At 37.9% G+C, this 60,948-nt stretch overlaps 1 long non-coding RNA gene across 1 annotated transcript; it reads right to left on the reverse strand.

The window, feature by feature from the left end:
- Positions 1-30,525: 30,525 nt before the first annotated feature.
- LOC122039809 lies at positions 30,526-40,430 on the reverse strand. The gene is made up of 6 exons (XR_006128388.1): positions 40,166-40,430; positions 31,523-31,611; positions 31,374-31,428; positions 31,186-31,238; positions 31,043-31,094; positions 30,526-30,956 (listed from the first exon to the last, which is right to left on the reverse strand). It is a non-coding gene; the product is annotated as an uncharacterized LOC122039809 (long non-coding RNA).
- Positions 40,431-60,948: the final 20,518 nt, after the last annotated feature.

Below are 60,948 nucleotides of genomic sequence, written 5' to 3' on the forward strand. Positions count from 1 at the left end.
AGGCTAAGGAGAAGACTAAGAAGGTTGGCCCCATGATACGGACGGAAAAGGAACATATTGTGTGCTTCTTATGCAATTAAAATGGACATTAGCAAAGTCAATATCCAAAGGGGAAGAATCCGACCAAAGTCAAAGGAGGAAGCTCAAGTCAAGGGGGAGCTTCTAAGGGGAAACCCAATGTATCATTTATTGAACCAATTCCTTTTGATAGATCGAATGGGTGCGATAGAGGGGAGGTGAATATCGCACCTTTTTAAAACTTATCTTTTTCTTTGAAAGCAGAGTCGTGCACAATGGAAAGTAAAAAAGAAAGACAAGCTTGTTTACTTCGTTCGGAGTCTAAGTCGACTCCTACTCGAAGACCCGCAATCCTTGATCACACCGATGGGCAATCCATTATAACCTTTCTTTCCGAAATCCTCGGAAAGAAGTAGAACGTACAAAATGAGCAAGATAGTAACAACCTACTATCTTGCTTAAGTTAATTACAATGCAAGCTAATAAAATATACCGACAAGTAATGGAGTTGAAGCTTTAGTCGGCACTATCGGACGGAGTGACTTGCAGAGATGATGAAGACTTGTAGCACGAGCAAGTTGTAGAAGAGAACTTTAGTCAATCAGAAAGTATTCATCAAGCCTCAAACCTCGAGCCTCTTTTATAGGTGTAATGGACATTTGGTCGATCGATCCTTCTGTTCGGTCGACCGAACCAGTTCCCTTCCTTCCTAGCTGGAGTCTGACGCTGGCTTGATCTCTGGCATTAATTGCTCATTAAGGGTTCGGTCGACCGATCCCATTTTTCGGTCGACCGAATAGGCTCCTTCCCTGTTCGTCGAGATTTGCCGAGATTCGCATTTACTGTGCATTAATGTTGATTGGCTCGGTCGACCGATCCAAGGGTTCGGTCGACCGATCAGCTCTATTTCCTTTTGCTTCTGATCATGTAACGCTCGAAAATTCTCAAAACTATATTAGAAATATTCTATAATTATTCTGGAATTTTTAGATATTTTTCTGAAATTTTTAGAATAGCAGAAGTAGCAAAAATAAATAGAAAACGAAAACGGCCTAAGCGGGGATTGAACCCGAGACCTATGGTTTAGGGATAATGCTAGTAATCAGTTGAACCCAGCAGGGTCGTACTGAAAGGAAAGGGAGGCAATTAAATTTATATTAGATTTGGGTGGAAATTACCACTTAATATAAATAGGAAATAATTAAGTGAAGGGTTATCTTGGATCGTGATTTTCCTCTCCTCAAACCCTCACCGCCGACTTCCCTTCTCCTCCCCTTCTCTCGGCGCCAACTCTAGGGCTCCCTCCCTAGGGCCCCAAGGTCATCTTCCGGTGACAACTCCGGCACGAGGACGCTCTCCTTCGCGAAGGGAACGCTTAAACGCGAGAAGATCGTCGAGAAGTCGTCTCCATCGGAATTCTAGCGAATAGAATTGTAAGGAAATTAGCGTACGAGGTAAGAAACCCCTCACCTGCAGTATAAGTAGCTCCGTTTGGGTTTTCTACGCATTAGTTAGCTATACGCAGATTTTTATCGACGCTTAGCGTGAAATTGATCCTCCTCGCAGGTTTAGGGATTTAGTGAGCACTTCTAGATGGGTCGGACACGTAATCCCTCTTCAGTGGGGGTTTCTAGATGTTGTCGGGTGCCTAGAAGTGGTCTCCCTAATAGAGAGGAGAGTTGGGGCACACTAAGTGTTCGATAAAATAGCTAGTTAAGTAAAAATGCAAATTAGGCATTTTAACAGCTCAGTTGAATGCATTAGAAGCATCTAAATCAGTAAATCAGTTTATTCTAGCTTATATGGGACTACGGTCCAATGGTGGGCTCCCACAGTCGCCTCTGGGTTCAGACAACCTAGCTCTAGGTTCAGATAACCTAGAAACAACAATTTGGAATAGTTTAGCTATATTCAGTATTTTACTTTTTAGTTGGCACTGTACCGGATTAGATATCCATTGGGTTGGACTCCCACAGTCGTCCCTAGGTTCAGATAACCTAGTAAACCCTACTAAATTTGGGACTTGCAAACCCGGGTTTAGTTAGGAATGCGCGCACAGTAAGTACAGTTGCCGGGCCCAACAGCACATGATTATTATTTTGATCTACTATGCTATTAGTTTTCAAAACTCATAAAATCAGTTATGTTAGTTGAGTTTGATTTCAGCTTCAGGTTAGCTTCAGTTAGCTTAGTTCTCTATTATTGTTCTATGTGATTAGCTTGCTATGCCATGTTTCAGCTTACATGTTCAGTTATTTCAGTTTATGCTTGCAACCATAGTATGTCATGCCAGTACATGTTTTCAAATAGCATTCTTTAAAAGCATGTTTGCATCGTTGCATGTTTTAGTGAGGTAGTTGGTTTCTTACTAAGCTTTAAGCTTACAGATTCTACTTTCCTTATACTGTAGATAAAGGTAAAGGGAAAATGGACTAGCAGAAGAAGCTGGAGTTCAATGCAAAGATGGTGTGTGTGGCAGGAACTGGAATAAAAGATTCTCAGGGTTTTAGCAAGCTTAAATAGTTGAATTCTTAGTATTTCTTCTTTCATGCATTTTTTTTAGACCTTAGAATGTTTAAACCATGGGAGATTTATTTAGTTTGTTAGTAATTATGTTAGAATGTTGGTTAATAGTTACTAGAATATATTCCAATTGATTTTAGAATTGTTGTGTGAGGTTTTGGCACGCCAGAGTGCTGAAATCAGAGTTTCAGGGTGAGATCAGAACCTAGACCGGTCTGCAGACCGATCAGAATTTCGGTTGTGCCACTGGATCGGTCAGCTGACCGATCCAGTCGCGAATAGAGAGTTGGCATCCGTTGTGGATCGGTCAGCCGACCGACCCATGCGCGAACAGAGAGCACCGAAGCTCACTGATCGGTCAGCCGACCGATCAGTAAGCCACTGGATCGGTCTACCGACCGATCAGTGTGCTCCTGGATCGGTCGGTAGACCGATCCAGCCGCGTACAGAAGCAGGATAGCTTGTGGATCGATCAGTCGACCGATCCAGAGCCTTCTTCCATGCCAATATCAAGCTGGATCGATCACGGGATCGATCCGACAGTCCAATCGATTCATGGATCGACTGAAATGCCTGATTACAGCTAGCAGGACATCCGGGAGGCATAGATTATCTTCCCTAGCATGTGTACAACTCCTAAGTGCACCTAGAATATTAAGTTCAGATTTTACAGTAATCAGTTTAGTAAAATTTTAATCAATCCAGATTTTCTGCAATAGTAATTTAGCACAGCATTACGTAACGATCGGCCTCGCAGCCTAGTCAGTAGGAGGCGGGTCGTTACAGAGTGGTATCAGAGCAGTGTTCCATACTTCCTACACACACATCAGCATTGAACCTCCAGCTTCCAAGTAAGAATACCTCTGCTTTATTTATGTTTCTTGCTTTCTTGTTATAGCTCATGTTTATAAATAATTGATGCATGTTAGTATGTGATAGTATATAACATGATAGCAATAGTTATACAATTATAATTGTATTAGTTATGCATGTCCTGCCCTCCATGTCTTTAGAAATGGCACGAGGACGCCCAGCTAGAAGGACACCAGCCACTGAGCCCCTGATGCCTCATTCGGGCCTCCGGAAACTACAGACTAGTGGCTCGATTCGGGTTCAAAGCAACAGAAATAGCCACCTTAAAGGCTAGTCGGCAGAACACTCCCACTGTCACCCCGGAGCCTAACTTGCGACACCGGTGGTCTTAGAGGTTCCACCGGTCCAGCCTACAGCACCAGAAGCCTCCGATCCAGTGGCGGAGAGTCAAGCGAGAGAATTTCTCAGGCAGTGAACCATGGGATGCTCGGGCATGGTTCAAAACACTGGAAAGTACGATGGAGCCACGAACATGAGAAGGTGAAGTGCGCCTCCTTCTATGACCGGAGATGCACGCATGTGGTGGGAGAGAATCGAGCGAAGCACGATGACATGGGCTGACTTCGAGATAGAATTCTTTGAGGAATTCTTTCACATGCGGGTCACGAACCGCCACTACGACGAGTTCACAGAGTTTCGTCAGGGTAACCTATCAGTTGAGGAAGCCGTGAAGAAATTCAACAGGTTGGCTCGTCTATGCCCAGAATTAGTCAGCACAGAAAGGGAACGAATCCGGTTGATGCTCAGGATGCTGAGGCCGGAAATAGCGATGAATGTGGCTGGTGGCGTTCATAGGCCACAAACCACAGAAGAATTAGTGAGCAGTGCTCTAATCACTAAGCATTACCAGAATAGCATCAAGCAGCAAAAGCAAGTCCTCTCAGAAGCTAAAAGTCAAGGAGGCTCAGGCACTCAGAAACAGCAGGGCCACATCTCCCATGGCTTTAACTGGAAAGGGAACTCCAGCAACAAGCGCAAACCAGGGAGTTACCCAAAAGGAGGATCAGCCATCAAGCAGCCCAGTTATCCAAAGTGTGCTACTTGTGGGAAATTCCATCCTGGAGTTTGTCGTAAGGGCACACGAGGATGCTTTGAATGTGGACAGGAAGGGCATATGGCCAAGCAGTGTCCAAACAAGATCAGTCTTCCTCAGCCACAGCCGATTCAGTACGGAGGCCAGCCAGCTCAGTTACATCAGATGCAGGCCGCTTTAGATGGTCCACACATCAGCCAGGGAAGATTAGAAGCCCCTCCAGCTATGACCAATGCGAGGATCTACTCACTCACTAGAGAGGACGTAGAAAATGCCTCGACAGTTGTTACAGGTCAGATTAATATTTTCCAGCAAATAGCAACTGTCTTATTCGATACTGGGGCAACTCATTCATATATATCCAGGGCATTTGCCGAGAGGTTAGCAACACCTCCAGAGGTACTCAGTAGTCAGTTTCTGACGACACTGCCTTCAGGAGAAATTATGGCATCCACGCACTGGCTCAGAGCAGTGCCAGTCATTATAGCAGACAGAGAACTCTTCTGTGATCTGATCGTGCTAAATATGACTGACTACGATGTCATTTTTGGAATGGACTTCTTGATCAGATACGGTGCTTCCATCGAGTGCCGTAAACAGAGAGTCGTATTCCAACCCGAAGCAGAAGCACAGTTCGAATTTGTCGGAGAACCTAGGAGAAAGGCCAAGAAGTTTCTCTCAGCTATGAAGGCACAGAGGTTGATGGATTCAGGATGTACGGGGTTCTTAGCACATGTAGTCAGTACCAGTTAGGACAAGGACCAACAGCTAGCAGAGGTCCGAGTCGTATGTGACTACCCAGCAGAGTTAGCACCAGACAGGGAGATCGAATTTGAGATAGAGCTCATTCCCGGTACAAATCCTATCTCCAAAGCACCTTACCACATGGCTCCAGCAGAACTGAAGGAACTTCATGAGCAATTGCAGGAGCTGCTTGACAAAGGCTTCATACACCCTAGTCACTCACCATGGGGAGCACCTGTATTGTTCGTGAAGAAGAAAGACAGGAGCATGCGCCTGTGTATAGACTACCGAGCACTGAACCAAGTCACAATCAAGAACAGGTATCCTCTTCCCAGAATAGATGACCTGTTTGATCAGCTAAAGGGAGCAGCAGTGTTCTCTAAAATAGACCTCAGATCAGGTTATCATCAGGTGAAGGTTAAAGAAGGGGACATACCCAAGACAGCATTCAGGACTAGATACGGACATTATGAGTTCGTAGTCATGCCCTTTGGCGTGACAAATGCTCCAGCTACCTTCATGGACCTCATGAACAGGGTATTCAGAGATTACCTAGATAAATTTGTTATTGTATTCATCGATGACATTCTTATCTACTCAGGAACTCAGGAAGAACACGTAGAGCACCTGAAAATAGTACTACAGACCCTTCAGCAGAACCAGTTGTACGCCAAGTTCACAAAATGTGAATTTTGGTTAGATCAGGTGTCCTTCCTGGGTCACATCATCTCAAAGGATGGTATCATGGTAGACCCCAGTAAGATAGAAGCTGTGAGCAACTGGAAAAGACCCAAGAACGCCAGTGAGATTAGAAGCTTTCTGGGATTAGCAGGTTACTACAGGAAATTCGTAGAGGACTTCTCCAGGATAGCCTCCCCACTGACAGCTCTTACCAGAAAGAACAGAAAACTTCAGTGGACAGAGGACTGTGAGAATAGTTTCAGCGAACTGAAAAGGAGATTGACCAGTGCACCTATTCTGACTTTACCAGAGAACGCAGATAGCTTTGACATATATAGTGATGCCTCGAAGTTGGGACTAGGAGTAGTGCTGATGCAAGATGGCAAGGTGATTGCCTATGCCTCCAGACAACTTAAGGATTATGAGAAGAACTATCCTACTCATGACCTTGAGCTTGCAGCAGTGGTGTTCGCTCTCAAGATTTGGAGACATTACTTGTATGGAGCTCAGTGTAGAGTGTATACAGATCATCAGAGTCTGAAGTACTTCTTCACTCAGAAGGATCTGAATATGCGCCAGCGCAGATGGCTAGAGCTGGTCAAAGACTACGACATAGACATCCTCTACCACCCAGGAAAAGCAAATAGGGTAGCAGATGTACTTAGCAGGAAGTCCAGTGCTACCTTATTATCTCTAGCAGCCATGTCACCGCCCCTACAGAAGGAGATCTCAGATTTCGGTCTCGAGCTCATAGTCGGACAGCTCTCTACTATGACATTAGAGTCTACCTTGCTCGGTGACATCCAGACAGCTCAGGAGCAGGATCCTGAAATTCAGAGGATCAAGCAAGGCTTAGCAGAATCAGAAGGTGGAGAGTTCAGAATATCAGATAGCGGGGTGTTGTATTTTGGTGACAGGCTATGTGTTCCAGATCAGGAGGAACTCAAAAAGAAGGTTTTAGATGAGGCTCACAAGACTCCCTATGCGATGCATCCTGGCTCCACCAAAATGTACCAGGACTTGAAGAAACATTTTTGGTGGCCTAGGATGAAGAGATACGTCGCTCGATATGTCAGCACCTGCCTAACCTGTCAGAGGGTTAAGGCAGAACATCAGAGACCAGGGGGAGTTTTGCAGCCCATACAGATACCAGAATGGAAGTGGGAAGACATTCCTATGGATTTTATAGTGGGATTACCCAGAACCACGAATGGTTTTGATACCATCTGGGTAATAGTCGACAGATTGACTAAATCAGCCCACTTCTTAGCTATTAGGATATCCTACTCCATGGAACAGCTAGCTCAGTTGTATCTCAAGGAGATCGTTAGATTACATGGAGTCCCACGAACCATTATTTCAGACAGAGACAGCAGATTCACATCACACTTCTGGGAGTGTGTACAGTCAGCTTTGGGCACGAAGTTGAAGTTTAGCACAGCCTTCCATCCTCAGACAGATGGACAGACGGAGTGGATAAATCAGGTACTCGAAGATATGCTCAGAGCATGTGCCCTAGATTTCAAGGGAAGTTGGTGCAAATATCTGAGTTTAGCAGAATTTACATACAACAACAGCTATCAGGCCACTATCGGCATGGCACCTTACGAGGCTCTCTATGGGCGGAGGTGTAGATCTCCAATCTGCTGGTATGAGAGTGGTGAACAGAAAGAATTAGAACTTCAGACAGATCTAGTGGCAGATACCACAGCAGCTATACAGCAGATCCGCCAGAGGATAGAGACAGCTCAGAGCCGCCAGAAGAGCTATGCTGACACACGGCGCAGACCTTTAGAGTTTTCAGTTGGGGATTCAGTGTTCCTCAGAGTAGCTCCCATGAAGAGAGTAATGTGTTTCGGGAAGAAGGGCAAGCTAAGTCCCAGATATGTGGGACCATACCTTATTAGCAGAAGAATGGGCAAGGTAGCGTATGAGCTAGAGCTACCCCAGGAAATGTCAGCTGTCCACAATGTATTTCATGTCTCTATGCTGAAGAAGCATACCCCAGATGCCACCTAGTTGAGTCGGTACAGATCCGCGAAGACCTCAGCTATGACAGTCGGCCTATTCAGATAATAGACTGAGCAGTTAAGAAATTGCGGAACAAGGAAGTACCATTAGTCAAAGTCATTTGGCACAGTCACACAGTAGAAGAGGCAACATGGGAGACGGAAGCCAGCATGAGACAGAAGTACCCAGAATTATTCTAAGTTTGAGGACGAACTTTATATAAGGTATGGGGGATTGTAATGCCCAAAAATTCTCAAAACTATATTAGAAATATTCTATAATTATTCTGAAATTTTTAGATATTTTTCCGGAATTTTTAGAGTAGCAGAAGTAGCAAAAATAAATAGAAAACGAAAACGACCTAAGCGGGGATTGAACCCGAGACCTATGGTTTAGGGATAATGCTAGTAACCAGTTGAACCCAGCAGGGCCGTGCTGAAAGGAAAAGGAGGCAATTAAATTTATATTAGATTTGGGTGGAAATTACCACTTAATATAAATAGGAAATAATTAAGTGAAGGGTTATCTTGGATCGTGATTTTCCTCTCCTCAAACCCTCACCGCCGACTTCCCTTCTCCTCTCCTTCTCTTGGCGCCAACCCTAGGGCTCCCTCCCTAGGTCCCCAAGGTCATCTTCCGGTGACAACTCCGGCACGAGGACGCTCTCCTTCGCGAAGGGAACGCTTAGACGCGAGAAGATCGTCGAGAAGTCGTCTCCACCGGAATTCTAGCGAATAGAATTGTAAGGAAATTAGCGTACGAGGTAAGAAACCCCTCACCTGCAGTATAAGTAGCTCCGTTTGGGTTTTCTACGCATTAGTTAGCTATACGCAGATTTTTATCGACGCTTAGCGTGAAATTGATCCTCCTCGCAGGTTTAGGGATTTAGTGAGCACTTCTAGATGGGTCGGACACGTAATCCCTCTTCAGTGGGGGTTTCTAGACGTTGTCGGGTGCCTAGAAGTGGTCTTCCTAATAGAGAGGAGAGTTGGGGCACACTAAGTGTTCGATAAAATAGCTAGTTAAGTAAAAATGCAAATTAGGCATTTTAACAGCTCAGTTGAATGCATTAGAAGCATCTAAATCAGTAAATCAGTTTATTCTAGCTTATATGGGACTACGGTCCAATGGGTGGGCTCCCACAGTCGCCTCTGGGTTCAGACAACCTAGCTCTAGGTCCAGATAACCTAGAAACAGTAATTTAGAATAGTTTAGCTATATTCAGTATTTTACTTTTCAGTTGGCACTGTACCGGATTAGATATCCATTGGGTTGGACTCCCACAGTCGTCCCTAGGTTCAGATAACCTAGTAAACCCTACTAAATTCGGGACTTGCAAACCCGGGTTTAGTTAGGGATGCGCGCACAGTAAGTACAGTTGTCGGGCCCAACAGCATATGATTATTATTTTGATCTACTATGCTATTATTTTTCAAAACTCATAAAATCAGTTATGTTAGTTGAGTTTGATTTCAGCTTCAGGTTAGCTTCAGTTATCTTAGTTCTCTATTATTGTTCTATGTGATTAGCTTGCTATGCCATGTTTCAACTTACATGTTCAGTTATTTCAGTTTATGCTTGCAACCATAGTTTGCCATGCCAGTACATGTTTTCAAATAGCATTCTTTAAAAGCATGTTTGCATCGTTGCATGTTTTAGTGAGGTAGTTGGTTTCTTACTAAGCTTTAAGCTTACAGATTCTACTTTCCTTATACTGCAGATAAAGGTAAAGGGAAAATGGACTAGCAGAGGAAGCTGGAGTTCAATGCAAAGATGGTGTGTGTGGCAGGAACTGGAATAAAAGATTCTCAAGGTTTTAGCAAGCTTAAATAGTTGAATTCTTAGTATTTCTTCTTTCATGCATTTTTTTTAGACCTTAGAATGTTGAAACCATGGGAGATTTATTTAGTTTGTTAGTAATTATGTTAGAATGCTGGTTAATAGTTACTAGAATATATTCCAATTGATTTTAGAATTGTTGTGTGAGGTTTTGGCACGCGAGTGTCGAAATCGAGTTTCGAGGTGAGATCGAACCCACGGTCGTAGACCGATCGAGTTTGGTTGTTACCGGATCGGCCACGGTGACCGATCCAATCACGAACAGAGAGTTGGCATCCGTTGTGGATCGGTCGACCGACCCATGCGACCAGAGACCGATCAGATCAATCGACCGAGCCACCGATCAATCTCCGATCGGTCTACCGACCGATCGGTGTGCTCCTGGATCGGTCGGTGACCACATCCAGAAGCGAGATAGCTTGTGGATCGGTCGGCCGACCGATCGAGCCTCTCCTGGTGGTATCAAGCTGGATCGATCACGGGATCGATCCGACAGTCCAATCGATTCATGGATCGACTGAAATGCCTGATTACAGCTAGCAGGACATCCGGGAGGCATAGAGTATCTTCCCTAGCATGTGTACAACTCCTAGGTGCACCTAGAATATTAAGTTCAGATTTTACAGTAATCAGTTTAGTAAAATTTTAATCAATCCAGATTTTTCGCAATAGTAATTTAGCACAGCATTACGTAACGATCGGCCTCGCAGCCTAGTCAGTAGGAGGCGGGTCGTTGCAGATCGATGCTGATGAGCTGGCCTGTGCTGAATCAACTTGGTTCGGTTGACCGATCCCTACGTTCAGTCGACCGATCCGGCCGAACCTGCAACATAGAATTAAACAAAGTATCCCTGCAACATAAAGGTTAGCACAGTAATATATATAATGCATGAGTAATATTAGACAGTAAAACTATCTTGATCTCAACTTGGAAACCTTCCCGGTTTCTTCAGTTGGATCAGTGACCTTAGGTTATTCCTTTCAGGAACCCGACCTCACTATCGCTCTTCCAGTTGTTTACCTCAACTTACCTGCCAAACATGGTCCTCCAGACATGTTTGGACTTTGCCTGCTTAGTGTATGATCACCTGATCCACTAAGACTTTTCCTACAATACAATATTAGCCAACAACAATAATAGTAATATAGAATATAATGATAAACCTAAACCTAGATTTATTGAGATCCGCTGGTCCAGTCGACCGCCATCCGATCAACCTTGCTTGGAGTTCACTCCTCCAAGACTTCCCGTTACCTAAGGTTACACCCCCTAGGGTTTTCTCAACCTGGCTTCACTCACCAGCACTCAGTATTTGGCTACCCAAGGATCAGGTCCTCCAAACCTATCCACCTGGCTTCCACGATATACCGAGATTTCCTTTGCCTCAGTATTCGGCTACCCAGGGGTCAAGTCCTCCAGACCTATCCACCTGGCTTCCACGATATACCGAGATTTCCCTTGCCTAGCCTACAACTAGGACTTTCCAAGACTCAGTTGACTTCTCACCCTTGCCTAGCCATGACTAGGACTTCTCATGATCAAGCTCCATTAAAGATACTTAAACATATTTGTCGAACATTAAAAACTTGGAGGTCGATTGCACCAACAATCTCCCCCTTTTTGATGTTTGACAAATATATTTAAGTTAGGTCTATTCATGAGATTTAGTTTTCTAACTTAAACCCTTCTTCTCCCCCTTTGTCATACAACAAAAAGAATCCTTCATAAATTGCTTTCTATGGTATCCCTAAGTTTTACACCAACAATGATGTAAAACCTGAAACATTCTCAAGATATTCCCTAAGGTATTCCCTCACTCTTTTGAAAGATAAGATGTAATTGGGTTTTTAAATTCAACATGCATCAAGAATATTTTGAAAAATATTGATTCTTAGTGTCAAAAATTCTTTTGAAAAAGTTTTCGATAAGATAAGATATTTCAAGGCTAACTTTAAAACATTTTCAAGGATTTTACTAAGATGTTCCAAGGCTTAAAATATTTTTTGCAAAACCAAGATATGAATGTATTCAAAACATATTTATCAAGGAATAAAAATGTCATAACAATAATTTTCAAAAAGATTTGCAAAGAGTTTTTCAAAGTATGAAACATAAAGTTTTTAAAGGAATTTTCAAAGTATTTTTTAAACTATGATTTTCCAAAAAGTATGAGTTTGAAAAATATGATTTTGAAAAGATAATGCTTGAAAAAAATAATTTTGTAAAAGTAATTTTCAAAAAATATTTGATTAAGAGATTTTAAGATAATTTTCATAAAGATTTGTAAAGAAGTTTTATCAAGCATTTTTCAAAGAGTGTTTTAAAATATTTTTCAAAATGTGTTTTCAAAAGTAAAATTTTGAATGATCCATGAAAAAATATTTAAAAAAAATATGTCCTTCAGTAAACTCGCTCCCCCTTAACCAGACACTCTTTTTAGATATCCTTGTTACCCACAAGGAAGATATTCCTAGATGTGTCTAAGGGTCATGGTTGACTTAAAGATCTAAAAACTTAGGTGGTGAATTATTGTAACACCCCACCCTCCTCACTACTGGACTGTGAGGGTGGAGCGCTACTGGACTACTAACTTTACTTAACTATCCTTGTTCACATGTTGATAGAAATTCCTAAAACTCTCGGAGAACTCAAAACATACAATTAACTAGCAGCGGAAGACTAAATGACTCATCTAATACATTCTTAATAAATGACAATCTTAATAAATTCTTATGCTAGGTCCCAAGGTTTCTATAGTCCAGGCATCACACATTCATCCGCACCTCCTTGTCGCCTTCTTTTGCTATAACTTTCCCTTTCCTTTATCTGCAGTAAGAGGAAAATGCATCTATAAGCAAAATTGATTAGTAAGCGCAATCTAACTCACAAAACTCAAATATGCATGTGAATATACTGAAATCTAAAAGCTGAATACTCAAAAGGAAAACTACTCATGCTCATCTACAAGAAAAAAAGAAACATATTGAAATGCTAAACGTGTAAAACAAATCTATACAATCATGCTAGCATAATCTTGCTGAATTTTAAACACTTTCTGAATCTTATTTCACTTATTTAAAACTTATACTTTAATACTTCAAAATAATAATCAACTTCTCTTGGGCCCAGGCGTAGTACCATCTTATGCACGTTCCGTAATAGGTTGGGGTAGCGAGCCACCAATCCTAAAAGAGCAGACCTCGGTCTACCAGGGCCAAGACCTCGGAATTGGACACCTGGATTTTTTTAACGACAACCTCGGAAGTCGGGTACTAGCCTCTTCAAAGTAAAATATCTTAATTACTTCTTCTTTAAATGTCTCGACATTTTAATAAGCACCTTATGTGCCAAAATCCCTAAAGTCTTGACTTTGGGATCTACTTAAGGCCCTGGCCTTTTTCTTTCTTTTCTTTATCTTTCTTATACTTGTTAATACCTCTAATAAAAGAATGCTTCTTTAAAAACTAAAATGTTTAAACAAATTCTAACTTTGAAATGCATAAACAAAAATCTGCATACTATGCTAATCAAAATTCTGCATACTATACTAATCAAGATTCTGCATTCTATGCTACACTATTTCTGCATACTATGTAAACATAAATTTTGCACTATAATACTTAACCAAACTGCACTATAATCTTTTTTTTTTAAACTGCACTATAAGTTCAATCAAAAATCTGCACTACAAGTTCCACCAAAAATCTGCGCTATAAATTCCATCAAAAATCTGCACTACAAGTTCCACCAAAAATCTGCACTATAAACTTAATTAAAAATCTGCACTATAAGCTTAATTAAAATCTGCACTATAAGCTTAATTAAAATCTGCACTATAGGCTTAATTAAAATCAGCACTATAAGCTTAAATAAAAATCTGCACTATAAGTTTAATTAAAATCTGCACTATAGGCTTAATTAAAATCTGCACTATAAGCTTAATTAAAATCTGCTCTATAAGCTTAATTAAAATCTACACTATAAGATTACATAAAAATCTGCATAAGAGCTTAATTAAAATATGCACTATAAGCTTAATTAAAATCTGCTCTATAAGCTTAATTAAAATCTGCACTATAAGATTACATAAAAATCTGCATAAGAGCTTAATTAAAATATGCACTATAAGCTTAATTAAAATCTTCACTATAAGCTTAAGTAAAAATCTGCACCTATAAACTTAATTAAAATCTGCACTATAGGCTTAATTAAAATCTGCACCTATAAGCTTAATTAAAATCTGCACTATAAGCTTAATTAAAATCTGCACCTATAAGTTTAATTAAAATCTGCACTATAAGTTTAATTAAAATCTGCACTATATGCTTAATTAAAATCTACACTATAAGCTTACATAAAAATCTGCACTATAAGCTTAATTAAAATCTGCACTATAGGCTTAATTAAAATCTGCACTATAAGCTTTATTAAAATCTGCTCTATAAGCTTAATTAAAATCTGCACTATAAGCTTACATAAAAATCTGCATATGAGCTTAATTAAAATCTGCACTATAAGCTTAATTAAAATCTTCACTATAAGCTTAAGTAAAAATCTGCACCTATAAACTTAATTAAAATCTGCACTATAAGCACTCCTCATGCTTCGAATTCAAGAAGAACAAAGGTCTGAAACTACTCCTACTGCAGGTGAGAAGCACTTACCTTGCTTCTTGGACTCACAACCGAACAAAAAGGGCTTCTAGGACCTTGGCCGGCCGTCAGAGATGATGCCCTAACTCCCTTTCATTTTCTGCCCGAGCTCCGCCATCGTACGAAGAAGAGAAGGAGAGAATGGTTTAAGTCACGGGAAAACAGAGCATCAACTTATCCCTTTTTATAACTTAATATTTCCGTTAACTTCTTAAATAAATTCGCTATCTTTTCTAAACAGACAAATCCAACATCAACTTATCCCTTTTATAATATTCTGTTAACTATCTTAAATAAATTCGCTACCTTTTCTAAACAGACAAATCCAAGATCAACTTATCCCTTTTATAATCCAATATTCTGTTAACTATCTTAAATAAATTCGCTGCCTTTTCTAAATTGAAAAATCCGTTTGCACACCTGGTCAGCTGGGTTTTGACCGAGTCAAAGGTCGTGGGTTCAATTCTCGGCTTGGACATTTTTTGTCGAAACTTCCTTCGTTTAGTAAAAATATCAAACGACCTCCAAAAATTACATAAAAATACTCTAAAAATTTCTAAAAATCCCTAGAATATTTATATAGCATTTTAAAATATTTTTAAATTACTTTTAGGACTCTAATTGAGGAAATTTGGGGTGTTATAATTCTCCCTACCTTATAAAAAGTTCATCCTCGAACTTAGAATAATTCTGGATATCTCTGTCTCATACTTCCTCACGCTCCTAAGTAATTTCCTCGTGCTTCTGGTTCTAAATGAATTTTACTAATGGTACTCTTTGTTCCTTAGTCTCTTAACTTCTCGAACCCCTATTATTCATATCGCATCGTACCCATTAGGGGTCCTTGGAAGGCTTGATATCTTCTCTATCCTTTCTAAACATACTTATGTATATGAATATAAGAGAGACAAAACTTCTATCTTACTAAAGCGCATTTAAGCAATTACTCCATACTGCAAATAATAAAGAAAGCATAAAAGGAAAACTTAAATACTTTCTTACTTGAAGACGGCAAGGTTGGTGCTGATGTGTGATGCTGGAGAATAGGAACTGCTCTGATACCAACTTGTAACACCCCACCCTCCTCACTACTGGACTGTGAGGGTGGAGCGCTACTGGAGTTCTAAAAGTTCTTAAAAATATTTAGAAATGCTATAGAAAAATTCTAGAGATTTTTAGAAATTTTTAGAGTATTTTTATGCAAATTTTGGAGGTCGTTTGGTATTTTTACTAAATGAAAGAAGTTTTGACAAAAAAATGTCCAAGCCGAGATTTGAACCAGCGACCTTTGACTCGGTCAAAACCATCCTAACCAACTGTGCTGGAGATCATTGCTATTGTATTTGGAAGTGAAATATATTTAAGCTATAGTTAGAACGTTTAAAATAAATTGGAATAAAAAGTGTGCGGTGGAGGAATCGAAGCCTAAACCTTTGATTCGGTTAAAAGCCGGTTAACCAACTGGGCTAGCAATTATTAATTAATTAAGTAAAGGAAGAATTTTATTTAAGTAATAGAAGTTAATAGCAAGAAATAATAGGAAGAAAATAGATTGCAACCGGGATTCGAACCAATGCGCCGGGCCTTAAGCAGAACGCAACCCACCAACAGACCAGTCGAACTTTTCTTAACTAAATCTATATTGAAATATATTTAAGTGGTACTAGTTAACAGAAATATGAGAGTATTAAAAGGAGAACTTAGGTTTTAGCCGAAACCAAATTTCTCCTCCTCCCTCACGCGCGCGACGGTGATCGGCGGAACCACAGAAAAGCTAGGGCTTTGTTCTCCGGCGCCGGCGAAGGCCTTTTTCCGGCCGGTCCTTACAGATTCGATGTTCCCTAGTCGAAGAGAGCTCGTGGGCACGAGGAAGGGTTGAAATCTCGAGGTTTGAAGCTTCACCCGAACCCTAGACCTCCTTCCTCCTCTCGGTTATAAGTCCAAGCAAACAAGGGGTAAGTTGCTACTCACCTGCAGTAGGATAGTTCCGGATTCGTATTCCTTCTTGTTTCTGAATTTTCTGTGAAGATTGGAAATTCATGTTTGCTGCCGTGAATTCTTCCTTTCGGTTTCGTGTTTGATTAGGGGTTTAAGAAGAGTTCAAGGAAATTCTTTCTGCTTGAATTTCTGCCGCAGCATGTTTTTCCCTAAGGTTTTTCTGTTGCCTTATGAAGGGTTCGGTTATGAACATGTTTACATGGAACTTTAATCTCAGCAGGTTATAGTTTTGTTGTGCTAAGAATTGGAGATGAAATAAGCCTTATAGGGGTAAGATTCCAGCAGGTTTCAATTATGTTGTTGAGTTTAGCATAAGATAGGCAGCAATGGTTTTCTTTTCTTATGCGTGCTTGCTGCCGTAGATTTTAAAAGAGAACATGAATTCAAATTGGTTTTGTTTTAAGTGTTGGCTTTAGATGTTGATTATTTCCTTTTTGGACAGATAGCAAGTTACTGTTTTGTTTTGAGATGCACTGGATTTGAACAAGTTCTATATAGGTTTGGAATTAGTTGTTAGAGATAAGAGTAGTTTCAAGATTTTACCCTTTTCATTACATTACTGCTGAAACATGCTTGAGGATTCTATTGCTCTATATAAGTATGAGATTTCAGTTTCAGATTTAGTTTCTTATGCTTCCTTAATTAGTTAGAACAACCCATTCCTCTTGTGCTACATGATGAACAAGAACAGCCTATTAATCCTATACTAGCTTCAGAGCTTGCTTTGCAGATTTTTGATTTATTCTAGTATGTTGTTTAGACCTTCCTATTTGTTGTTAGTTAAGCATGTGTAGTTTTCTTTACTACTAGATGTACATGAGCAGTTTCTTTAGTTTTCATTTGTTATTGATTATAGCAAGAGCAGTATTGATTTAATTCCTAGTTTTGTTTGCTATGTGTTGAGCATGATCAGTTTCCTTTGCCACGAGATATGCATGGGTATACTTTCTAGTTTTCATTTGCTATTAGATTAACCTGAGCAGTTATATATATGTTGTTTATTTCAGGATTTCAGAATTGTTTTCCTTTGTATTAAACCTGTTGTAGCATGTTTGAAGAAGTTAGATATGCTTTCTTTTGATTTGTCTCTGATATAGCATGCTTATAGAAGTCAGATTTTCTTTCCTTTGATTTAATCCTGTTGTAGCATGCTTATATTCTTTTAAGAGTTTAAGAAAAATATAAGAAAGATAAAGAAAAGAAAGAAAAAGGCCAAGGCCTTAAGTAGATCCCAAAGTCAAGACTTTAGGGATTTTGGCACACAAGGTGCTAAAGAAAATGTCGAGGCATTATATAGAAGTATTAAAAGATAACAAGTATTTTACTTTTATCAGTGGCACTGTACTAGACTCTCTGTCCTTGGGCTGGGCTCCCATAGTCGTCCCTAGATTTAAATAACCTAGTAGTAACGGCTCGGCCGACGGTCGACGGCCGACGGTCGACGGTCGACGACCATAGGGTCGCCAAATGGGCCGCCAAATGGGTCGCCGAATGGGTCGGGTCGTTACAAAAGTAAAAGCACAGTTGTCGGGCCCAAGAGAAGTTGATTATTATTTTGAAGTATTATAAGTATAAGTTTTGAACAAGTAAAGCAAGTTTTACATAAGTATAAAGTATTTAAAGAATAAGTCTTTAAACAAGTGAAATAAGATTCAGAAGGTGTTTAGAATTCAGTAAGCTTAGTTCTTTATGCAAGCATGATAGTATAGACTTGCCTTACATGTTTAGCCTTTCAGTATGTTTCTTTACTAATAGAAGAGCATGAGTTAGTTTACTGTTCTTTGCTATTTATGAGCATGATTAGCTATACATGTTTAGTATTTCAGTTAGTATGATCCCTTTGCTATGTATGAGCATGAGTAGCTTTACATGTTAGCATTCAGTTTTAGCATGTTTTTATTTATATACATGCATATCGAGATTTTGTGAGTTAAATAGCGCTTACTAAGCAAATTTTGCTTATAGACTACACTTCCTCTTACTGCAGATACAGGAAAGGAAAAGATATAGAAAGGAAGGCGACAAGGAGGTGTTCGAAGGATGTGTGATGCCAGGACTATGGAAGCCTTGGGACTAGGAAAGAAGTTTTAGTTTAGTTTTTATTGTCTTTTGCTATGTTAGGAGTATTTGAGATAGTATCTGTTATTTTGCCATGATTAGGACGTAGTAGAAGAATTGTAATCTTGTGTGATGATTTCTTGTGTTGTTTTCTTTATTTTGGATTTATTATACTGCGTTGTTGATTGATATGTGTTCCAGCCGCTTGTGGCTGAGTATATATTGCATGTATTGTTGAATAAGGTCACCGGAACAGGGGAGACTCTGCCGAAATTTTTCGGTAGGGTTTCCATGTGATTTTTAATCATACCGGTTAAGTAGAGTTAGTAGTTAAGTAACGGTCATCCTTAGAGAGTAGTAGTAGTAAGAAGGGTGGTCGTTACATAACACCCCACCCTCCTCACTACTGGACTGTGAGGGTGGAGCGCTACTGGACTACTAACTTTACTTAACTATCCTTGTTCACATGATGATAGAAATTCCTAAAACTCTCGGAGAACTCAAAACATACAATTAACTAGCAGTGGAAGACTAAATGACTCATCTAATACATTCTTAATAAATGACAATCTTAATAAATTCTTATGCTAGGTCCCAAGGCTTCTATAGTCCAGGCATAACACATCCATCCACACATCCTTGTCGCCTTCCTTTGCTATAACTTTTCCTTTCCTTTATCTGCAGTAAGAGGAAAATGCATCTATAAGCAAAATTGCTTAGTAAGCGCTATCTAACTCACAAAACTCGAATATGCATGTGAATATACTGAAATCTAAAAGCTGAATGCTCAAAAGGAAAACTACTCATGCTCATCTACAAACAAAAAAAAACATACTGAAATACTAAACGTGTAAAACAAATCTATTCAATCATGCTAGCATAATCTTGCTGAATTTTAAACACTTTCTGAATCTTATTTCACTTGTTTAAAACTTATACTTTAATACTTCAAAATAATAATCAACTTCTCTTGGGCCCAGGCGTAGTACCATCTTATGCGCGTTCCCTAATAAGTTGGGGTAGCGAGCCACCAATCCTAAAAGAGCAGACCTCGGTCTACCAGGACCAAGACCTCGGAATTGGACACCTGAATTTGTTTAACGACAACCTCGGAAGTCGGGTACTAGCCTCTTCAAAGTAAAATATCTTAATTACTTCTTCTTTAAATGTCTCGACATTTTAATAAGCACCTTATGTGCCAAAATCCCTAAAGTCTTGACTTTGGGATCTACTTAAGGCCTTGGTCTTTTTCTTTCTTTTCTTTATCTTTCTTATACTTGTTAATACCTCTAATAAAATAATGCTTCTTTAAAAACTGAAATGTTTAAACAAATTCTAACTTTGAAATGCATAAACAAAAATCTGCATACTATGCTAATCAAAATTCTGCATACTATACTAATCAAGATTCTGCATTCTATGCTACACTATTTCTGCATACTATGTAAACATAAATTTTGCACTATAATACTTAACCAAACTGCACTATAATCTTTTTTTTTAAACTGCACTATAAGTTCCATCAAAAATCTGCACTACAAGTTCCACCAAAAATCTGCGCTATAAATTCCACCAAAAATCTGCACTACAAGTTCCACCAAAAATCTGCACTATAAACTTAATTAAAAATCTGCACTATAAGCTTAATTAAATTCTGCACTATAAGCTTAATTAAAATCTGCACTATAGGCTTAATTAAAATATGCACTATAGGCTTAAATAAAAATCTGCACTATAAGCTTAATTAAAATCTGCACTATATGCTTAATTAAAATATGCACTATAAGATTAATTAAAATCTGCTCTATAAGCTTAATTAAAATCTGCACTATAAGCTTACATAAAAATCTGCATATGAGCTTAATTAAAATCTGCACTATAAGCTTAATTAAAATCTTCACTATAAGCTTAATTAAAATCTGCACCTATAAGCTTAATTAAAATCTGCACTATAAGCTTAATTAAAATCTGCACTATAAGCTTAATTAAAATCTGTACTATAAGCTTACATAAAAATCTGCACTATAAGCTTAATTAAAATCTGCACTATAGGCTTAATTAAAATCTGCACTATAAGCTTAATTAAAATCTGCTCTATAAGCTTAATTAAAATCTGCACTATAAGCTTACATAAAAATCTGCATATGAGCTTAATTAAAATATGCACTATAAGCTTAATTAAAATCTTCACTATAAGCTTAAGTCAAATCTGCACCTATAAACTTAATTAAAATCTTCACTATAAGCACTCCTCATGCTTCGAATTCAAGAAGAACAAAGGTCCGAAACTACTCCTACTGCAGGTGAGAAGAACTTACTTGCTTCTTGGACTCACAACCGAACAAAAAGGGCTTCTAAGACCTTGGCCGGCCGTCAGAGATGATGCCCTAACTCCCTTTCGTTTTCTGCCCGAGCTCTGCCATCGTACGCAGAAGAGAAGGAGAGAATGGTTTAAGTCACGGGAAAACAGAGCATCAACTTATCCCTTTTTATAACTTAATATTTTCATTAACTTCTTAAATAAATTCACTATCTTTTCTAAACAGACAAATCCAACATCAACTTATCCCTTTTATAATATTCTGTTAACTATCTTAAATAAATTTGCTACCTTTTCTAAACAGACAAATCCAAGATCAACTTATCCCTTTTATAATCCAATATTCTGTTAACTATCTTAAATAAATTTTCTACTTTTTCTAAATAGAAAAATTCGTTTGCACACCTGGTCAGCTGGGTTTTGACCGAGTCAAAGGTCATGGGTTCAATTCTTGACTTGGACATTTTTTGTCGAAACTTCCTTCGTTTAGTAAAAATACCAAACGACCTCCAAAAATTACATAAAAATACTCTAAAAATTTTTAAAAATCCCTAGAATATTTCTATAGTATTTTTAAATATCTTTAAATTACTTTTAGGACTCTAATTGAGGAAATTTGGGACGTTACAATTACAATAATTTATATATATAATACACCCAATCAATCATCAATCAAAATTTGAAAATATTTCTTAAGAAAATAGATATATAAGCTTTCAAGACATGTTTTAAAAATATTTTAAATTTTAATTTTCTTAGCATCTCACCCATTCTAAATTTTCAAGTATGGTAATCTTATAATTGTATGAGATGACTTTATTGATTGTGAATTTCATTATAATTAAGTTAAAATTGAGTTTTAGTAGAACTTTAATTATGTTAAATTAAAGAATTATTATGATTAATTAATGGTAACATTATTTGAATTTATAAATTATTGTTTAGTTTAGGAATTTTAAAGTTATTTGTTAAGGATAATTAGCTAATTAAGGATTAATTAAGTTGATTAGGTTAAGAATTGTTTTTAGTAGTTATGGTTATAGGTTGATGGTTAGATTAATGTTTGATTTAAACTTAATTTAAAGGTTAGTTTCAATTGAGTTTAATTTAGTATGATTATGTACTTTTAATTAAAATTTTGATTTATAATTGTTAGATTAATTATTGCTTATTTCAATTAAGTTTGATTATAAGTTTCATAATTAATAGTTATGGATTAATTGATTATGAATTATTATTAATTTAATTAGTTTCTTAGGAATTAATTAGGTAAAGATTTTAGACTTAGTATTTTTTATTTTGTTTAAGTTTAAAGTACTTTATTTGTTGATTAAAGTTAAAATTTCAAGTTGAAATTCATTAATAATTAATTAAGTGTTAAATTGTAAAGTTAATGATTAATTAAGCTAAAGTCATTAAAGATTAATTATGTCCTTAAGGTAAATTAGTTATTGATTAGGGTTAATCAATTAATAATTAATTTAGTTTTATTTTAAAGTTGTTTTATTTTGCTTTTTAAAGTACACTTAATTTAAGTTTAAGTTTAGTTTAAATTAAATTTATTTTATTTTAGTTTTATTAATTTAATTTGAGTTTTAATGAAGTTTGAATTAAATTTTGATTAATTTAAAGTTGTAATTAATTTTAGATTTTAAGTTATGTTTTTACATTTTATTTTACATTTAAATTAAATTTATAATTAGGTTTAATTGAATTAAAGTTTTTTTTAATTATTTTAATTAAATTTTTAGTTAAATTTGAAAAAGATTATTAAACTCATGTTAGATTCAAACTTAGCTTTGGATTAAACAAGCAGACTTCTTAAGGATAAGTTTTCAGTTCAGTGGCGATGCGTATGGCCTTCTTGTGTATCAACGGTGGACCACTTGCTGAAGACTTTCCAAACTGTTTCCACTCAAAAAACTTAATACTAAATTTTGGTCTAACTATCCCATGTTTGACCGGGGTAGTTTCGGTCAGATCCACTAAGTCTAGCGCACCAGGTAGAATACACAAGATTCAGCCTAGACATGCCTTCGACAAGGTTTCCTTGACGTACTATCATCCCAATCCATTCCGATACTATGTTGTAGGGTTTGGTAAACCTTTTTTAACTAGCCGTTCTAAACTAACAACATAAAGAAAAGATGCATGACATGGTATATATCATATAAGTATGCATGATCATGGCAAGTCAAACAATTCAAACAAGTCATATTATTATTATTATTATTATTATTACTTTGTTATTATTATTAATATTGATTAGTTTCATAATTAAAGGGTATATGATTATAATTAGTTTTGTGAAAATTTTGTTTTAGATTTGGTTTTGATTTATAACTTAAATCTAGATTTTGTGAGTTAATAAAATTATTAATAATGTTTTCTAATTTATCAATTTTATTTTTTAAAACATTATTTAGTTTTTCTAGTTTTCTAAAATTCGATTTTGTATTTAATTTATGGTTTAGTTTCTTATTTTTAGTTGAATTTTGCTTATTGTTAATTAATTTTAGATAATTATTATTTTGATTTAAATTCAAATTATCTTGAACAAATAAATTTTGATTAACTAGATTTGGGCCTTGATTAAGGTCTAGGTTGATTTGATCAATTTTAGTTTTATTTGAATTAATTAAGTTTTTTTTAATTATATTATTTTTGTTAAGTAATGTTAATGTAGGATTTTCATACATTTTCAATTTCATAGTACAATTCAAACAAGAAGGATCTAAAGCGTACAATTTTTCATGTAACATAAATTGTTTTACCTTAATTGCTCCCCCTAGATCTTTGGATCTTGTTTCTGGGCATTGAGATTTGTAGTATCCCATCTTTTTGCACTTGAAACATTCGATGTGGTCTTTCGTTTTCCAGACTTTAGCCATTGGTTCCTCCTTTGCCTCCAGTTGTGCAGATTGATTCATCGGGCATTTACTTTTATAGTGTCCTTTTTCATTGCACTTAAAACATATTATATGAACCTTAAATTTAGAATTGACAATTTTACCTTCTGAATCCTCATTAGGATTCTCCCCCTTGACCATTGCCATTTCGGATTCAGGCTCGAGAATTTGGTCGGACTTAGGTTCGAGTTTGGACATATGTTCTGACTCAAGTTCGAATCCATCAGCCTCTTCCTCAACCACTAGTGCGATGAAGTTGATTTGGTCTTGTTCTTCTAGATCTAGCTCTGAGGATAGCTCTCCGGATTTAGACTCGGATTCGAACTCACTTTCACCTTGATCTTCTAGCCTCGACAGAGTCTCATGAATCTCGATCAATTTGGTCCACATCTCAAATGCGTTCTTGTAATCTTCTAATTGACACAAAAATTTATTAGGCAAAATACTAATTAAAATGTCTATTACCTTTGTGTTTGCTTCTGATTTTTTAGAAGGTTGTCTCAGTGCGATCCAGTTGTCGAAATTGTTGCTTCCAACAAAGCATTCCATCATTTGCCTCTAGGAATTGAAGTAGACTTGATCGTACGGTGGAGGGTCGTAGATACTTCGCCCTTCTTGATATGACATCGACATTCTTACAATCAAAGAATTAAAAGAAAAATATTTCCAAGACTTTCATCTTGGGATTAGTAGTGCGGGAAAAAAGTGAATGAAAGAAAATTCAAAAAATAAATAAATGAAAAAAAAAAAGTTTTAAAAGTGCTTTGAAAAATGGTTAAGTAATTTCAGAGCTAACGAGGCTCTGATACCAATTGATAGATCGAATGGGTGTGATAGAGGGAGGGGTGAATATCGCACCTTTTTAAAACTTATCTTTTCATTTAAAAGCAGAGTCGTGCACAATGGAAAATAAAAAGAAAGACAAGCTTGTTTACTTCGTTCAGAGTCTAAGTTGACTCCTACTCGAAGACCCACAATCCTTCATCACACCGATGGACAATCCACTATAACCCTTCTTTTCGAAATCGTCGGAAAGAAGCAAAACGTACAAAATGAGCAAGATAGTAACAACCTACTATCTTTCTTAAGTTAATTACAATGCAAGCTAATAAAATATACCGACAAGTAATGGAGTTGAAGCTTTGGTCGGCACTATCGGGCGGAGTGACTTACAGAGCTGATGAAGACTTGTAGCACGAGCAGGTTGCAGAAGAGAACTTTAGTCGATCAGAAAGTATTCATCAAGCCTCAAACCTCGAGCCTCTTTTATAGGTGTAATGGACATTCGGTCGGTCGATCAATCCTTCTGTTCGGTCGACCAAACCAGCTTCCTTCCTTTCTGGCTGGAGTCTGACGCTGGCTTGATCTCTGGCATTAATTGCTCATTAAGGGTTTGGTCGACCGATCCCATTTTTTGGTCGACCGAATAGGCTCCTTCCCTGTTCGTCGAGATTTGCTGAGATTCACATTTACTGTGCATTAATGTTGATTGGTTCGATCGACCGATCCAAGGGTTAGGTCGACCGATCCAAGGGTTCAGTCGACCGATCAGCTCTATTTCCTTTTGCTTCTGATCTGTGCTGATGAGCTGGCCTATGCTGAGCCAACTTGGTTCGGTCAACTGATCCCTACGTTCGATCGACCGATCCGGTCGAACCTACAACACAGAATTAAATAAAGTTTCCCTGCAACACAAAGGTTAGCACAGTAATATATATAATGCATGAGTAATATTAGACAGTAAAACTGTCTTGATCTCAACTTAGAAACCTTCCCGATTTCTTCAGTTGGATCAGCGACCTTAGGTTGTTCCTTTCAGGAACCCGACCTCACTGTCGCTCCTCCAGTTGTCTACCTCAACTTACCTGCCAAACATGGTCCTCCAGACATGTTTGGACTTTGCCTACTCAATGTCTGATTGCCTGATCCACTAAGACTTTTCCTACAATACTATATTAGCCAACAGTAATAATAGTAATAAGAATATAATGGTAAATCTAAACCTAGATTTACCGAGATCCGCTGGTCCGGTCGACCGTGCACGATCGACCAGAAACCAATCGATCAACCTTGCTTGGAGTTCACTCCTCCAAGACTTCCCGTTACCTAAGGTTACCACCCCCTAGAGTTTTCTCAACCTGGCTTCACTCACCAGTACTCAGTATTTGGCTACCCAGGGATCAAGTCCTCCAAACCTATCCACCTGGCTTCCATGATATACCAAGATTTCCCTTGCCTCAGTATTCGGCTACCCAGGGGTCAGGTCCTCCAGACCTATCTACCTGGCTTCTACGATATACCGAGATTTCCCTTGCCTAGCCTACAACTAGGACTTTCCAAGACTCAGTTGACTTCTCACCCTTGCCTAGCCATGACTAGGACTTCCCATGATCAAGCTCCATTAAATATACTTAAACATATTTGTCGAACATTAAAACCTTGGAGATCGATTGCACCAACACCTTTGACCCATGATAAAAATAGGCTAGATCTAGTTTATATCATTTTAATACTATTTATCATAAAAATAGAAAGTATGATAGGGTTAAAGAAAAATATATAACATATCATGCTAAAACTACCACATCTAAGTCTAAGAGGCTAGGTGATAACTTAAGCAATAACTCTGAGGATTTTAGATACATGCCTAAGAAAATAACTCAAGGTGTTAATGAAATATCAAATTTGAGAACATAAGGAGTGAAAATCAAGTCTTGAGGTTAAGACTTGAAAAATTAGAGAGGACCCTAGAAATTTGACAATTAGTGTCAAAGGGTCAAAGAAGTCAAACCTAGGTCAAAATAGGTAGGAACCATCCAATGGTAGGAGAGGTTTGGTTTACAAACATAAAGCCAAGAAAGATGTGTCTTCTTATCATAGAGTTCCATACAACTATGGGGCTAATCCTAGGTCTAGGGGTCAAGTTAAGGTTACAAAAGAAGTCATCCCTTCAAGGTTAATTGTCTTAAGAATAATTGATTGATGATTAATTTAAATAATTAATCAAACTTAAATGAATAACTATAATAAGTATGGAGAAATACTTATGTAAATAATATATTTGCTGAATATAAGTATTCCTGACTCTAATTCCCCTAAACACTTAGGTAGAACTTCTTATACCTCACAAAGATAATCAGAAGGTGCTACGTTAAGGAAGGGCCTTGAAAATATGTTACACATTTTAACATACCCAGACCCTAGTACAAATTAAGGGAAAATGTTAACTTAAGAGGGGAGTGCTAACTTAAGGGGGAGGAAGGGTTGAAAATGTTTCAAATATTTTTAAAGTAAACAAGGATTCTTGAAAAAAATTCTATGAAAACTCTTATGAATATTTTGAAAAATACATTGAAAAACCTTTTAAATGGTTCAGAAAATTATTTTGAAAAGTATATGTTTGAAAAATTACCTTGAAATTATTTGAAAAATGGTTTTCAAAAATTTACTCTTCTACTTTACAAATATATGTTTTCAAAATTGATTAAAGTTACTTCTTCATTTTTTTTGAAAATGACTTTGACAAGATTTGAAAACTTTTTTTTGAAAAATCATTGTCTTAATATTACTTATTTAGAAAAATACTTACTGTTCCAAAATCATGTTGAAAAGTATGTTTATCTGTTTCACTTTTGAAAGCATTTTTTAGAAAAATTCTTCTTTAAAAATACTTTGAAAATTTTGATTAAAAAAAAATTCTTTGAAATTACATTGCAAATATTTACTTAGAAATTTTTAAAAAACTTTACTTAGAAATTCTTTCAAAAGATAGCATTTTCTATTTGCAAAGGTTGTTTTCAAAAACCTTATTTGAAGATTTGCTTGAAAAACTAAGTTTGCAAAGTTTGTTTTGCTAAAATTTTATTTAAGTTGTTCAAAAATTTCCAAACATTAGTCAAACAATTGGTTGAACTATTTGTAACTTTTGTTTTAAACATTTTGAAAATTAAGTTGTCAACTTTTATGAACAGTTGGAATTTTTTTAATAGTTTTTTTCAAAAACTAGCTTCAAATCAGTTACTAGAACAACTACTTGAGTCATGTCCTTTATTTAAAACATCTAACTTGTTCTAGTGTGTCCATGGTTGCATTGACTTGTGTTTAATTATTACATTTTTTATGTATGTCAAAGTGGAAGGATAACGGATTAGGTTAGAAAAATCAACTCACTTTAAACATTTCATATTTAATGCTTACTTTATTTCTTTATTGAATTTTTTTCTAACTTTAACTCAGGTGTCATTACATCAAAAAGGGAGAGATTATTGGTACAGGTTGTACTAATAATCTAGTTTTGATGTATAACAAATAGGTTAAAGTTAGATGTGTTGTTTGTCTAACCTTTCTACCAAGTGTGCAAGAGTTGACTTGTCTGAATGACCTAACACCAGGCTGAAATCTTGATAGGTCCGCGGGACCTGATAGCTGGTGGGAATTCTAGATAGGTCCATAGGGCCCGATATCTAGCGGGAAGTCCGGTTGGGTCCGCGGGACCTGACAACTGGCCGAAGCCCAGTTGGGTCTGCAGACCTAACAACTGGCAAAAAGACCTAGTGAGTCAAAGGCAAATCATATGACTGTAGTTAGTAAGTGAAGATAAGCAACTGGAGGAGAGATCTAGTGAGGACATATTCCCTGTTGAGGAAACTGTAGGCGTCGATCCAACTTAAGTCCATTTGGGAAACCTAAGTTGAGATCTTGACTAGATCCTGGTCTCTAGGAGATGGGATATAATTACTACTCCTATCTGTTGAGTTTTACTAACTCTGTTTTACAGGATGAATCTATTTTTGTTGCCCAGGACTAACCCTTTCTTGCCAGAAAAGGAGCTGAAAAAGGGGTATGTGCGGCCAGAGTTTGGGCACCCAAACTAGTCTTGTCTGGGCGGGTACCTGGGATGCCATGGCAATCTGAGCGAGTGCTTGGGGCGCCCTGGCAATCTGAGCACCCGAAATCAGTCCAGGCGCCCGAATCACAAAATTCATCCACAAGCTAAGGTGGAGCGTGTCGACTAATCAAGCCACGTGGTCGAAGTGCCCGGAGGAGTTCCAGGCACTCGGAATGGACCTATATAAAGGTCTTCAACTAGGAGCTAAAGAAAAACAACTACTACAAGTTTCTCTCTTGTGTGCTGCTTCAAAAAGGCTCCGATAACACCGAAAGTTTACTCTGAAGTTCGTAGAATGAGAGACTGCATTTTGTTTCCTTTCTTGTTTGTCAATAACTTTATTTCGAGTTCTTGTATTCGACTCTTGTAACACTTTTTGTGAACTGATAGTGATTGCCCAACGAAAGCACTTAACGAGTGCGGGCCTTGGAGTAGGAATCGTCAAAGGCTCTGAACCAAGTAAAACTTGGTTTGTTAGCATTATTTTTTTATTCTTTCACTGCGTACTTATTTTTAATTTGCTCATAATTTTTATCAATGAACGTTGCTCACCCCCTAGCATCTTTCCGATCCTACATCTTGGAATGATCAAACATATTTTATTAGCTTTATGGGCAATTACTCTTATTAGGCAATCTATACTTTATTCATGAGAAGTCGCAATCATTAGACATGTTCAAGATTTTAAAAATTAAAGTTAAACTTCAACTAGGTAAGAAAATTAAAGTTGTCTGATCTGACTATGGAGGTGAAGATTATGGTTAATATGATGGATTAGATGAACAACGTCTAGGACCTTTTGCAAACTACCTTGTTGAGTGTGGGATTGTGCCTCAATATACAATGTCTGGTACACCCAGTCAGAATGGTATAGCTGAGCAATGTAATTATACCATAAAAGTCATAGTGAGAAGTATGTGAGCTTTCACTTATCTACTAGAGTCTTTATAGGATGAGGCATTCAAGACTGCAGCTTACCTACTCAATAGAGTATCTAATAATGCAATAACTAAAATCCCATTTGAGATATGGACAAGTAGACAGCCTAGCATTAGGTATTTACATGTCCGGGGTTGTCCAGCTGATGTTAGGTCTTACAAGCCTAATGAAAGGAAATTGGACTCAGGAACATTTAGCTACAATTTTGTAGGTTACTCTGAGAAATTAAGGGGGTATAAATTTAATGATCCCTCTAATAGATCCTTCTTTGAAATAAAAAATGTCAAATTTATTAAGAATAATTGGAGTAATAAGATTAGGGAAGTATCTTTTGAAGAAAGTATTAACAATCCTCCTATGGTCAGCATTAGTGCAATCAGTAACGGTATAATTTCCATGTCGCACATTATGAATATTACACATCTAATGGGAGTAGTGAATCAAGATATTTCCGTATCATCTCCAATACAATTGGAGGAACCTACCACTCAAATTGAGGTATTGCCTCATATTGATGACAAGTGTCATTAAGGCAAACCATGAGGGAACATAGAACCACAACTTTTAGTGATTATGTTAATCTCTAAGAGCATGATTTTAACATAGGGTTGGAAAGTGATCCGGTCACTACAAGAAAAATGCTGATAGACAACGCTTTAAAAGCGTTGTCTATGTGACTAAAAAAGAGTTGTTAAAAGCACTGTTGTTAAAAGTCTGCTCAAAGACAACGCTTTAAAAGCGTTGTCGTTTATAGCAAAGACAACCCTTTAAAAGCGTTGTCGTTTATAGCAAAGACAACCCTTTAAAAGCGTTGTCGTTTATAGCAAAGACAACTCTTTTGCAACGCTTTAAAAGCGTTGTCGTGTTTTATAAAGACACTGCATAAAAAGTGTTATCTTTTTTAGCAAAGACAACGCTTTCACAATGTATAAAAAAGTGTTGTCTTTTTCAGCAAAGGGCAAGAGGTTTTAAACTATTATCTTTTAATACCAAAGACAAAAAAAAAATAAATGAAAATAAATCTACTTCAATCAACAACATATTATTAAATAAACAACCAAGATAGATATACAAATTATCATTCTTACACTTCTATAATAAACATAATTACTCGTATACAAAGAAATTTTAATTAGGAGATACTTAAAACTACTCCTATTGATTACAACTTATTGCATGAACTTAAAAGATCTTGATAGATGTTACTTATCCTCTTGACTTGAATGTTCTTTACTCATTGACTTTAACCATCTTCTCGCTTAAAGCTTTCTTGATAGTTCTTCGTCGAAGTACTTCTCAGTCACACCCCTGAGGTTCAAATGCAGTGCCACATAGCATATAGTTGTTGCTCCTGTAATCTTTACTAACATCCAAAATTTAATATTTATTTTTAAAATAAACAAGGGAAACATGTAAAAAACCTGAAAGTAGGGTAGTCTTTTGATGTCATCTTCGATCAAGTAAAGCAGCCTGAAATTTTACATGTAACCGAACATTATTTTCATTTGTAGATGTTAGCAACATATGTGGGCAAATGCAAGAAAAAAATAACATACTTTTGATTACTTTCTTCTTCAGTGAGCACACTCATGCTTTCTTGCATTTTTCCTATAAAAACTAGAACATTTCAGCACACTATGCATATTGTAGCATGTTAGGCATCAGTAGATAGAAGCTACATTTAGTATTGGAACCAAACCTGATGCACTCATCCAACTGCCATTCTTACGAGGCTAGGTTTTCAACTTCTGTCTGAAGAGATGAAAATATTAGGCAAACTTTGATGATCTTATATATCAGTAAAAAATTTAACAACAACTTACTCGAAACATGAAGATTTAAAATGGGTTTATTTGATTCTGCCAAGAAAGCAATGATGAGTCATACCTACAGTGTTGGCATATCATTTTTAACCTCTCCTGTCATTGCATCATCTAAGCCCCTGTAATGCATCTAATGAAAATTTCTTCATATTGAAATAATAAATATTTTGAGCACAGAAAATAATAAGATTCATAGAGGAAAATGAAATTTACGTCCAATGAATCTTGTTTTTGAGATTCCTTTCTATCAATCCTATCCCTTCAAGCACATTAGTGATGCCATAGATCTGCCTCTTTTATACCTACATGTAAAAGTCTAATTATGTATAAAATAAGAAGAATTATTCAAATTAGACAACATTTACTGTAACGACCCACCTTCTGGGTACTGGCTGTAAGGCCAGTCGCTACAGTTTCTGCTGTCTATATGCTGTGCGAAAATAGAGCTGAGCATGAAAACTGAAACTGAAAACAAATCATGGAACTGAACTAAACTGATCATGATCTGTACTAAACTAACTGAGCTGGTACTGAAACTAAGCTGAACTCACATAACTGATTGTGAATTTGAAAAGCTATACATATAATAAGTGAAAATACTAAACATGCTGCTGATGGGCCCTGGCAACTGTACTTACTATGCGTGCATCCCTATCCAAACCCGGGATTGCAAGTTCCGAATCTAGTAGGGTTTACTAGGTTAGCTAAACCTAGGGACGACTATGGGAGTCCAGCCCAGTGGATATCTAATCCAGTACAGTGGCACTGCTGAAAGTAAAATACTGAATGCTATATACTTATTTTGCTGAATCTAGGTTATCTGAACCTAGAACTAGGTTCTCTGAACCTAGAGGCAACTGTGGGAGCCTACCCATTGGACTATAGTCCTACATAAGTTGAAATAAACTAACTTGCTGTTTTAAATGCTTCTAGTGCATTTAATAAGTTCTTTAAACTGTCTATTACTGAGCTAGACATTTAATCGAGCCCCTAGGATGCTCTAACTCTTCTCCCCCATTAGGGAGACCACCTCTAGGCACCCGACAATGTCTAACCTCCTATCTGAAGAGGGAAGACATGCCCGGCCCATCTAGAGGTGCTCAACTAAATCCCTAATCTGCGAAGAGAGTTAAATACACCCTAGATATCGATAAAAATCCGCATACATCCTAACTAAAGCATAAAAACTCAAACGGAAGCTATTATACTGCAGGTGAGGGGTTTCTTACCTTGTGTGCTAGATTTCTTACAAATCTAATCGCTAGAAATTTCGGTGGAGACGACTTCTCGACGATTCGCTCGCGTCCACGTGCTCTACTCGCGGAGGGGAACGTCCTTGTGCTGAAATCGTCGCCGAAAAGTGACCTTGGGGCCCTAGGGAGAGAACCCTAGGTCTTCTTGGTGTGGCGCCGAGAGAAGGAGGAAGAGAAGAGAGGTGTTCGGTGTGAGGGTTTGGAGAAAGAAAGTGGCGTGAGGTTTTGTGAGGAGAGGGCTGCCGAACCAAATTAAACCAAACCCAACTTAAGTTCTTAATTTATATTAAGTGGATTATTGAACCCAACTCTAATATAAATATAATTGGTTCCTCTTTCTTTCAGCACGGCCCTGCTGGGTTCACCGGTTACTAAGGCTAACTAAAGGTTTAGCGGACCCGAGAGGTCCCGGGTTCGATTCCCGCTTAAACCATTTTGCTTATCTAATTACTTTTGCTACTTCCGCTACTCGGAAAATTCCAGAAAAATATCTAAAAATTCCAGAAAAATCATAGAATAATTCTAATGCAAGTTTGAGAATTTTCGGGTATTACAATCCCCTATACCTTATAAAAAGTTCGTCCTCGAACTTAGAACAATTCTAGGTACTTCTGTCTCATGCTGGCTTCTGTCTCCCAAGTTGCCTCTGCTGCTGTGTGACTTTGCCAAATGACTTTTACTAACGGTACTTCCTTGTTCCGCAATGTCTTAGCTGCTCGGTCTATTATCTGAATAGGCCGACTGTCATAACTAAGGTCTTCGCGGACTTGTACCGACTGGGGCTCAATCACCTGGGTGGCATCTGGGATATGCTTCTTCAGCATAGAGACATGAAATACGTTGTGGACAGCTGACATTTCCTGGGGTAGCTCTAGCTCATATGCTACCTTGCCCACTCTTCTGCTAATAAGGTATGGTCCCACATATCTGGGACTTAGCTTGCCCTTCTTCCCAAAACGCATTACCCCCTTCATGGGAGCTACCCTGAGGAACACTGAAAACTCTAAGGGTCTGCGTTGTGTATCAGCATAGCTTTTCTGGCGGCTCGAACAGTCTCTATCCTCTGGTGGATCTGTTGTACTGCTATGGTATCTGCTACTAGATCTGTCAGCTCTAGTTCCTTCCATTCACCACTCTCATACCAGATTGGAGATCTACACCTCCGCCCATAGAGAGCCTCGTGGGTGCCATGCCGATAGTGGCACGATAGCTATTGTTGTATGCAAATTCTGCTAAGCTCGGATATTTGCACCAACTTCCTTGAAATCTAGGGCACGCTGGAGCATATCTTGAGTACCGGTTTACTCGCTCTGTCGACCATCATGCGGATGGAATCTTGTCTTGAACTTTAACCGTGCCCAATCTTGTTGTACACACTCCCGAGTGTGATGTAAATCTCTTGTCTCTGCGAAATAATGGTACGTGGGACTCCATGAAGTCTGACGATCTCCTGGAGATACAACTGAGCTAGCTTCTCCATGGAGTAGGATATCTTGATAGCTAAAAAGTGGGCTGATTTAGTCAACCTGTCGACTATTACCCAAATGGCATCCAAACCATTCGTGGTTCTGGGTAGTCCCACTATGAAGTCCATAGAGATATCCTCCCACTTCCATTCTGGAATCTGTATAGGCTGCAGAACTCCTCCTGGTCGCTGATGTTCTGCCTTGACCCTCTGACAGGTGAGGCAGATGCTAACATATCTGGGATGTCTCGCTTTATCCCGGGCCACCAAAAACGTTTCTTCAGGTCTTGATACATTTTGGTGGAACCTGGATGCATCGCATAGGGAGTCTTGTGAGCCTCATCTAAAATTTGTCTCCGTAGTTCCTCCTGATCTGGAACACAGAGTCTGTCACCAAAATACAACACCCCTCTATCGGACACTCTAAATTCTCTACTTTCTGATTCTGCTAGCCCTTGCTTGATTTTCTGAATTTCAGGGTCCTGCTCCTAAGCTGACTGAATATCACCAAGCAAGGTAGACTCTAAGGTCATAGTAGAGAGCTGTCCAACGATGAGCTCGAGACCGAAATCTACGATCTCCTTCTGTAGGGGCGGTGACATGGCTGTAAGAGATAATAAGGTAGCACTGGATTTTCTGCTAAGTGCGTCGGCTACCTTATTGGCTTTCCCTGGATGGTAGAGGATGTCTATATCGTAGTCTTTGACCAACTCAAGTCATCTGCGCTGTCGCATGTTCAGATCCTTCTGAGTGAAGAAGTACTTCAGACTCTGATGATCTGTATACACTCTGCACTGAGCTCCATATAAGTAATGTCTCCAAATTTTGAGAGCGAACACTACTGCTGCAAGCTCAAGGTCATGAGTAGGATAATTCTTCTCATAATCCTTGAGTTGTCTAGAGGCATAGGCGATCACCTTGCCGTTTTGCATCAGTACTGCTCCTAGTCCCAACTTAGAGGCATCACTATAGATGTCAAAGCTGCTGGTGTTGTCTGGTAGAGCCAAAATGGGAGCACTGGTCAATCTCCTTTTTAGCTCGCTGAAGCTGTCCTCACAGTTCTCTGTCCACTGATACTTTCTGTTCTTTCTGGTAAGAGCTGTCAGTGGGGAGGCTATCCTGGAGAAGTCTTCTACGAATTTTCTGTAATAGCCTGCTAATCCCAGAAAGCTTCTGATCTCGCTAGCGTTCTTGGGTCTCTTCCAATTGCTCACAGCTTCTATCTTACTGGGGTCTACCATGATACCCTCCTTTGAGATGATGTGACCCAGGAAGGACACCTGATCTAACCAAAATTCACATTTCGTGAACTTGGCGTATAGCTGGTGCTGCTGAAGGGTCTGCAATACTAGTTTCAGGTGCTCTGAATGTTCTTCCTGAGTTCCTGAATAGATAAGAATGTCATCGATAAACACAATAACAAACTTATCTAAATACTCTCTGAATACTCTGTTCATGAGATCCATGAATGTAGCTGGAGCATTGGTCACACCAAAGAGCATGACTACGAACTCGTAGTGTCCGTATCTGGTTCTGAATGTTGTCTTGGGTATATCCCCTTCTTTAACCTTCACCTGATGATAACCTGATCTGAGATTTATCTTAGAGAACACTGCTGCCCCCTTCAGCTGGTCGAACAGGTCATCGATTCTGGGAAGGGGATACTTGTTCTTGATTGTGACTTGGTTCAGTGATCTGTAGTCTATGCACAGTCGCATGCTTCCATCCTTCTTCTTCATGAACAATACAGGCGCTCCCCATGGTGAGTGACTCGGGCGTATGAAACCCTTGTCAAGCAGCTCCTGTAGTTGCTCCTGAAGTTCCTTCAGTTCTGCTGGAGCCATGCAATAAGGCGCTTTGGAGATAGGATTTGTACCGGGAATGAGCTCTATCTCAAAGTCAATCTCCCTGTCTGGTGCTAAGCCTGGTAACTCTTCAGGGAAGACTGCTGGGTAGTCACATACGACTCGAACCTCTGCTAGCTATTGGTTCTTGTCCTGACTGGCGTTGACTACGTGTGCTAGGAATCCTGTACATCCTGAATCCAGTAGCTTCTGTGCTTTCATAGCTGAGAGAAACTTCTTGGCCTTTCTCTTTGGTTCCCCGCTGTATTCAAATTGCACTGCCGCTTCAGGTTGGAAGATAACTTTCTGTTTACGGCACTCTATGGTAGCACCGTATCTGTTCAGAAAGTCCATTCCAAAGATAACATCATAGTCGGTCATTTCTAGCACTATCAGATCACAAAAGAGCTCTCTGCCTGCTATGATGACCGGCACTGCTCTAAGCCAGTGCGTGGATGTCATGATCTCTCCTGAAGGTAGTGCCGTCAAAAACTATCCACTGAGTACCTCTGAGGGTATTTCTAATTTTTCGGCGAACATCCTGGCTATATATGAATGGGTTGCCCCAGTATCAAATAGAATAGTAGCACTATACTGTAAAATGCTAATCTGACCTATGACAACTGTCGAGGCATTGGCTACGTCCTCTCTGGTGAGTGAGTAGATCCTCGCATTCGCCATAGCTGGAGGGGCTTCTAATCTGCCCTGGCTGATAAGTGGACCTTCTAGAGCGGCCTGCATCTGATACAACTGAGCTGGCTGGCCTGCATACTGAATCTGCTGTGGCTGAGGAAGACCGGTCTTGTTTGGGCACTGCTTGGCCATGTGCCCTTCTTGTCCACATTCAAAGCATCCTCGTGTGCCCTTGCGACAAACCCCTGGGTGGAATTTCCCACAAGTAGCACACTTTGGATAGCTGGGTCGCTTGCTAGATGGTCCTCCTTTTGGGTCACTCCCTGATTTGCGCTTGCTATTGGAGTTCCCTTTCCAGTTAGAGCTGTGGCCTTGCTGTTTTTGAGTGTGAGAGTTTCCTTGGCCTTTGGACTCTGAGGAGGCTTGCTTCTGCTGCTTTATGTTGTTCTGGTAGTGCTCTGTGGTCAAGGCACTGCTCACTAACTCCTCTGTGGTTTGTGGCCTATGTATGCCACCAGCCACGTTCACTGCTATCTCTGGCCTCAGCATCTTGAGCATCAACCGGATTCGTTCCTTCTCTGTGCTGACTAGCTCCGGGCATAGACGAGCCAACCTGTTGAATTTCTTCACGACTTCCTCAACTGAAAGGTTGCCCTGACGAAACTCAGTGAACTCGTCGTAGTGACGGTTGGTAACCCGTATGTGAAAGAACTCCTCGAAGAATTCCTTCTCGAAGTCAGCCCATAACATCTGGTTCACTGGGCGCTTCGTTCTGATTCTTTCCCACCACATGCGTGCGTCTCCTATCAGGCAGAAGGAGGCACACTTCACCTTCTCGTGTTCTGGCCAGTCCAGAAGCTCCATCGTGCTCTCTAGTGTTTTGAATCAGGCTTGTGCATCCCATGGTTCACTAGTGCCTGAGAAGTTCTCTGGCTTGACTCGCTACCACTGGATCAGATAGGCTTCCTTTCTTGGCTCAGCTGCTGGGGCTGCTGGTGCTGGTGCTGGTGCTGGTGCTGTAGGCTGAGCTGGTGGAACCTCTAAGACTACCGGAGTCGTCAAATTCGGTTTCGGGGTGACTGTGGGGGTATTCTGCTGATTAGCCTTTAAGGTGACTATTTCCTGTTGCTGTTCAGCAAGTTGCTACTGTAACTGAGCCACTAATGTTGTAAGGTCCGGAGGAGGCACTGAACTGGGGCTCAGTAGCTAGTGCCCTTCTAGCTGGGCGTCCTCGTGCCATTTCTAAAGACATAGAGAACATAACATAACTAATGTAATCACAGTTATATAACTACTGATATCATGTTTAAAAACTATCGCATACTAACAAGCAGTAGGCATATAAACATGAACTGTAACTAGAAAGCACGAACAATAAAGAGAGTAGAGGTATTCTTACTTGGAAGCTGCAGGTACAATGTTGATGTGTGTGTAGGAAGTATGGAACACTGCTCTGATACCACTCTGTAACGACCCACCTTCTGGGTACTGGCTGTAAGGCCGGTCGCTACAGTTTCTGCTGTCTATATGCTGTGCGGAAATAGAGCTGAGCATGAAAACTGAAACTGAAAACAAATCATGGAACTGAACTAAACTGATCATGATCTGTACTAAACTAACTGAGCTGGTACTGAAACTAAGCTGAACTCACATAACTGATTGTGAATTTGAAAAGCTATACATATAATAAGTGAAAATACTAAACATGTTGCTGATGGGCCCTGGCAACTGTACTTACTATGCGCGCATCCCTATCCAAACCCGGGATTGCAAGTTCCGAATCTAGTAGGGTTTACTAGGTTAGCTAAACCTAGGGACGACTATGGGAGTCCAGCCCAGTGGATATCTAATCCAGTACAGTGCCACTGCTGAAAGTAAAATACTGAATGCTATATACTTATTTTGCTGAATCTAGGTTATCTGAACCTAGAACTAGGTTGTCTGAACCTAGAGGCAACTGTGGGAGCCTACCCATTGGACTGTAGTCCTACATAAGTTGAAATAAACTAACTTGCTGTTTTAAATGCTTCTAGTGCATTTAATAAGTTCTTTAAACTGTCTATTACTGAGCTAGACATTTAATCGAGCCCCTAGGATGCTCTAACTCTTCTCCCCCATTAGGGAGACCACCTCTAGGCACCCGACAACGTCTAACCTCCTATCTGAAGAGGGAAGACGTGCCCGGCCCATCTAGAGGTGCTCAACTAAATCCCTAATCTGTGAAGAGAGTTAAATACACCCTAGATATCGATAAAAATCTGCATACATCCTAACTAAAGCATAAAAACTCAAACGGAAGCTATTATACTGCAGGTGAGGGGTTTCTTACTTTGTGTGCTAGATTTCTTACAAATCTAATCGCTAGAAATTCCGGTGGAGATGACTTCTCGACGATTCGCTCGCGTCCACGTGTTCTACTCGCGGAGGGGAACGTCCGTGTGCTGAAATCGTCGCTGGAAAGTGACCTTGGGGCCCTAGGGAGAGAACCCTAGGTCTTCTTGGTGTGGCGCCGAGAGAAGGAGGAAGAGAAGAGAGGTGTTCAGCGTGAGGGTTTGGAGAAAGAAAGTGGCGTGAGGTTTTGTGAGGAGAGGGCTGCCGAACCAAATTAAACCAAACCCAACTTAAGTTCTTAATTTATATTAAGTGGATTATTGAACCCAACTCTAATATAAATATAATTGGTTCCTCTTTCTTTCAGCACGGCCCTGCTGGGTTCACCGGTTACTAAGGCTAACTAAAGGTTTAGCGGACCCGAGAGGTCCCGGGTTCGATTCCCGCTTAAACCATTTTGCTTATCTAATTACTTTTGCTACTTCCGCTACTCGGAAAATTCCGGAAAAATATCTAAAAATTCTAGAAAAATCATAGAATAATTCTAATGCAAGTTTGAGAATTTTTGGGCGTTACATTTACTTCACCTCAAGTGTTTCTACAACTTTATTCAAGTCAAGGGTGCCATCTTGTGCATGTTTAAGTAGATTGATAAATCATTTGGTCAAGAGTCCTAATGGTGAAGTTGGATGATGATGAAAAAGAATTCTCAGTGATACAGAAAACTTGATTTTTTTTTTTTAATGAAAGTGAGATAAATCAATCACCTAAAGAGCTATCATAACGGCAAGTACCAACAAGAGAGAGCATTGCATGAAGGTGAACCTACTGGAAACAAAATCTAATTAATGAGTTGAGACTTCCAATTGAAAAAAAAAACATTATTACAGTTCACTGTCCAAAAAACCATCAACCTTTTAGCTAGTTACAGTTCTCTGTGTAGATGTGTATAATAATCTACTTTTCAACTGGAAGATTAACATTGTTTTAGTATTGGAAGGATGACAATACACACCTACATTTGGCAAAGAGTCTTTGACAATACACACCTACATGTTCTCAATGCATGAATTTAACTGCCACAGTTCGATGATGATAGTTCTAATGTTAATATAGAAAATAACACATTGGTGAAAGATAAGTAACTGCTAGCATAAAAAATATCCAGCATTTTAGCAAAGCAGCAAATGATAATTAGAGTAGGGAATTTGCGATCTCAGACTTACTAACTCACAAGGTCCACAGATTAGCTAGGTAATTATGAGTCTAAATAGCCTATGATGCTTTTACTTCAAGGATTCCAGAAACAAGCAATGTGCAGACAACATACCTGAAGAGCCAATATACGATCTTCAACTATATCTTTTATAGTTATTCGTGGCACCTTCACTGGATGGGTTTGTCCAATTTGATGCACTCGGTCAATGGCTTGCTCTTCAATAGTTGGATTCCACCAAAGATCAAGAAGAATCATATGACGTGCAGTAACCAAATTATGACTTTAGTTCTATTAAAAGTAAGGCAGAAAAAAAGTTTTGTGTATCAAAGATACTACGTAGCACATCCAAAATTGGGAATACCACGGATCCTAAAGATAGCATGAAAGCCTCCATAGAAATTTGTCCATCGCGAGCAGCAGGCGCAACACTCGCGAGCGGTAGGCAGCAACACTCGCGAGGCTACAAGCGGTAGGCAGTAACACTCGTGAACCCACGAACGGCAGAGCTCACATGGACGCGAGCTTCCGAGGCTGTGATGGCGTCGTTGGCGAGAAAATTTCAGGCAATTGGAAAATGAGATTAGGGTTCTCTCGGTGGTGGCACCAATGAGAATGATGGAACCATTTTCGATGGCGGGGAGGAAGGAGTCTTGCTGGGACTTGGAGAACTGGTGGATCTCATCGACAAAGAGGACAGTGCGACGGCCATGGGATCAAGTATGGTCGAAGTCGTCGATAGCCTCACGGAGCTCTCATACGCTAGAGGAAACAACGGAGAGGGTGATGAAGAAGGCGTATAGAGAGGCAGGGAGAGCAGAGGAGAGGGCGCGAGCGATAATGATCTTCCCAGATCCGTGCAAACCCTAGAGGAGATCCCGTCACAAAGTTGGAAGGAGAGGGTGTGAGATGAGTTTCGGGTGAGAGGGGCTTGGGAGATAGGTGGATGTTGAGTGAAATCTAAGTTTTTTCTACTCTTTATTTGATCCAACAGTTCATATCATCCCATATTTAGATGAGAACTTGATAATAAATAATGATTTTTAAAAATTATTATCGTTGACACAAAAAAAAATACTAATAGACAACGCTTTTTAAAAATCGTTGTCACTACAAAAAAATAAACTTTTAGAAGCGGTTTTAAGACACCTATAGCAACGGTTTTCAACCGCTACTAAATCTATTGCACCGGTTAAAAACCGTTGCGGATATTAGCGACACTAAAGCCAACAGATGCGGTAAAGCTGACCGATGGTTCATGACTAAGAGCCGATTCTAATGGGTACCTATAGAAGCGGCTTATGATCGATCTTGATGGATACCTATAGAAGCGGTTAATGACCGATCCTGATGCATACCTATAGAAGCGGTTAATAACCGATCTTGATAAATACCTATAGAAGTGGTTAATGACTGATCCTGATGGATACCTACAGAAGCGGTTAATGGTCGCCTCTATAGAATTTTCCAATCTAGAAAACTGCCCTTTAGAAGCGGTTATAACCGGTTCTAGAAGTCTAGTTATAGGAACGGTTAAAACCGCTACTATTATTGAATTACCAATTTTACAAAAAATAACCTATTTTCTATTGTACTTATAGAATTCCAAATCAAATGCTCAAATTAAATCAATTAACAATTTTCATATTTCATTTCACAAACCTAATGTATTTCCATAACACATAAATAATTGGATTACAAAATCAACACATACAATTTGTATTTAATTTCAAAATATTCATAACATAAAACATTTAACTCCACACTATAACACAAATACAATATTTTCTTCAATCTCCAAAATATATACAACCTTCAATAACAAATTTTCTCCGCCAAAAAAACATCAAAAGGCATATGCTCCAAGCAACAAAAGGCATGTGCTCCAAACGACAAAAGACATTTGCTTCAAGCGCAAAAAGACATTTGCTCCAACCATCAATAGAAACCTTTAATAGAACCACCAAAGTATATTCTATCAGCATATTTCAATATATAATGAAAAAAATATTTAACAAAAACTTGTACCAAATTAAAAATGTTGAATTAAGTGCAAGAGGTATGAAAAATTGCATGAATCAGAGAAACAAATTTTATTTTGAATATAACAATAGCTTATGCCTAATTAGAATTGAGAATTGTGCCTAAACAGATTCTATTTTCCCTCTTGTTGTGCATCCTGCCTCAGCAAGATACTGAGTCACTAGTGCTGTCTTCCATGAGCATGTCTACACAACTTTTTTTTTCAAAAAAAATATAAAAGAGAAAAAACCTTACTAGAAGGGGAGCAAAAACCTGACCTTCTACGACGCTTATTACAAAGACCCTAACTGTTTATAAGAACCTCAGAAATAATATCAACAGATCCTAACAAACCTGAACTCAAAGAAATATTACCCACTCATATACAACTTTACATTAAAGAAAATTAAACCAGTTAAGGTCCCGAACTTCTCCAAAATTTAGAAGCCAACTTTGCAACCTCCCTGCCTCTTCATGTTCCCTTATACTTTCTGTACAAAGTTTCATAGTAGATATGAAAAATTAAATGAGATTTATTCATGAATTAGAAATCCATCAGCCATCTCAAAACCTCTCCACATCATGAAACCATCCAAAAATAGCGTGCTCCTCCCCACCTCCAACACCAGCCCACAACTTCCACAAAACAGAAGGAAATGAATCCCATCAAAGAAAATAGCATGCTCTGCGTTCAACCAACACAACTATTTTCCCATTCTATACACCACCACTCTCCAATAATAAAATCCAGCAACGTGTCAAGAATACAAAACCCCCTTCAACACCATAGTAATAAGCAAACACCAGACACCAAAATCTCAAAGCCAAGCAAAACAAACTTCACCTCTTTTCCACATCTATTCACGGCACCTAATAATCAACATCAACCAGTTATACACCACCAAATGAGACCACAACAATTCCACTGCATCAACCAGTTCTACATAGCTTGAACCAACTCCATTTTCAATTTATAAACAACTTATTTAATGGTTTATAAATAATCAAATGGATCATGCATGTGCTTCTTCCATCACGCAAACCACCATATATACTAGGCAAAACAACTTCAGTGGAATTAGTTATCAAAAGAGAAAATGAAATTAAATGAATTAATTATTAGATAGATGTAGATCAAGTAGTACATGTACAATCAAGTCTTCTTTCATCATGACTCTTCTATTTCTCCTGCTCAAGTCTTCTTTCATCATGACTCTTCTATTTCTCCTGCTCAAGTCTTCTTTCAATTCCATCAACACATACTAAAAATGTTCTCCTACACTTTAATTTCATCTGTCATGTTGCTTTTGAATTATATTTCCACAACATACTAAAACTAACTGGGATTATATTTTCACATTTGAACTTCCACAATATTCTCCTACACGTTAATTTCATCAAAATAAAAACTAAAATGTTGCTTTTGAATTTTAGCAAGGAGGTAATTTATACAAGCTAGGAAACATCTGATAAAGATAATTATTGCATACATATGCACAAGTTTATAACCACAAGTAAACTTGGTGCCTATTTTGAAACAAACATTATCATAACTTCCAAAATATTACTGTACACAATGAATAAAAAAGCATTGTATTAGGAAATAATGCAAGCCTATTAAAAGTCTTACTTGTTATTGCGGCTAACTCTGAATCTGTTATCTTGCAACAATCCAAATTAAGTGATTTGATAGAAGTTATGTAACACCCACTAAGCTTTTAAGATAAAATAAGAGAATGATGAATTTGCCTTAGAAAAATATTAGTAGAATGTTGAACCAAAAAGAAATAAAAAGAAATAAAATAGGGAGTTGTCAAGGATTGAACCTTGGACCTCTCATGATGTAAATGATAGGATTAATGGGTAATAACCAGTTGGGATAGGAATAATATATTGATAGCAAAGGAGGGAAACTCATGATAAGGGTGAGAGTAAATGCTAGCCAAAAGAAAATAAGAAAAGAGCAAGAGAAAGGCAACTTGCCTTCCTTCTTTTCTCTCCCTCTTCTTCATCTTTTGCCGTGACTTAAAGAGGGGAATTAAGGGGATTCATTCCCCCTTGTTCTCATCATAAATGATGAGAATAAATTAGAAAATAAAATAAATAAAATAAAAATGAAAAAAAGGGCTAAGGGAGAAGGAAAGCAAAAAACCAATTTTGCTACCTCTTCCCCCTTAACATAAAAGAGAGTATGTAAAGAGGAGATTTTATTTTTCTCTCATTTCTCTCATTCTCTCCTCTCCATCACCAAGAACCTCAGTCCCCTCTCCTCCATCTTCGGCCCAAGCCAAGGTTTTCTCCTAAGAAAGCCTAAGATACAAGGAGGACTTAGCAAGGAATCAAGGGAAGGGAACTAGAAGAAGAGGCTACTTCTTCCATCACCACACCTTAGATCCACAAGCGAAAAGGAAGTAAGCTTCCCCTCACCTGTGGTACAAGGAGTTTTATGTGCTTTTCGGATTTTATGAGGATTAGAAAACCTAGAATAGAATTTAAGAAAAATTCGGCCAAAGAAGAGTTTTCAAATCTAGAAAGGTTTAAACAAGTCCTCATTTCATGATATTTTTCTATGCTATGTAGGAAGGTTTTCCTTCATGTTTTTATACCTATATGATGCTTGGTCAGAGGAGTACCTAACCCTAGAATTTTGGCCAAAAATATTTTAAAGAGGTTAGGGAAATCATTGTTTAACCAAACTAGTACAAGATTCCCTCCATGAATTACTAAGGGTCTTTTGTTGGTTTTTCTTGCTTAAAAGTTACTTGGAACCAAAATAAATCCACTCATATGTTTCAGCCAAGAAAAGAGCTTAGGGTTAGGAAGACCTTTAAATTTAAGTAACCATGTTTATATGATAGAATATAGAGTTCTCTTAAAGAATTGCATGTTGAATATTGCTAGAAATTCATGAACTCTTCATTAAGATTTTCGGCCATGATAAGATGGATAGCTTAGAAAAGCTTAAACAAAATTTTAACATGCTCAAGACCTCTGTGATATTAAGATATGAAAGTTGTTTAATGCTCTCATGCTTAATTAGGGTATAGAGAATTTAGTTACATGATATATGACATGTAAGATCACAAGGGTCCTAGCTTGTTTATGAACCAAATTTGTATATGATGTTCTTAGTAATTTTTGCCATGAAACTTACTTAGGTTTTCCATGCTTTAGGCCACTTAAAAACCTAGTTTAGAGATTGGTAGGTTTCGGCCATGAGGAAAAATAAAAGAAAAAGGAAAGAAACCTAGGAAGCCTAAGACACAATTCACATGGATGTTTATTATGCTTGTCTTTATACATGCTATGAAACTTGTATGACTTCCTATGCTTTTAGGCTATTTGAAGCAAAGTTAAACACTGATGAGTCTCAGCCAAGTAGGGTTTAAATGACCTAGAGGCCTTAGAATTGAAACCAAATGTGTTAAAAATGCTTCTTATGGAAATATGATAATATGTTGATGGAGTCACATGCTTGTATAATTTTTCCATGACCTAAATGGACCATTGTATGTTTCGGCCATGAAGGGATAGATGCCCTAGAAACCCTAGAACAAAAATTAAATATGCTCATGTCACTCTACATGAAATATGATAAGTAGAAAGCCAAAGTTCTCATGCTATATGTTGTTTAATGACCTAAAATGAGGCTAGGGTAAGTTTCGGACATACCCATTGTATGATGCCTTATTATGAATTTATACATGATGTTAGTTCAAGTTCACATGCTTGTATGCTTGCTTTTAGCCCTAATGAATACTTGTTAAATTTCGGCCATGACATATGTTAAGGGCTTGAAGAACTTAGGAACTAGCTCAAATATGCTTACTATGTTACTTGGAAAAAAATGCTATAAATATGGTTTAAGGTTTCCATGCTTTCATGACATTTGGGACCTTGTTTCACACCTGATAGGGTTCGGCCACATGAAGTTTAGGGACTTGGAGAACTTAGAAACCAAGTTAATCATGCTTATAATGCTTCCTATGAAATTGATGTGATGATAATTTAGGTTCCACATGCTTGGAGGTTGTTTTTACCTAAATTGAGATCTAAGGGGTTCGCCATGATAAGAACCCAAGGGATTAGGAAGCTTAGAACCCAAGCTAACTATGTTACCATGTTTGTTATGATAGTATAATCACATGATACACCCTTATGCTTAAAACATGTATGCTTGTGATTTATACTTTCCATGATATGATATGTGCTTAGAAATATGCATGCTTTGATGATATGCTATGTGCTTAAAATATGCATGCTTTCATGATATGCTATGTGGATAGAAATGTGCATGCTTGGATGATATGCTATGTGCTTAAAATATGCATGCTTTCATGATATGCTATGTGGATAGAAATATGCATGCTTTGATGATATGCTATGTGCTTAAAATATGCATGCTTTCATGATATGCTATGTGGATAGAAATATGCATGCTTGGATGATATGCTATGTGCTTAAAATATGCATGCTTTCATGATATGCTATGTGGATAGAAATATGCATGCTTTGATGATATGCTATGTGCCTAAAATATGCATGCTCTCATGATATGCTATGTGGTGAAAATATGCATGCTTTTATGACATGATGTATGCCTAAGTGATGCATACTTTTTATGACATGATGTATGCCTAAGTGATGCATACTTTTTATGACATGATGTATGCCTAAGTGAGGCATACTTTTTATGACATGATGTATGCCTAAGTGATGCATACTTTTATGACATAACGTATGCCTAAGTGATGCATACTTCTATGATATGTTATGTGACTAAATGATGCATTTTTATACATGCTACTTTACTTTGTAAGGCTTGTACCAAGGGTGGGCTCCTAATCAACCCCTAGGCCTTTGGCTGTGTGATCCAGGCTAGTAAAAACAAAGGGATGGGCTCCTTAGTACGCCCCTAGGTCTATGGCTGTGTGATCCGGACCTAGTTCCTAGTATGATTCAAGACTTGCTACCTTGGATATACTTAGGAAGCGCGCATATCTACGTGATTTATCTATGTGTGGTACAAGCCGGGGCCCTGATTATGTTGATATTATGTTCAAGTATATATGTAAGAAGAAATGGTTTTAAAGATCATGAGACATACACATGTTTTTCGGATACATGTTTTCAAAATCATATTGCATATACCTTATGATCATGTTGTGATGATGCTATGATTTATGATATGCTATGATTAGATACGATTATGTTATGTTTCATGCTATGCTTTAAGAGCTTGATATGCCATGCCACCTTATGATGATACTATGATATATCATGATTAGATATGATTATGTTATGTTTCATGCTATGCTTTAAGAGATGATATGCCATGACTAGTTATGATTTTGTTATGTTGCATGATATGCTTAAAGAGTATGATATGTTATGCCATGACTAGTTGAGATCATGTTATGTTGAGACATTCTTTGATCATGTGATGATTTTCGGTTTTAGTGAGTAGGAAAGGAACTTACTGAGCCATAAGTGCTCATAGCTTACTTTCCTTGTACCACAGATAAAGGAAAAAGATGGATGAGCTAAAGGAGCAGCAGGAGAGGCAAGGAGATGTGTGTGGCAGTGGCTAGGCAACCAAATAAGAACCTGCTTTAAAAACTTTTAAAGAACTATGCTTTGGTATCATGAATTGTAGTACCGTATGTGTGACTTGATGTTATGTTTCTACTAATTTCGATATCATGTTATTGATGCCATGATAGTGTAGTTCAGATTTGATGAAAAGAAAAACAAAAGAAAAGTTTTTATTAAACTAAGAAAATTATTTTAAGTCTTCCGCTGTTTTAAAAAGAAAAATTTGTACATGGAGTATCGTAGCCCTGTCCCTTAGGGTTAGCAGGGAGGGCGGGCGTTACAAGTTAACCCAGTCTTTAACCAGTAAGAAAGTATGATTCCATCTGATAGCATGAACCATGGAAAAAAATTAGAAGAAAAGTTTCCATTTTTATTAAAGACAAGGTATGCTTATGTTATCATGCTAATGCCACCAATGCAGATATCAAGCAACCTAATCCAGGACAGATTAAAAAGGTATCTAGATTATCATAGCCAACCTATAATTATGCTAACAATCACATAAACATGGGTCTCATTGAATAGAGAACATGTTCCACTCTCATACAACTTGAAGTCTATTTCCTTTTACAATATTAAAATAGATGAAGATTCATAGAGAAGAAACATAAGTTAAAAGAATGAATTCTTTAGCAATGAAAACTAACAGAATACGAATTGAGAAGTTAACAATACTAACCTTTTAAATCGGCCCTGTTAAGGATGATCAGCATTTACGAGGTTCAATTTCAAAAGATGCCCTTTTCTGGACCTGCAACAAAGGCAAGTCTTTCAGCCGGGAAATATAAGATTACAAACTCAGTTAGGTATTTGATTAAACTGGAGGAGGGTGGGTGACATGTCTCAGCCGGAAGAGCTTCTGGACAAGGGACATCGGGATCTCTGGCAGCAGCGGCGGACCCACTTCAAGGCCTTCATGGATTCGGTGACTACGGGAGGTCGGAGGTCAGATAGCTCTTTCCTGATCGTAGTGCCATCATAGGAGGCACAAATGGGGGGAGGGTGCGCCATTCCCTCTTCGGCCTCCTATGCTCGTCCTCTTTAGTTATGGGAGATGTTGCGCTCACGAAGTGCGATGAGCGCAAAAGAATGGAAGAGAGGAGCTTGACGGGGACCCAAGGCGCCGAGGAGAAACCACACTTCCATAGGCGAACGAGCTCGAACATCAGCGCAAGGGCGGCTTCGCTAGCACTATACGAATAGACTAATCCTAGGTGTGGGCGGCGCAGATGAGAGTTTAGGCGGAAGAGGTTTTTCATGGATGGTTTTGTCGGAGGAGGAGGTTAGGTCGCGAAGGGTGGGTTTTGGCGGAGAAGGGTTCTTGAGAAAAATAATCAGGGATTTAGGTAGGATTTAGGAAATTTAAAATTTTTAAAAATTTGGAAGATTATTAACCGCCTGCGCTTTGCACATTGTTGTCCGCGCTTTACATATTGTTAATATTTTAATAATAATTAGTCATAACATATATATTTTATATAATCATTTATATAAGTATTATAATATTAACAGCATACTCTATAAATCGTTAATATTAAATTTTAACAACGCACTCTACAAGAAGTAGAAAAGATTATTGACAACGTACTTTTTCTACACGTCGTCATTTGTACAAATATAATACTATCTGTAGTGTACTTTATTAGGCGCGCCGTAAAAACTATTATTAACGGCACGCCTTAATTGTGTTTCATTGATGACGCGCTGAAGAAAGTCACATTTGTTGTAGTGACGATATGATTGCAACACTGTATAATTAGAGAGAATATATCTATGAGCTTGAGTTATAGTTTTGTCATCCAAGGTAACTACTTGAAGCCCTTTTGTTAGTCGTCCTACATGTGGAAACATCGGGAGTGTGAGAAACTCATCATTTTGTGTCTCTTTATGTCGTGTTCCGGGATTGTTTAATGAGTTGTTACCATATACATAACGAGAACAAAACACAACACATTCATCTGCTAAATATGTCTCTACAATGTTGACCTCTGGTCGTGCTTTATTTCTAACAAAATTTTTAAGTTTCCCTAGATATCTTTCTATTGGGTACATCCACCGATAATGTACATGCCCAACAATTCTTGCTTCATACGCTAAATGTACCACCAAATGAACCATTATTGTGAAAAAAGATGGTGGAAATATTCTCTCTAATTGACATAAAACCAAAATAACTCCTTCAGCCTTCTGTAATTCTTCTTCTTGTAGGGTCTTTGCACACACTGTTCTAAATATTCACACAAAATAATAAATGGAGCAGTTACCTTTTTTTGATAACATGCGACGAAGAGCAATTGGAAGGAATTGTTCCATCATAATATGACAATCATGGCTTTTCAAGCCCATAATCCTACAACGCCCAATGTCCAACATCCACATACTTTGAGATATCAGATAACATACCATCAAGAACATGAATATCTTTCAAAATATCTTTTTTTTCATCTTTACACTTAGAGAAAATGAAGCTTAGCATCATAGATACGCTATAAGCAAACTACAATAATAAACTTAAAAAATAATACGAATAACTTGTAGAAAAAGACAAATTAAATTAAGGGATTTATTAAAAAAATTTACAAATCTATCAGCCAACGCAAATTAAACCCTAATCAATTATAATTTTATCATCATTAACATATAAAAACATTGTCACCATACGAAAACTAAACCAAGAAATTACCTCGAAAAACAAAATCAAAGGCGATTTATGATGTGAATGTCGAAGGATGATGTTCGGGGTGCAATTAATTTGATGGGTCGCTAGAATAGAGAGGATTGCTGGAACATAGATGGTCGATAGAAAAAGAGAAGGTCGCTGGAACAAAGAGGGTCGTCGAAATAGAAAGGTTTGTTGGAATTGTGAAAATAATATGAGATGCGAGCATATTTTTTTTATTAATCTCATATGTAACTTTTAGAAGTGGTTTAGAACCGCTTCAAAAACAAACTTATAGGAACGGTTCTAATAACCGGTTCTATATGTGTCTAATAGCAACGGTTTACCAACCGCTTAAAAAAAAACTCAATTGAAGCGATTTTAAGAGCGGTGACACATGACCGATTCTATTGAGTCTGATTTTACAACCGCTTCATCAACCGCTGCTAATATTTTGGTTCTAATGTCCAATTTTTTTGTAGTGTGTCTTTGACCTATAAAAACCACTAATAGACAACGGTTTTTAGAAAAGCGTTGTCTATTTATAAGAAAATAATGAAATAGACAACGCTTTTCACTAAAAGCATTGTTAAAAAAAAATAGACAGCGCTTTTTAAAAAAAGTGTTGTCGTTTAAGTGTTGTAGAATCTTAATTTTCTTGTAGTGGGTATCAAGAGATTATACAATGCTCTAACCTTGAAAGGTGTATTAACGTCATGCAAGAAGAGTTAAAGTCTATGGCTAACAATGATGTTTAGGAATTTATCAAATTGTCTAAAGGTAAGAAGCCCTTGGTTTTAAATAAATATTTAAAACTAAGCGGGATTAAAGAGGCAATGTCAGAAAGTATAAGGCTAGTCTTGTTGTCAAAACATTCACTTATAAGGAAGACATTGAGAGACTTTCTCACCTGTGTTGACAAAAGACTCCCTTAAGGTAATCATGTCACTTGTAGTTTATTATAATTTAGAGCTACATCAAATGGATATAAAAATTATGTTTCTCAATGAAGACATTGAGAAGTCTATATATATGGTGCAATCAAAGAACTTTGAGTCCTCAAACTCAAAGCACCTAGTATGTAGATTTAAGAAGTCTATTTATAGTTTGAAACAAGCGTCTCTTCAGTGGTACTAGAAATTTGATCAAGTGGTCATCTTTATGGATTTAGAGAAAACCTTATTGATCAGTGCATATATATCAAGTTAAGTGAGAGGAAGTTTGTTATACTTGTCCTATATGTGGATGATATATTACTTGTGAGCAATAATAAGGGTCTACTGCATGAAACCAAGTCATTTATATCTGGTATGTTTTTAAATGAAAGATATTGGTGAAGCATTCTTTATTTTAGGTATACAGATCTTTCGTGATCGTTCACAAGACATTCTTAGACTTTCACAACATAGCTATATCAAAAATGTGCTTATAAGGTATAATATGCAAAATTGTGTACCTAATGACACACCTATGTCTAAAGGTAACAAATTCAATTTAAAGCAACATCCATGTCTTGAACTTGAAATAAAGGAGATGGACCAATCCCTTTATGTGTCAGTTGTGAGAAGTCTCATGTATGTACAAATTTGTACATGACAAAATATAGCATTTATGGTGGGGATGTTACGCAGATATGTTAGTAACCCAAGACCATAACACAAGAAATCAGTAAAGAGAGTGATGTGATATTTACAAAGAACTAAAGGACACATGCTCACGTATTAGAGGTCAGATTATCTGGAGGTGATTGGATATTCATACTCTGATTTTACAGGATGATTGGACAGCATACTTGATGGAAGGGGTATATCTTGGAAGAACGTCAAGCATATGCTAGTAGCCACTTCTACTATAGAGGCAGAGTTGGTAGCATGCTACGAAGTAGCCAATCATGGTATTTGGCTGTAGAACTTCATCATAACATTGCAGATTATTGATGGCATTAATAGGTCATTGAGGATCAACTATGATAATAAAATCATAGAATTATATACCAAGGACAACTGTAGTTTGTCAAAGTCCAAGCACATCGACATCAAGTTTCTAGTAGTTAAAGAAAGAGTTCAAAGTTATCAAATCATGATAGAGCGCATCAGCACAGATTCCATATTAGTTGATCCACTCACTAAAAGTTTGGTGCCTAAGGTGTTTCGTGCACATGTTGTGGATATAAAAATCTTTCTTATGGAAGAAGAACTTATCTAGTAGGAGTCTATATTTATTGCTCTATGTTAATAAAGATAAATATTTTATTTTGATTATAGTACATATTTAAAGTTTAAAATATTAATAAGAATTCTATTTGTTTATTTGACTCTCTGAATAAAGTATCATGATTTACTATTGTTGGTTAACATTTGATATTTGTAAATTTGCTATGGATTCCTTTTGAAATCATAAGTCTTAGATCCTGATTTTCTTTTGTAGTTTAGCATAAAGTATTTACAAATATGATCAAACCCTTTTGGGTCACTTTAGGACCAGTTAGAAATTAATATATATTGATCACATCTCATGTAATTTCTATGCTAACATCCGCATCTTGATTTATGTCATCAATGACATTGGTATCGTGATTACTGTTAAGGCTTGTTACGGGCATATATAGTAGCTATGACCTCTTTAGACTTATACCAATGAAGTTTATGGATCAGATTATTTGGGGGTATTCTGTACCCATAAAGTTTGATATCAACTAAAGTTATATTTGTATATCATATATACATCACATGTAGCTCAAGAGGGAGATTGTTAGATTTAATCTCTTAGATGAGCCTAATTATAAGTTATATAAGTGAATATGATCCAAACCCGTTAAAGTGATCTAACTTATGTTCATTGGATTTTGGGTTATTATATGTGGGTTTAATGTGTAGAACCCTTTAACTCGATCCTTTATCATCTATGGGCTGATAACATATTAGAGTGCCTATATAAGGGAGAAGCCCCAAAGGGGTTAGGGCATCTTGACATCTTCCTTTATTCCTCAATAACAAAGGTTTACGGCGCCGTCATCCTAATTCTCTTGGAAGACCTTCATCTCACTTCCGCTTCTTCTTCTTTCTAAGGGATTCTTAGATGACGCTAAAGACATGACTCTTTAGTCAGGTTCCTTATCGCTTTGGTTTAATGCTTTCATGTTCTTAGGTTATGCTTTTGATGAAACTAGATTTGCATGTATAGGATTGCTTTCTCTGTTCCTTTTGTTCCTAGAATTCACACGGTTAAGAGAAATAAATTCCTTTTAGTAAAACTTCTTGTAAGTGTAGGTCCCTTGGCGACTGGCTAAAGAGGAATGTGAAACAACCATACTTCTTATTCATGACACCTCATCAAGAACACTCATTTTACTTAATAAAATACAAACTATAGTATATCTCAAAATCCAAACATACCAAGGAAGCAATCAAACAAATTTTCTCTCTCTCCTTTTTTTTTTTTTGTCCAACTCATACGTGACCATGCAAAAAAACTAAAGGATAAGACGTGCTCTAGAGTTTCCCGAACAATGTGCCATGCACTTCATCTCATCTCCTCGGTTACTCCACCTCCTCGTTCCCTATCACATCCCTAGTGCTATCTTTCCCCACTTGTATCCTGAACGTCATGAGTTCACAGACTCAGCAAGTATATTCCATAGTTACAGTGACAAGAATAGCAAACAAAATCAATGCTAGAGAAAATGTGTACTACTCCTACTTAACATCAATGTCCACTAGGACGAGTTTAAGGTTATGAACGACTAGCATTAAATATGGTCATGTGAAATAGAAACTCCTCCCCGTCGTACAGGATTTAGCATGTGGGAATTCACCAAAGTAGAACCTCATTATAATAAACAAGATGCATTTACACTAAGGGACTACAACATAGCTTAATGGAAGATAACATGAGGAAATTCCTAGGACATAACTTAAAGGTAGTAATCCTACAGCATTTCATAACCGAATTCAGCATGGTAGACATGAACCAATTCCCAACAGTGCCTCAACTTAGCCTGATGCAATTCTTTAGATAAAACTTTAACATAGTAAGCATGAAGCAATTCGCTATAAAACTTCAACATAACATAATAAATAATAACATGAGGCAGTTGTGGCAACTTTTATTAGAGCACATTCATTCAGTCCCTATTCATGATCCGTTGGGAGGTACCTCCTAGGAGAACATAAATTGTTCCCCCATGGTCATTCTACATTTATTTATCATTCATGCTTAGAAGGGACATCCCTAGAGCTTATCCCAGGACACTCATTCTGTCTTGTCACCACTCATACCATATTCATCTATGCAATCATTTAGAAAAAAACACAACTCATACCTAACAAACACAACGAAAGAAGACATAGCTGGAGCATAATTGTAGCATGTATAACAAAGTGTACTTAGAGCTACAAATAGCGCATTTACCATCCATGTATCCTAAGGAATTAATGAAAACATCATAACCTAAACCCCTATAGTTCCATTTCTCCCAAATCTGTTCACGAAAATTCCCGCAACACAAAAAAAACAACACAACTTCAAAATCAACACAACAATCCAAAACTGTCAAAATTCCAGAAATCACAAGAACCAGCATATCTCACAACTTCAAAGCACATAAATCAGAATCCTTCCATTAGTTCAATTAAAACATACAGCCATCTTAAGAGTAGATTCACAAAACAGTCGAAACCCAAATACCCTCCCCCGAGTAGATTTGCATGTATAGGTTTTCTTTGTTCCTAGAATTCACACGATTAGGAGAAATAAATTCCTTTCAGCAAAACTTCTTGTAAGTGTAGGTCTCTTGACAGCCGACTAGAGAGGGATGAATAACCTACACAATAAAAAATCGAAACTTTCTTGAACTTTACAAGCTTGATTAAAATAATACTTACATAAAAGGATTAAAAAGCTAATCAAAGAAAGATAAGGCACAATAAGAGTTACTTGGTTTGTAATCAGGAGATTGCTAATCCAAGGAAATTGAAAGCTCACTAAAATCTCCTCTGGGCGGAGAAGCCTCTTACAGTAGTCAAATATCATAACTACAAAGCTAAAATCAATTGGAATCAATTACAAATATTGTTCTGAGCTGCTGGGACCAAGGTTGTATTTATAGCCCTGGTCGGGGCGCTTGGAAGTGTTCCAGGCACCTGGAGGAGGATAAATTTTTATCTCCATCACAACAAAACTAACCACATTGCGTTTGGATGAAGTTCATGGTTCGGGCGCTCGAACTGAGAAAGTCAGCTTCCTGTTGACTTTCGATCCCAGTCTTCCGCTCCGGTTCCGCTCGCATTGGTCCAGGTTTTCCACTCCGGGTTCAACTTGCTTAGGTGATTTCGACCATCTGAAATAGGGTTCACCCGAACCCATTTTCTGGTCTTCGAGCAGTCTTCCGCTCCAACTTCTCGTCCCTCAAAAACATCACGCGCCTCCTTCTCGTCCGCCAGCATACTCTTCCGCAATGCCTCATCCCTTGGACGCACCGAACCCATTGACTCTCTCTCGTGTCATCCTTCTCGCTAACTACATCTTTCGCTCGACTTCCTGTACTCCTAAGTTTCTGTACACTTAGACACAGAGGTTAAATAACAACAGGACCTAACCTGACTTTGTTGATAATATCAAAACTACCTTGAGGTACTAACAATCTCCCCTTTTTGATGTGAACAACCCAAGTTAAGTTAAGGAAAAAATATAAACCAATAACAAGGTAAATTTTGCAAATAGTCATGTGCAAAAATTAATGATACCCTCCCCTAGACTTAATCTTCACTTCTCCCCCTTTGATCACATTAAAAATGGGGTACTTGTAAATCCTTTGAAAAATAAATCTAAAACAAAGTCTAAGGGAAACACAATTTTCCAAAAAATTAAATAATTTTGAAAAATATGGAATCTTATAACGAATTTTAAAAAAAAAATACTAAGGGTTCAGTAGACATAAAATTTTTAAAAAAAATCTTTTCCAAAAAGATGATAATTTTTCATAGAAAAATAAAGTTTGAAAACAGCTCTGCAAAAAAAAATTAACAAAAAATATTTTAAAATTTTTGTACAATTAAAAAATTAACTTCTAAATAATTTCTAACAGAAATTTTGATAAACAATTTATTTGAAAGCATTTGATCATTTTTAATTATATGCTTAACAATTAGTCAATTAAATATTCATTTCAATAATTGGCTTCCAATCTGTAGCGAGGCAGTAGACCTTCTTGGTTATTGGAACAACAACCAGTTCAAGACAAAGCCTTTTAAAGAAATTAAATATTTAATTTTCTTTCTAAAAGTCCTAGGTCTAACTTTAAAACATAACAATTTAATCTAAGCATATTTTTGAAACCCAATATAGGTTTCTTCCAACTGGGTTAATCAAAAATTTCTTCCAAATATATTTTTATGATATTCTTCTAACTTGACCCTTATAAAATCTAAAATGACAATTAAGTCCTCAATTATATTTAAAATTTCTATCATTAGCATGTAGAAAATTTGAGCATGAATCATTTTCTAACATTTCAATTTATCTTTTAATTTTATATTTTCATCTATTAATTTTTCAAATTCTTCTTTTAGGCATGCATGTTCTTTCTTTGACTTTATATACTTTGTTCTCTTTTTATATAATGATTTACTTATCATTTGCACAATTTTAAATAATTGCTCTGGAGGAAGCTTACTTACCTGACTTACCATATATTCGTTGGTAGATGCTATCCTTTCATTGTTGCTTTCTTCTACAGTGTCTCCCCCTTCATCGATGCTCTCGAAGCTCATTTCTGAGATGCTTTTGTCGTCTTTGGGTAGGTACTCGACAATTAGCTTTGTTCCAGTAATCTTCTCGGATCTGGATGCTTTTGAAGATGAGTCGGTATCCATAGCATAATCAAATTCTTCTTTCATTGATTTTTTGTAGAACTTCAAGAACTTTTCTCAAAGTTCTTTTGTGCTTTGGTAGTTGTTGATTTTGTCGAGTTCTTGAGCAGGAAGAACACTCAGTATGTGGAACTCGGTCTTACCATTTGCTATGAATTTGTCACACTGCTTCTAAGTCCAAAGATGCTCCTCGAGTTCTTTTCCATCTTTACTTTAAGGGATATCAAAACCAAATTTCATAGAAAGCATTATATCAAAATCAGTTCAAAAAAATACCTCCATTTTTTATTTCCAGAATGAGAACTCCCCCTCAAACATTGGCGGATAGATGCTTGTTCCGGCCATCTCTTTTGCTTCGATCAGCGGTTAGTCTTCCTGAAGTGTCATTGCTCTGATACCACTCTGTAACGACCCGCCTTCTACTGGCTAAGCTGTAAGGCCGGATCGTCACATTATACTATTGCTAACTATTCTTAATGTGCGGAAAACTAATCTGATTTAAGAATTTTGCTAGCTAATACAATTTTTTTCCTGTTAATTGCTATTCGATCTGGAATTCATGTTTAAACTACATCTTGAATATTGTTCCTATGCTAAGGGAGATAATCTAGGCTTCCCATATGATCAAGAGCTGAGATGAGGGGTTTCCAGCTGTTATCAGGCCTTCCAATCGATCGGTGGATCGATTGGAGTCGTTTGATCGATCCACTGATCGATTCAGCGTGCTACTGTGCACGGACAAGATTCTGGATCGATTGGTGGATCGATCCATCCTGACTAATCGATCCCTTGATCGATTCAGCGCGCTACTGTGCATGGGGTAATATTCTGGATCTTCTGGATCGATCGACTGATCGATCCAGACTTGTTGATCGATCCGGTGATCGATTCCAGGGCATTTTGTTTGTGACAGAACGCGTCCGGATCGATCGGCGGATCGATCCCGGAGCTTACTGTTCATGGTACAAGCTCCTCAATCGATCAACTGATCGACTGAAGACCCCCAATCGATCGGCTGATCGATCAGGGTTTCTGATTTCGTATCAGGAGTCTGATTTCAGCACTGTTTCGTGCCAAATTCACCCACATAAGTTCTAATATGGCTATAAACGTACCAATAACAATTAACTGACATTCTAAGCATGGCATAGTGCATAATTCACTAGTTCAGGGCATTTAAACATACTAAAGTGCGGAATGATAAAATGCTAGAAAGTTCTAATGCTTAAAACAAAACTCGCTAGATCCCTAAGATCTTTATTCCAAGTTCCTGCCCACACACATCTTTGTAGCATTGCCCTCCAGCCTCTGCTAGTCCATCTTTCCTTTACCTTTATCTGCAGTATAAGGAAAAGAAGTATTTGTAAGCTTACGCTTAGTAAGAAACCATCTACCTCACAAAACATGCAAACGATGCACTTTATGGTTTTAAAACATGCTATTTGAAAAATATGCTGAACCCTGCTAAACATGGATTCTAAAACATGGCATAATCTCGTATGATACATGGCAACCATAGTTAAGCATAAAACTATCATGATGATTCATAAGACTAAACTGAAATGAAAACTGAACTACACTACTGCTAACTAATGCTAAGCTGCTCTGTATTTTCATAAACTATTTTGTGAAGTTTTGAAAACTAATTATCATAAATAGATGAAAATACTTAATCATGCTGTTGATGGGCTCGGCAACTGTACTTGCTGTGCGCGCATCCCTAACTAGATCCGGGGTTGCAAATTCCGAATTTAGTAGAGTGTACTAGGTTATCTAAACCTAGGGACGACTATGGGATCCTAACCTAATGGACATCTAGTCCAGTACCGTGCCACTACTGAAAATAAAATACTAGTTATAGCTAAAATTTTTCTTAGCTTGCTATTTCTAGGTTATCTGAACCTAGAGCTAGGTTGTCTGAACCTAGAGGCGACTGTGGGAGCCCACCCATTGGACCGTAGTCCCATATAAGCTGTAATAAACCACATACACTAAATAAATGCCTCTATTGCATTTAGCTAAACTATTAAAGTGTCTAAGTTGCCCTTTTTCCTGCGCTGAACATATTCTCGAACACTTGGTGTGCGCTATTGCGCGACCTATGTGTCACAAATTCATATGCTACTAAACTAAAGCAAGAAATCACACGAGAACTACTTATACTGCAGGTGAGGGGTTTCTTACCTCCTGCACTAGATTTCTTACGATTCCAGTCGCTAGTTTTCTGGTAGAGACGATTCCCTCGACGATCCTCTTGCGTCTACATGCTCTTCTCGCGGAGAGGAATGCCCTCGTGTCGGAGTCGTTGCCGGAAGGTGCCCTTACGTCTTTAGGAGTGAAACCCTAGGTCTCTCGGGGCCTTGGTGTGCCGTGAGGTGAGGAAGAGGAGGGGGCGGCGTGAGGGTTTGAGGAAGAGTTGCCGAAACATGAAAAACTCCATCCCCACTTAAGTTTCCTATTTATATTAAGTAGTTAATTTGCCAACTTAAATATAAATATAATTAGTTCCCTCTTCTTTCAGCACGGCCCTGCTGGGTTCACTTGGTTACTAGAGTCCACCATAAGTCGTAGAGTTTGTTAGGTCTCGGGTTCAATTCCCGCTTAAGCTATTTTACGTTTCTATTTATTTTTGCTACTTCCGCTACTCTAAAAATTCTGTAAAAATATCCTAAAATTCCAGAAAAATACTAGGATATTTATAAAAGTCTTTTGAGAATTTTCAGGCGTTACAATCCCCCATACCTTATAAAAAGTTCGTCCTCGAACTTAAAATAACTCTGGGTACTTCTATCTCATACTAGCTTCTGTCTCCCAAGTTGCCTCTTCTGCTGTGTGATTTTGCCAAAGGACTTTTACTAATGGTACTTCCTTGTTCCACAATTTCTTAACTGCTCGGTCCATTATCTGAATAGGCCGACTATCATAGCTGAGGTCTTCACAGACTTGTACCGACTGGGGCTCAATCACCTGGGTGGCATCTGGGATATGCTTCTTCAGCATAGAGACATGAAATACATTATGGATAGCTGACATCTCCTGGGGTAGCTCTAGCTTATATGCTACCTTGCCAACTCTTCTGGTGATAAGGTATGGTCCCACATATCTGGGACTCAATTTGCCCTTCTTCCCAAAACGCATTACTCCCTTCATGGGAGCTACTCTGAGGAATACTGTATCCCCAACTAAAAATTCTAAGGGTCTGCGCCGTGTATCAGCATAGCTTTTCTGGCGGCTCTGAGCTATCTCTATCCTCTGGCGGATCTGCTGTATAGCTGCTGTAGTATCTACTACTAGATCTATCTGAAGCTCTAGTTCTTTCTGTTCACCACTCTCATACCAACAGATTGGAGATCTACACCTCCGCCCGTAAAGAGCCTCGTAGGGTGCCATACCGATAGTGGTCTGATAGCTGTTGTTGTATGCAAATTCTGCTAAACTCAGATATTTGCACCAACTTCCTTTAAAGTCTAGGGCACACGCTCGGAGCATATCTTCGAGTATCTGATTCACCCGCTCCGTCTGACCATCTGTCTGAGGATGAAAAGCTGTGCTAAATTTTAACTTAGTGCCCAACGCTGACTGTACACACTCCCAGAAGTGTGATGTGAATCTGCTGTCTCTGTCTGAAATGATGGTCCATGGGACTCCATGTAATCTAACAATCTCCTTGAGATACAACTGAGCTAGCTGTTCCATGGAGTAGGATATCCTGATAGCTAGGAAGTGGGCTGATTTAGTCAATCTATCAACTA

Source organism: Zingiber officinale, chromosome 2A, assembly GCF_018446385.1.
Source record: "Zingiber officinale cultivar Zhangliang chromosome 2A, Zo_v1.1, whole genome shotgun sequence".
Classification (NCBI taxonomy): domain Eukaryota; kingdom Viridiplantae; phylum Streptophyta; class Magnoliopsida; order Zingiberales; family Zingiberaceae; genus Zingiber; species Zingiber officinale.